This window comes from Camellia sinensis, chromosome 15 (genome assembly GCF_055761805.1).
Source record: "Camellia sinensis isolate YWXY chromosome 15, ASM5576180v1, whole genome shotgun sequence".
NCBI lineage: Eukaryota > Viridiplantae > Streptophyta > Magnoliopsida > Ericales > Theaceae > Camellia > Camellia sinensis.
This window is the reverse complement of record NC_138975.1, coordinates 30,436,896-30,508,984: the sequence shown is the minus strand read 5'-3', so window position 1 is coordinate 30,508,984 and position 72,089 is coordinate 30,436,896. Positions and strand designations below refer to the sequence as shown.

The 72,089-nt window shown below is 35.8% G+C and overlaps 2 protein-coding genes across 2 annotated transcripts; both read right to left on the bottom strand.

Annotated features, from left to right (window-relative positions):
• Window positions 1–28,801: 28,801 nt before the first annotated feature.
• LOC114311855 (glucan endo-1,3-beta-glucosidase 14) lies at window positions 28,802–33,349 on the bottom strand. Its single transcript, XM_028258026.2, has 3 exons — window positions 31,498–33,349; window positions 29,782–30,809; window positions 28,802–29,074 (listed from the first exon to the last, which is right to left on the bottom strand). The coding sequence occupies exons 1-3, from the start codon at window positions 31,619–31,621 to the stop codon at window positions 28,985–28,987; spliced, it is 1,242 nt and encodes a 413-aa protein (XP_028113827.1). The 5' UTR covers window positions 31,622–33,349; the 3' UTR covers window positions 28,802–28,984.
• Window positions 32,409–37,565, bottom strand: LOC114311856 (uncharacterized). The gene is made up of 3 exons (XM_028258029.2): window positions 37,367–37,565; window positions 37,047–37,142; window positions 32,409–33,349 (listed from the first exon to the last, which is right to left on the bottom strand). Exons 2-3 carry the CDS (start codon window positions 37,134–37,136, stop codon window positions 32,549–32,551), a joined length of 891 nt encoding a protein of 296 aa, XP_028113830.2. The 5' UTR covers window positions 37,137–37,142; window positions 37,367–37,565; the 3' UTR covers window positions 32,409–32,548.
• Window positions 37,566–72,089: the final 34,524 nt, after the last annotated feature.

The window sequence follows — 72,089 nt, the reverse complement described above, 5'->3', positions numbered from 1 at the left end:
GCAGTTTGGAGGAGAATCTGCTTGTGGCATGGTATACATCTTTCATACCTACAAAGATAGTGCACGCCGCCCGACGCCTAGAAGAGGCACAAGGGTATAATCCATCATTCTTAACCTGAAGGCGAAGATTTGTTCTTCTGACTGGCTCGATTATATTAATGCCCTTGTTCCTTCTGCCCTTGCTCCATCTCTTAAAATAGAAGCATCCACACCTTTCCCTCCGCCAAATCCTTGCTGGATAGAGAGATTAAGGCTTGCCCTCTCCGCAGATAAGATCTTTCCACCTTACAAGCCTCCACTGTCCCCTAATCTAGCTGAGCGGAAGCAAGCTCAATTTCTGCTCGTGGCTTTCTCTCACTTGTCCTTCAATGTTCTTGAGGACGAAGTCCCTCTCAAGAACCTTCGATGGGCTTGTGATATTCTGACTCGGGGTCATGTCCTCAATTCCCTCGCCCAAGCAGAGCTTCACATGTTTTTGGACCAACTTCCATTGCTTCTCCATTGGCATCGGACCTCCATGGACACCACACAATCTTTAGACCAACTCTCGTCCCTTCGAGTTCATGCCCAGTACGAAGCAGAGAACTTCATTGAAGAATTTAATGATTTCAAGAATAAAGATTCTGCGTACTAGGATGACTTGGATATAGACGAATTGGAACAAGGATTGAGAGAAACAACATTTGAAATAAAGGCTGAAGAGCTCTTTTACGAAATGAGAGCACATCAACTTATGCAGCCAATGTTAGAAGAAATAGAGAATAGAATAAAGAAAGAACATAAATTCATTGATCATAGTTGGACTAAATTTCATGATCTTGTTATTTATTCCATTTCCTATTTTTATGAGCTTGAGTTTGTACCCAAATAGGGTCATTCGATGTAATTGCTTTTGTTTTAATACCACCAAGACTTTTTCTTTGTTTGGTATGGTTTGATCTTGTCCCCATTTGTCTTTAAAGCAAATTTAGGGCTTCGAACTAAACAATCTTATCCTTCGAATTTGGACTTGATCGTTTTAAATGAAACACTAAAAAAACCAACAATGAACCTTTCTAATTTATGGAATATAGTTAACAATTTTTGCTGATTTTCATTTAGAACTAGTGCTTCGAATTTAACAATCGTACCCCTTAAAGCTTGTTTTAATCATAACCAACATATGGTCATGGTTAGTATGATCAACCATTTTAAATTGACCATTTTTGCTTCGAAGAACAGTCCATGCTGTTTTTAGTCTAGAAAGAGAATCTTTCTTAAATATATATAAACCAATTAATGGTTTTGATGTTTCGAACAACAATTTCCATCCTTAAGGGATCTAAAGTTTTTCTTCGAAGAACATTACTTTCATTGAGAAACCTAAAACAGGTCTTTAATCCCTTCGAAGTAAATGAATACTTGAGCATTCTTACATCCAAAGGTATGAAATGTACTTCAAAGCTGGCTTTTTAGTTTCAAAGCCGTTTATTATTTGACTTTTGGCGCCAAAATCTGGTTTTGAAGCCAAATACTGTACTTCGAAGCTAGCTTCAACGTCTGGGATGTGTTTTTCCCTCCAAAAGTATCAATATTGAAGGAAACTCTTCGTATTTGTACTTTTAGTACTTAACGAATCACATGACATATCTTCTAGACACAAAGGTTTTTAAAACCATTTTTATTTCGTGCTCTGAAATCACTCGCTTGCTCAAAACACAAACCCTTTTCCTCTGTTAACCCCGTCTTCCTTGCTGCTTGCTATCAATGGATTCTTCTTCTCTGAAAGTGCTTGCTGGTGATCGTATAAGCCCAACCATGGCTTTGAAAAGATGTATTGATGAAGAGATCGCCAAGTTAACAACTGATGAGCCAAGCGCCATAGACGGCCGCCTCTTCATTCCTCGTCATAGCAACAAACAAGAATACGTCTTGGGTCCCATCTTTCGAAAGGCTCCTGTCAACTTCCAGCTTTATACCCTTGTCTGGAGGACCATTTTCTTCTCTACGAAGGAGGGCTCGACTGGGGAAATTGGAGGGTAACCTGACCTCATTGTTGTTGGCCGACATTGAGAGCTGAATGGGAAGAATGGTATGACAGAGTTGTACCTGCGCGAGAAGATGACCTGCAAGAGCTCTGCATTCTCGATGCCCTCCGTCTTTCCAGGTTTATCATTCCTAAAGACCCTTTCTTGATTCCCGCTGCTCTTTGTTTTTGGAACATGGCTTTCAATTTTTTTTAATTTCGGTGTGGTATGATGGCTCCCACCGTCCTTGATATTTTCCATCTTTTAGGGCTTTCACCCCTTGGCTTTCCTTTCACTCCCGGCTATCCAGACCTCCCTGTTAGGTTCTCCTTTCCACCCTTAAACTCTTCTTACAGTGATTTTGTAAAAGCCGAAAATAAAAAGGTAGGTCCCGTGAGAGATAGAGAACTTTTTCCTTTATTTGTACTGGTTGTGCAAATTTCTCTTTTGTACATCATCTCAGAGGATTATGCCTAAGTTCGCTCCACTTGCGAAGGCACTTGTTTTGAAAAAGCGCATAGCCTTCGCTCCTTATCTCTTAGGCCATGTTTATAGAGTCTGTTCCCAATTTTGTGAGAAACCTCTTGATGTTAACCAATGGGGTCCTCTTTGGGTGCTCCAACTCTGGCTTTTTGCTTACTTCACTGATTTGCATCCCAAATGCTTAAAATTTCTTGTTCAGGACCCTAACACTTATGGGGAAAAATATGCCAAAGTTGATCTTTATCATGCTTCCTTTGCCTATTACCTCAGCTTTTTTCACCAATTTCCTATTTCTCCACCCACTACCTTCTTCTGCCCTTTGATGCCAACAAAGGACCTGCTTGGCTACGAATATTCTTAGCTGATAAAGAGTGCTCTACTTCACCCTACAAAGGCATGTGGGCTTCTATTTTGCTGCCGAGGGAGCTGTTCATTGGCACTTTAAACCCTCGAGCTTATAAGTGTATAGCTGAGGTGTACTGTCCTTCTCAATTTGCCAGGAAATTTGGGTTAACTCAGGGGATTCCCATTCCACTCTGCAGTCTCTCGAATGTCATCTTACAGCCAGAGACCTGAGAATATCCAAATTAAAACTGGAAGAAGCAACATTCAAACTGTTGAAAGGAATGAGTGAGTTCAAATTTGTCCTATTCCTTCATTCTAGCCTGGCTCTAAAAAGATTTCAAAACTGGTGGACAGCCAATATGGAAGTGCGCCTATCCGTACACCCTCATGACTTACTGATATGGTTAGGAGTGGCTTCGAAGGCCAAATCAACAACAGTTGAGAACATCTCTTCTCTTTCCACGGTTGCCAAAACTGCTCTTGCAGCCTCATCCTCTCCTACTAGAGTTACCAGAGCTACTTCAAAGAAGGGTAAGTATTTTCAGGTTTTCCTTTAGACTCTTTTGTTTGTTGCCTTTACATTCATACCTCTTGGTGCAGGGTCTCCACAAGAAGAATCTCCTAAGAGGGCTGAAATCCTAGTTACTCTCAAGGACAAACAAAAGCAAAAAAAGAAAAGAAAGTTGATACTTACTCCTGAGGAATCCGAATCCCAGATTGAAGAAGAAGAGATTGAGAAAGAACAGGAAGTACCATTACAGAGGAGAAAGAGGGAACAAATGACTGTTTCTCTTATGATTGAAGATCCCACTCATGAGACAGCTGCCAGAGTAGTAGAAGAGGAACTTACTTCTGAGGAGTCTGAATCCTAGATCGAAGAGAGAGAAATTGAGAAGGAACAGGCAAGACCAATATAGAGAAAAAAGAGAAGGAAGATGGCTGTCTCTGCTTCTGATTTGGTCGAAGACCCTATTCATGATGCAGCTGCCAAAGAAGTAGAACATGAACATTCTAAGGCCTTAGTTGTCTTTGAGAGAGCTGAAAAGAGACGGTAGTAGCAATTCTTAAGAGATGAAGCAGCTGCTGCTGATGCAATCCAAAGGGAAACTGCAAGAAGGCAACATATTGCTAAGCATTATTCCCTTCGAAGCTCTCCTATTGCTGCTATCACTTCTGAAACAAGTAATTTCTTTCATGTTTCTACTGTTTCTCCCTTGTCAAACTTTTGGTATTGAAACCTGACATTACTTTACATCTCTTCTTTTGCAGCAACAACTACTGAGCCTATTCTTCCAATAAGGACTTCCTTAGTTTCAGTTGAAGTTGATCTGATACAAAATGTGAGGACTATTCAGATAATACTCCCACTTCCTAGGCCTACATTCAATGTACCCTCCTTTAGGCCAAGCATTCGTGCATCTCTTTCCTTTGGATTAAATCCGTGTCTTCCTTACTTATTTTTGGATCTACCTCAATTCAGTTCTCTTTCGAGCCTTGCTCTTCCCCTTCCTCCTAAGGAAATTCCAATTGCTGCTGCTCCATCTCTGATGGTAGCTGATTCCCCTACAGAGGATGCTGGCTGCTCTCCAACCCATGGTTTATTACCTTTACCTACTTCCAGCCCTTCTTCCCTTGACCTATTGGTGGCTAGGACCATAGAGACTACTAAAGATGCTTCACCCATTTCTTCTGTGCCTTCCACCACTGTTCTTTCTGCACCCCTTATGTCTTCGGATGAAGTAGATATCTTCGAAGCAAGACTAGCCAGTCTCTTCGACATGCCCTCTACCTCTTCAATAGCTAATGATGAGGCTGAGCCATTAGTGCTGGCTGATTCCTTGTTAGCAATTCTTGAGAGCTCCTCTTCCTCCAGTAGTAAGCCTTCTGCACCCCTGATGGACTTAGACAACTATCTGGAGTTATTGACATCCTTTTCAAGGATTCCTTTCGAGGCTTTACAAAGGCCTATAATAAGAAATGGCTTCCTTCAGTGCTGCAAAGTTGTTGAGCTATCCAGTATATCTGTCTCAAGTTATCTATCTCAGGCAGTAGCTACTATTGACTTTTACATCAACATTTGTCATGCTGCCAAGGCTGCAGAGGAGAAATTAGTGAACGACCAGAACTTTGTTTCCACAGTACATGCTGAAGTCTCCGGGCTAAAGGAACAACATTCATCTGTCTCCTATTTTCGAACCCAACTACTGGAGATAAAAACTCAACTTGAAGAGGAGCTATCTGCAGTGAACCAGGCCTTAATCCGTACTGACACTAAACTGCAGATTACCAACCAAGGACTGGCCGATCGAAAGCAAGAAATGACCATAGCCATCCAATTGTTTTCTTCATTTAAGAATAAAGAGTCTGTTGTAAAAGAACAATTAAGGCATTGTAATGATTTCTGGGCCAATTTATGGCAAAATGTATTTAACTCTTTATAAAAAAATAAATAAATTCTGATTTATCATTTGAGTACTCTTGTGTTCTTTTGCTCGACATTTATTTTATTCCTTGTGTTTCCCAAATAGTTAGAAAATAAGGCTTCAAATATCTGCCATTAATCTTTTTGGGATGTATGTATCCATTCAAATTTCTCAAATGGTATGCTCCGAAAGGCAGGACTTTATGAATTTGATATGGTCCTTCCCAGTTAGGTGACCATTTACCAAACTTATAGCTTTTAATTCCTATTGGGAGTATTGTCTTCCATACCAAATCACCTTCATCGAAGCCAATGTGTTTGACTTTTTTATTGTAATTTTTGGCTGCTTTCTTCTTTTGAAAGAGAATGCTATTTAATGCCAGAATTCTGGCTTCATCTATGCCTTCTAATTCCAAGCACATACTCTGATGGTATTGCTCAGGATCTAGCTGGTCTTGGCATCTTACCCTCAAAGACTTAACATTAATTTCTACAAGCAACACTGCATAATGCCCATAGACCAAGGCATAAGGAGTAACTCATGTGTTTGACCTTGGGGAAATTCTATAAGCCCACAATACATCCAACAATAAGTTATGCCAATCCCTAAGATTGTCTACCACAACCTTTTGTATTCTTTTCTTCAAGGACTTATTGGATGATTCAGCTTGACCATTGGCTTGTGCATAATAGGGGGTGGAATTAACAAAGCTAATTCCAAACTCTGCCACAAAAGACTTCACCATTTTCCCATCGAACACAGTCCCATTATCAACAGTTATAGTTTGTGGGATGCCAAACCTAAGGATTAAATCCTTGATGAATCCAATGACCTCAGTCTGGTCTACAGCCTTGTATGGCTTAGTTTCGACCCACTTGGTGAAGTAATCAGTAGCCACTAGAATGAAACAATGATACTTCAAAGAGGGTGGGTGTATTTTTCCCATCATATTCATGGCCCATCCTCTGAATGGCCAAGGCTTTACTACTGCATGCAGGTCAGTTATGGGCACATGCCTTATTGTGCCATGCTTTTGGCATGCCTGGCAACCCTTTGTATATTCTATGCAGTCTTTAAGGATAGTTGGCTAATAGTAGGAATGCCTTTGAAGCAACCATCTCATTTTCACACCAGGCTGATGAGCACCACAGATGCTTTCATGAACCTCAGCCATAGCTGTTAATGCTTCTTTTGGGCCTAAACATTCCAGCAATAAACCATCTTCCCCCATTTTGTAGAGAGCATTGTTATATATGATGTATTACATAGATTGCAATTTAATTTTTCTGCTGGCTTTCGAGGATGGGCCAGCCAAGTATTGCATTATTAGATACCTCCAATCTTATTCCTGTAAGTCATTATGATTGACTTCCAAGACCACATTCCTTTTATTTAAGGGTGGTATAGATTTCTGATATGTTGTTTGGCTTATGTCTCTTTGAGTATTATCCCCTCTCTTGAAATTCGAAGCTTTCTAAGCCACATCATTAGCTCTATTATACAAGAATCCTGGGACATGGGTTACATTTGCTATTTGAAATTGAGAAAGCAGATGTAATGCAACAACATAGTATGGCAACATACTTATAGTTTGACATTTGAAAATCCCTTTCACTTGGTTAACCACTAATTGAGAATCTCCAAATATGTCAACTACATGAACTTGTAATCCAATAAGAATTTCCAATCCCACTATTAAGGCTTCATATTCAGCTTGATTATTAGAACAAGTAATTTCATCCACTCTAAAACCATGTGTGATTTCTATTCCTTGTGGTAACTTAATCACTATACCAATTCCAGTTAGGTCATTGGCTTTCAATCCATCGAACCACATTTGCCATGGCTCAACACTAGCCATACCAAGTTCCATTATCTCTTGGCTCTCTGTTTGAGATGGATGGTCTGCCAAAAAATTGGCTAAAACTTGTCATTTCACTACCTTTTGGGGAACATATTCTAAATGAAATTCTGGCAAGGCTAATACCCATTTGCCAATTCTTCCCCTCAACATAGGTCTAGATAACACATACTTAACCAAATCTGTGGTTGCAATTACCAAGACAGTTGTAGGCAAAAGATAGTATCTTAATTTCATTGCAGCAAAATACAATGCAAGGCACAACTTTTCTACAGCTGAATTTTTACATTCACAAGAATTTAAAAACCTACTAAGGTAATAAACAGCTTGCTCCTTGCCTTCTTCATTGTCTTGGGCTAAGAAAGTTCCCAATGAATCTTCTGCTGCATCTATGTACAACTTCAAGGGCTTATCACCCTTTGGTGGCATTAACACTGGAGGGTTGGCCAAGTAGGCTTTGATTTCTTCGAAAGCAATTTGATGCTCTGCTGTCCACACAAATTCATCTTCATTTCTTAACCTTAATAAGGAAGAAAATACTTTAGTTTTCCCTGCAGTGTTAGAAATGAATCTTCGAAGAAAATTAACCTGTCCAAGGAACTTTTGTAATTCCTTCTTACTTAATGGGAGTCTAGCTTCAATGATGGCTTTGGCTTTATTCTGGTTAATCTACATTCCTTTCTTGTGTACTACATAGCCCAAGAAATTTCCAGATGATACGCCAAAAGCACACTTAAGAGGATTGAGTTTCAACTTGAACTTTTTCATTCTTTCGAAAGCTGCTTCTAAGTGAAACAGATGCTCCTCCATGGATTGGGATTTAACTACAATATCATCAATATAACACTCTAAATACCCTCCAATGAGGTCGTGAAAGATAGTGTTCATAGCCCTCTGATATGTAGCCCCAGCATTCTTCAGACCGAATGGCATTTTAACCCATTCGAATGTGCCAATATTCCCAAGATATCTGAATGCTGTTTTGTGAACATCCTCCTCTGCAATGCAGATTTGGTTATAACCAGAGTGCCCATCCATCATTGATAAAATTTGATGCCCTACTGAACTATCTACCAGCAAATCTACTATAGGCATAGGATACTCATCTTTTGGAGTTACTAGATTTAAGTTTCTAAAATCAATGCATACCCTCATTTTACCATTCTTCTTAACTACAGGCACAATATTAGATAGCCATTCAACATACCTGGCTGTCCTAATAAAATCTGCCTTGAGTAGTCTAAGAATTTTCTCCTTAACTTTCTGAATCACTTTTGGACCCATTCTTCTTGGTTTTTGCTTGTATGGCTTGAAGTTAGGCTTCATAGGGAGCCTATGTTCCACTAATGACCTATCCAATCCTGGTAGTTCATTATAAGACCATGCAAAACAATCTTTATATCTCCTCAGAATAACCAACAACTGGTTCCTGTCAAGAGCATTCAACCAAGCACTTGTATAAATGGGCTGTTGTACAGAACCTTCCCCTAAATTTATTTCTTCTAAGGGGTCTTGTATCTGAGAACTTACTGAAGCTCCTTCTTTGATTCCTTCTAGCTTCGAAGCAATCTCCTTGCTGTGTTCTGTTCCCAGGTTCTTTGATTCAACCTCTTGACCCTCCTCCTCATAGACAAAGTCTGTCCACAAGGCTTCTTCTTCCTGTATTTCCTGGACTTTTGTTTCAATGTCCAATGCACAATATTTATCAAGGGCCAAAACTCTGGCCTGTTGCTGCTCCTGCTTACAGCCAATTATCATGGCCTCTTTCTCTTGCTCTTGCATTTTCTGGACTATTGATTTTACATCTAATATTGAGAACTTAATTAGAGCCAAAGACTTGGCTCCTTGTGCTTCACCTCTTTGCCTACAACCAGGCATCATTGTCATCTTTAATGACAACCTCTTCATTAGTACTCTCCTAGACTAAGTGTTTCAGGTGTGTCATTTCCTCATCAGCCATCACTTTGGCTGAGCCATCAGGTTTCCTCAGTATACTGAGTGGTGTCACTCCCTCAATATACAACTTGCCCTCTGCGAAGTTTGCGCAGGCTATGAAAGGTTGAGGATCTGTATCAATTTCCTCTGTCTCTCCATTGCCCAAGGCCATAATTATTTTCTGATGCAAAGAGGAAGGCACACATTTGTTAGTGTGGATGCAATCTCTGCCAAGTAAAGCATTGTACCTAGCATTACTGTCGATTATGAAGAATGCCATTATGCAGTCCCCAGTTCCCACACTCAGGTTGATGGGCAGAGTTCCCTGAGCCATCTGTCTATCTCTAGCAAAACCAACAATGGTTATACTGGTTGGGATTAACCTAGGATTCCTAAGTTCACCGCTGCCCCATTATCCACCAAGACTCGGTTCAATTGTATCCTATCAAAAAAGGCCTTGATATATAAAGGCTTGACTGTGTCATAGAATCCGAGGGATACTCAAAAGGATATGAGAGGTTAATGCTTACCTCTTCTTCACTCTCATATTCATTTTCCATTGGGGTAGCCATTACGGATTCATTCTGCACCATACTCACTTGTGAGTCTTCACTAGAGACTGGAATTGGGTCAATTTCTTGCCCCTCTTGGTTCTCATCTCCAGATTGGAATTCATGTGGTAGTATGTGTACCATGTTCACTGACACTGAGCCAAATTGGATTGCTGGCTATGTCTGTTTCTCCTTTTGACCACCTTGCTCAGTTACTCTAGAAGCATCCTCCATGCTGCTTTCTGGCACTTCATCCTTCGAATGGTCTATCACAACCGTCTTTTCAACCAGCAATATTTTTTCAGCCATGAAAGCTTCGAACATTTCTTCCTCAACCATTTCTTTCTTTTGGCCTAAGCCAACTTCTTTCTCTGTCTCGCTGTCACTCTCCATCAATGCCTTCTCCACTCCTGCTAAATTGGACTTCTCTTTGGCTTTTAGTTCAAAGTGAACTTTGGCCAACTATTCTCTACTGTAACCCATTTTGCCTTGTAGAGTTGGTTTTAGAGTATGGTCTGACTTTGGATTTTTCTTTCCTTCTGTCTGCACCAATGAAGAACTCCCTCCACTCTCTTTCAGGTCTTGCTGGTACTGAGTGTACCTACACTGAATTTTCCTCCTTTGTGATCTAAAAATTACAGGGACCATATCTGGTTCCTTTGTTTTTGGGTGCTTAAGCAATACCCAATTATTTGGAGCCATCAAAGGAGGCTTGACCATCCTACCTTGGTTTCCAGTTACACCTCTTTGGGTGTGTTTGATTGGATGGACTGGAAAAGGGGGGATTAGAATCCATCGGACTTGAATCTTGGGACTGTGAATCCCCCGGACTATTTGGTCGGATTGGATATGTATCCTGTGTTTATTTTTTCATGGGATTAGATGTCTGGATAGGACTATTTTCAGTGAATCCAACGTTTGGTTGGACGGACTGGATAGGATAAATGAACAAAAGACTATTTTACCCTTTTTCAATTGTTTACTATGTAATAGCAATATTAAACATATCTTTAATATTTTAATTATTTTTAGTAAACATTAAACATACTAATTGTTAAATTTTGTTTAAAGATATTTAAACATACTAATATTGATAAAAAAATTTGACTGGTATAGATTATTTTTATTTAAACAAATAAAAATTTATTGTTGAAATTAAACATACTAATGGTTAAATGTTTAAATTTTTATTTAAACAATTAACATTGAAATTATTTTGATGTACAGATTATGTTTAAACAATTAACAATTAACAATTAAATAAATGTTGATGTATAGATTATGTTTAAACAATTAACAAATGTTGATGTAATTAACAATTAACAAATGTAGATGTAATCAAATGTTGACATATTAAAACATAATTTAATAGATGTTAAATAAATATACATGTTGATGTACAGATGTTGAAATAATTTAATAAACATGTTGATGTACAAATGTTTAAATGTTTAAATAAAACATAATTTAAATAAATGAAATTATTTATTGTTGAAATTAAACATTTAATTGTTTAAATAAAACATCTATTAAAACATCTATTAAATTTAAACAATGAAATTAAATAAAACATAAACAAAATTTTAAAATAAAACATCAATAAAATATCTATTAAAAATTATTTTAAAAAATTAAATAAATAAAACATTAATAAAAAGTTAAATAAAATTATTTTATTTTTAAATTGAGACATTTAAATTTTATTGAATTTTATTAAATATAATACATAATTAAATAGTAGAGGGTCAAAATAGTCATTTTCGCATATAATCCAAACAGTGATTAGTCCCCCACTTTCTGTCCCACCCCCCCCCAGGACAGGATAGTCCCCCATATGGGGGACATGGAGTCTGGCCGGACATGGAGTCCGCCGGACTAAAAAAAAATCAAACGACGGATAAGGTGCACTATTTGGATTACAATCCAAATAGTGGATAGTCCCTCCTCCTAATCCCCCCAATCAAACACACCCTTTCGGTAAACACTTCCCTAGGTTTGTTCTGCATCACAAACCAATCTGGGACCCCAGGTACCCACGAACCTACTGACCCAACTGTTGCACTGCTTCTTTCTTCTTTCGAAGTCACCTTCGAAGCTGGCTGTGAAGGCCACTGCTTGGCCCTGACTGCATGCTTTGGGCCTAACTCAGGCCTTTGATGAAGGTGTCCACTTTCTATCTTGCGTGAGGCTGGTCTAGAGGGCCAATCTCTAGCTTTGATCCCATAAAACTGAACCTCTCTCCAATCTCCTCTCAGAATAACTGCTCTCCATTCTGTAATAATTAGGTGGCCTGGACTCATGTAAAGGCCTCTTGCCTTTGGAATGCATCCTATCAGCTGCTGGTTCAACCCTCAATGGCTGTTGCCTGACACCAGATGGATATGGCCTTTTATTGTAAGCATTGGTTAGTTTAGGACATCTCTGCACATCCTTGTAGTATTGTTTTCCATCAATTGAAAGTCTTTTCAACCACTTGTAGCTTAGTCTGCACCTAGGACACATCCGTTGCATTACAGCTGCCTCTAAGGAATCGTCATCCAGTGCTTCTTCATCAGAGTCTTCCCTCTGGTGTGAGAAACCGTGTCCAATAGCTGGTAGATTTCCAGTGTCTTTCTTGATAGTTGTCTGGTTGGCCACATGCATCTGCACATTGACTTCTTCCAATTTTTTCAAAGACAGGTTCTGAAAATCCGGCATAATGACGTTGGTTGCCATCTCTCCAATTTCTGGAAATGGATTACTATCGATTCCCATGGACTTTTCAGCTTTGGTTGGGAATTTCAAACTTCCTTTCCGAATTTGTTCTTGGATTCTGTCTCGAAATACAATATAGTTCTTGTCGAGTGAGACCAAGAATTATGCCATTTACAATATACTTTTCTTTTAAGTTCATCAAGAGATGGAATTTTAACTCCTTTTGGTAACTTAAGGAAATTGACCGCAAGCAAATGATCAAAAATGTCATCTGCCTTAGTTAAATCGAAAGAGTATTTCCTGTGAATGTCTTTCTTTTTAAATTGCTGGTCAATTGTTGTATCCTTATAAATTAATGCTTCACAGATCACAGTTTCTAGTTTCTTTCCCCACAATCTCTGCTGCATCGATCTCATAATTAGGATCTTTGTAATATGTCTTGTACGATGCATTATTTTGATCTTGTTTCTCCTCTAGTAATGCTTCGTATCTAGACACCTTATAAGTGGGTTCCACTAAGTCTCTGAACTCAGTTGAGTCAAACTTCTTTCGAAGCCTAAACTCTAAGCCATTTTGAGCCAATCTCACGAATTCTGGCTCTAGAACGATGACTCTACATTTATTTCGAGCCCTTTTAAATCTGGCAATAAACTGAGTGGCCTTCTCGTTAAGCCTTTGACTCAATCTTGCCAAGTCTGCCATGGAAATCTCTGGCTCCGATTGGAAGAATTGGACATGAAATGCCTTTCCATTTGTTGCCAAGTTTGGATAGAGCCAGGTGTAAGACTAATATACCATACAAATGCTCCCCCAGTTAGGGAATTTAGGAATTATAGCGATCCCAGTTATCCCTTTACTGTTCTGTTGTATTCCGGACGCGGTTCTGTGGAGTTGGTAGCTGTAACTATCGTGTTGTCAACCTTTAAACCCTTTCGTTTGAGTTTTAGAATGTGTTGGGCTTGGTTGTTACAGGTTGGTAGAGCTTTAGCTCCCATTGTTGTTGCCCAGTTTTTGAATGGTCCGCTCGAACGGGTCTTCTTGCGCTCGAGCGAGGTTCACACACTTCCAATATTTCGTGCCCTTGCAAAACTTCTGCAGGTGTGTTTTCTACGCTCGAGCGGCTTTCTTGCGCTCGAGCGGGTCGCACTCGAGCGGGCTTGTTGGAGCTCGAGCGGGTAGTTCTTTTTTGAAAAGTTCTGGGAGGTAAAAATCTACGCTCGAGCGAACTGGTTCTTCGCGCTCGAGCGGATGTGTTTTGCTTTTGTTTCTTGGTGCTCGAGCGGGCCTTCTTGCGCTCGAGTGTGACCAGATCTTTTGTGCTTTACGCTCGAGCATTCTATTCTCCGCTCAAGCGGGTCATACGTATATGAGTCATCCGCTGGGTAACTTTAAATTACTTTTTACATTTCTTTTCTCTGTCTTACTTTCCTAAAATCGATTTTGAGAGCCTCTCTCTCTAGGATCTCCCTTCTCTCTAGGGTTTGATCTAGTTAGAGTGTCTCTCTATTATTCGGTCTTTGTAAAAAGTGTGTTGATCGTTGAGGGCTATATTTTGATCCAAGAATTTCGGGATTTGGAGCATCTTCGTTTCCTTCATCTTCTTCGTTGGGTTTCATCTTTGAGGTAGGGATTCCTACTAATTTTTATGGGCTTTGACCTAGATTGTGAGCTTTTGTATAAATGGTTTTGGATTTTGGAAGTTAGGGTTTCAAATATGTGTGATTTTGAAAAGAGGGGTTTTGTTTCCTTTGGACCATAACTATGTATTTGGGTTTCAAAATAAGTATGTTGATGTCTTTGGTAATATTTGGACCCTTGGGGGTCAAGATTGAGAAAAGGGGGAGAAAGTCCTAAATTGTTGTAACAACCCTCGTACTGTTTACTGATTTATGACCGATTGATTACCGTTAATCACCGATTACTATTAAACGAAGCTGATAATGACTGATAACTAACTGATAATCGAACTGAATGAAATACTGAACCGACTGACTGAAGTTGAAACTGAATTGACTGAGTATATGTTAGTTAATTGCATTCTATCTGTTTGATTGTCTGATTATCTGTTCATGTTTATATGTTTAAACTGCTATTTGAAGGCCTTATCGGCGGCCGAACTAGAAACCGATTGATGTTACGTGACCCTCATATTTAATGTGATTTTATGGTATAAGTATCTGAAAATTGATTAGGTATGATTAAATTAGATTAAAATAAGCCAATTGAAGAGTTGGACTTAATTACCGTTTTGCCATTGAGTGGGCCACTATCTCACACACATACTTGAGCCAAGAACAACATTTCCTCAGCCATTTTCCTTCTCATTGCCGACCAAGAGGGAAGAGAGGAGAGAGAGTGAGAGGAATTGAATTCTACCTTGGGTTTTGCTTGGAGAATTGAAGGAATTGAAGTATAGATTGCATATTTGAGCTCCTAGTCTTCTAATTCAAGCTCTAGGTAAGGATTTTATCTTCTCATTCTTGTGTTTGAACTGGTTCTTGTATGGTTCATGTCTAGTTGTAGAGCTAAGTCATGAATTGGTCCATTAATGGTGAACTGAAGCTCAATCTTTGCATGCATGTTTGTATTGTAGATGTTTGAGTTGTTTTCATGGCAAAAGGTTACATGCATGTTCATAATCATGTTTAAGTCCATGATTTCACCATGTTTTGAAAAAGAATTGGCTCCTGAGAGCATCAATTGAAGCTTAAGTGTTGCATGCATGTAAATATATTGAAGTTTTGAGGTGGTAGTTCACCATACCTCACATGCATGTCCATCTTTTGAATATACTCCATGAGTTCATCCTGTTTTTGAAGGCTTGAGCTCTCTTGAAACAGCATTAAAGCTTTGAAAATGATTTAAGATCATGCATGTCATGTTTGAAGATTGTTCTTGAAAATGATTTGAAATTGGGTTTGAATTAAACACCCTTGGGCTTTGATTTCTTAAAAATTGAGCTTTGAAACATGATATCCTATGTGTTTTTAAGTGTTTTCCAGAAAATGGGCCCAAGAGGATTGGTTTTGATGCTTTTGAGCTTGGTTTTAGACCTGGAGATCGAATCTGGGATTTCCAGATTTCAGTCGTCCGCTCGAGCGGTGGAAGTGCCGCTCGAGCGGGAAAATCGAGCTTCCAGCATCTTGCACTGTTTTACAGTCCGCTCGAGCGGAGGATTGGGCGCTCGAGCGGAGTCATGTCTCAAGCTCGAGCGGGCGTCGAGCGGGGATTTCACCCATCCAGTACTTTTACAGTACGCTCGAGCGGGAAAGTTTGCGCTCGAGCGTGTACCTTTGTTTGCATGTACGCTCGAGCGGGGAAACCTGAGCTCGAGCGGGACTCTGTTTTTCTGAAAATCCTGAACATGCTTTTAAATGTACATCTGTGCATCCTCATCCCATTCTAGGCATTCTTAGGCCTAGTTTAAGGCATCTTGTTGAGGATATAGATGTAGAACACACCGAGGAATTAGGGATTAAGTTATTATATTTCCCAACTGTATAGCTTAGTGTGTGTTCAACCTGTGAACTGTGTAGGGTTGGCAACTGGGGAGACACGCTCTAGCATACTGTAGCCCAGAACTCTGTGAGTAACAATTGTGTAAAGATATGTTCAAATGATTATCTTCTGAATACTGAACTGAACTGTTTACTGAACTGGTATTATTTACTGAATGAATGTATGTCCTTTATTTCTGAACTGTACTGTGGCATCCTTAGTATCTACGGTTTACTGTTACTGTTACTGTCACAGAGATCTCTGTCGGTTTCCTTGTGGAACCACTACTGTTTACTGACTGATGGCCATCATTACTGTTCGGTCTTTTAAGACCTACTGTTACTGTTATGCTAATGGATGTACCACATATGACTGTTTACTGTACTGAGCAACTGAATTACTGATTGAAATGAACTGTTTTCATTACTGTAAGGACATTCATTCTAAACCCCTTTACGCTTTATGTTATTCACTGGGCTTTAGCTCACTGCTTATATATATATGTAGGTGTACAGGCACCAGACCGCAGCTAGAGGCGTCAGGGTTACTCCAGTTTTGTCAAGCCAGCCTTTGTGCCTCACTGCGAGGTTCCGAGCCTACTGTTAAGGCTTAGGGGTGTTTTAGAATTTCCCCCTTTTTGTACTGTTTCACTGTTTTGTATAGACTGACTGTTTACTGTACTGTTATACAGGGATTAGGTCCCTGTACTGTGTGACTGTTAATTTTGTATAGACCGTACTGTTTTGTACAGATGGAATGTTTCTGTACTGTTATGTAGGGTTGAGTCCCTAGTTTAAATGGATGTGAATATTGTGTATACTGTTCTGTACTGTTTTTGTATAATGCATGGAAAATCTTTTGCATACAGACTGTCACAGCTCATTGGACATTGTTTAATTACTGTATTGGCTTCCGCCAGGCCCTGTACTCTGTTTTACTGTATTTCTGTTAAGCAGGCCTTCGGTAATCTCGGATTACTGGCCGGTTACGGTGCTAAACCCATAGGGCCGGGTTTGGGTCGTGACAGAGTGGTATCAGAGCGATACTTACCACGAGTTATACCGCACCCACGTGTCCAAATGAGCTATAGGGGGTCCTAGAAAAAGTAATTAGGACATCTCATGAACTTGAAAAGTGTGTGGCTACGTTATGACTGACTATCTGTTAATGTCTTAAACTATGAAACAAATGACTGCTTATGTTTAAAACTGTTATAACTGCTTATAGTGAAATGGACAATGCAAATGAACCTGAGTCCTCATCTACTGAGGCAAGAATGGAAAGAATGGAAAGAATGATAGAACTGATAACTACTAGACTTGAACAACAACAGAACCAACCGCCCCCACCTCCTCCTCCGGTACAACCGGAACCTAATGTGAATGTGAATGATGGGGATATTATTGCTCTCACCCATAAATTCAGCAAGATGAAACCGCCATCCTTCCAGGGAGGCCTTGAACCGTTAAAAGCTGAAGCGTGGGTGCTTGAGACAGAGAAATTATTTGAGGTGTTCCCGTGCTCTGAAGCGAATAAAGTACTGTTAGCTACCTTCACCCTACAAGAAGAGGCTAGAAGGTGGTGGATGTTAATCCGTGAAACAAACACTGTTATGACTTGGGCTCAGTTCAAGGAGTCCTTCTTTGAAAAGTACTTCCCTCAGTGTGTCAGGGATAGAAAAGTGACTGAATTTGAACAGCTAAAGCAGGGCACAATGTCCGTTGCAGAATATGAAACCAAATTTACTGAACTTGCCCGTTATGCACCGCACATGGTGGATACTGAATATAAGAAGGCCAGAAAATTTGAAGGTGGCCTTAATGTGGCAATACTTGACCGGATAAATGTTTTGAAATTACCGACTTTTGTGGGTGTTCTCGACCGGGCATTGATGGCCGAGTCGAACATTGCAGCAGTGAAACAATCTGAAACACCAACAACTGAATGGCATGGAAAAAGGCAGGGTTTCAAATTTAAGAAAGGCAAGTACAACCCGTTGAACAAAAAGCAAAACACAGGGTCAATGACTACTTCTAGTCAAGGAAACCGTACAATACCGCCCTGTTCTGAATGTGGAAAAAATCATCAGGGAGTTTGTTACAAATTATCTGGAGCCTGTTACAGGTGTGGCAAGGTGGGCCACATGGTTAAAGATTGCCCTTCTGCTCCTCAGGGCAATAGCAAAGCTGCAGCCAGCGGCGCAGCATCAAATGCTCCACCAAAACCGAACCCTAAAGCTACCGGGAAAGAGCCTATGAGGCAAGGCCGAGTGTTCGCACTAGTACCGGGAGATGTGCAGAATACCGAGACCGTTGTGTCAGGTATTCTCTCTATCTGTACTCAAAATGCATATGTACTGATTGATTCGGGGTCTACGCATTCTTATGTATCATATGCTTTTTCACGGAAATTGAATAGGCCCTTAGAACCCATGAACTATCTGCTAGCCGTATCATCACCCGTAGGGGGATCCATGACATGTGCTTATATGTACCCCGCATGTGAAATTATTGTTGGGGATATGCATCTGTTTATTGATTTACTGCCATTGAACATTGATCATTTTGACGTAATATTGGGGATGGATTGGTTACAAAAATATCATGCCACTATTGACTGTGTGACCAAGCAAGTTGTTTTCCGTCCACCTGGTTTGCCTGAATTTGTGTTTAATGGGAGTGGAGTAGTACCTCCTCCGTATTTGATTTCGTCAGTGAAAGCTGTTAAATTAATTAGAAAGGGGTGTAAAGGATATCTGTGTTCTGTACTGACTGTGTCTACTGATGATAGTGTTAAAACTGATGTGAATTGTATTCCTATAGTCAGGGAATTTCCAGATGTTTTTCCAGATAATCTTCCAGGAGATTTGACTGATAGGGAGATTGAATTTACCGTTGATGTGATTCCCGGAACACAACCAGTTTCTAAAGCTCCTTACAGAATGGCTCCAACTGAACTGAAGGAACTGAAAGTGCAATTGCAAGAACTGTTAGATAAAAAGTTCATCAGACCTAGCACTTCGCCATGGGGTGCTCCAGTTTTGTTTGTCAAGAAGAAAGATGGCTCACTGAGACTGTGCATTGACTACCGTGAACTGAATAAGGTAACTGTAAAGAACAAATACCCTTTGCCACGCATTGATGATTTATTTGATCAGTTACAGGGTGCACAAGTGTTTTCTAAGATTGATCTCAGATCGGGGTATCATCAACTGAAGGTTAAACCGGAAGACATTGATAAAACTGCTTTTAGAACAAGGTATGGACATTATGAATTTCTAGTTATGCCTTTTGGAGTCACGAACGCACCAGCTGCTTTTATGGACCTCATGAACAGAATTTTTAAACCGTACCTTGATGACTTTATTGTTGTATTTATCGATGACATATTGATTTACTCCAAAAGCATAGGACAGCATGAACATCATCTGAGACTTGCCCTACAAACCTTAAGAGAACAGAAACTGTATGCTAAACTGTCTAAATGTGAATTTTGGCTTGACCATGTTATGTTTTTGGGGCATGTTGTTAGCAAAAATGGAATTTCTGTTGATCCGCAGAAAATTGAAGCTGTGGTGAATTGGCCTAGACCAACAAATGTGACTGAAATCCGAAGCTTTTTGGGATTGGCTGGATATTACAGAAGATTTGTCAAAGATTTCTCCAAAATTGCCCTACCATTGACTCAGTTAACTCAAAAGGGGACATCATTTGACTGGACTGACCAAAGAGAATCTGCTTTCCAGGAGTTGAAAACTCGATTAGTGACTGCACCAGTTCTTACCTTACCCTCAGGTACGGATGGTTATACTGTGTTTAGTGATGCTTCTCATAAGGGTTTGGGATGTGTTTTAATGCAGAATGGGAGAGTTATTGCTTATGCTTCCCGACAACTGAGACCACATGAAAAGAACTACCCGACCCATGATCTGGAACTTGCTGCAGTAGTATTTGCACTGAAAATCTGGCGTCACTATCTGTATGGGGTGACATGTGAAATATACACCGACCACAAGAGTTTAAAGTATTTCTTCACACAGAAAGAACTGAATATGAGACAGCGAAGATGGCTAGAACTGATTAAAGACTATGACCTACAAATTTTGTACCATCCGGGAAAAGCCAATACCGTTGCCGATGCATTGAGCCGGAAATCGATTGGAAACTTAGCCTGTTTGCTTACCGGACAGAAAGAGTTACTTTGTGACCTTGAAAAATCTGAAATTGAAATTGTTTTACGAGAACAAGGTGGAACCTTAGCTGCTATTTCCGCTCAACCGGCACTGATTGAAGAGATTAAAGAGAAACAGCAACTGGATGACTTCTTGAAGAAGATCATCGAAGGAAGAGAATCTAAACCGAGACCGGGATTCAAATTTGAGAACAATGTACTGAAATTTCATGAAAGACTGTGTGTACCAAATGATACTGAACTGAAAAGAAGAGTTCTGCAAGAAGGCCACAATTCGAAATTGTCTATCCACCCGGGGAATACGAAAATGTACCAAGATCTGAAACAGAATTTCTGGTGGCCGGGAATGAAGAAAGAAATTGCTGATTTTGTATCCAAATGTCTTCATTGCCAACAGGTCAAAGCTGAACATCAACGACCTGCCGGACTATTGCAACCCCTACCCATACCAGAGTGGAAATGGGAGCATATCACGATGGATTTTATCGTTGGATTACCTCGCTCCAGAAAAGGTATGGATTCCATTTGGGTTATTGTTGATAGACTAACCAAATCTGCTCACTTCTTACCTGTCAAGACGATTTATAATGCGGACAAATTGGCTGTCATCTATATTGATGAAATTGTTAGACTGCATGGAGTGCCTGTGTCTATTGTTTCTGACAGGGATTCGAAGTTTACATCGAGGTTTTGGCAAAGCCTACAGACGGCACTGGGTACTGAACTGAGATTGAGTAGTGCCTATCATCCTCAGACAGATGGACAGTCAGAAAGGACCATCCAAACTCTGGAGGATTTACTGAGAATGTGTGTCCTTGATTTTCAGGGAGACTGGGAAAGTCATCTGCCATTAGTTGAATTCGCCTACAACAATAGCTACCATTCGAGTATTGGTATGGCGCCTTTCGAGGCATTGTATGGCAGAAAATGTAGATCTCCGATTTGCTGGGCAGAAGTTGGAGATGGGCCGTTGCTTGGGCCCGAGATTGTGTATGAAACAACTGAAAAAGTGAAACTGATACAGCAAAGACTGAAAACTGCACAGAGTAGACAGAAAAGTTATGCAGATGTCAGAAGACGGGACAGAGAGTATGAAGTGGGTGATCACGTTTTTGTGAAAGTGACACCAATGAAAGGCCAGACTCGTTTTGGAGTCAAAGGCAAGTTAGCACCGAGATACGTCGGACCATATGAGATCATTGAGAAAATCAATCCGGTGGCGTATCAAGTTGCGCTTCCTCCTGAAATGGAGCATATACATAACGTCTTCCACATCTCTATGTTGAGAGACTATCTTCGGGATCCTTTCCATGTAATAGAGCCTACTCGTGTAGTGCTGAGTGATGACTACACTTACGAGGAACGGCCTATACAGATTGTTAACAGACGGATCAAGAAACTGAGGAACAAAGAGATCCCGTTAGTGAAAGTTGACTGGCAGAACCATGGTGGCGTGTATGCCACTTGGGAAAGGGAAGATGACATGGCTAAACGATATCCTGAACTGTTTCCACTGAATCCTGTTTTCTTCCAGAATGAAGGTAACTCGAGTTTAGAGGACTAAACTCTTTATAAGGAGGGGAGACTGTAACAACCCTCGTACTGTTTACTGATTTATGACCGATTGATTACCGTTAATCACCGATTACTGTTAAACGAAGCTGATAATGACTGATAACTAACTGATAATCGAACTGAATGAAATACTGAACCGACTGACTGAAGTTGAAACTGAATTGACTGAGTATATGTTAGTTAATTGCATTCTATCTGTTTGATTGTCTGATTATCTGTTCATGTTTATATGTTTAAACTGCTATTTGAAGGCCTTATCGGCGGCCGAACTAGAAACCGATTGATGTTACGTGACCCTCATATTTAATGTGATTTTATGGTATAAGTATCTGAAAATTGATTAGGTATGATTAAATTAGATTAAAATAAGCCAATTGAAGAGTTGGACTTAATTACCGTTTTGCCATTGAGTGGGCCACTATCTCACACACATACTTGAGCCAAGAACAACATTTCCTCAGCCATTTTCCTTCTCATTGCCGACCAAGAGGGAAGAGAGGAGAGAGAGTGAGAGGAATTGAATTCTACCTTGGGTTTTGCTTGGAGAATTGAAGGAATTGAAGTATAGATTGCATATTTGAGCTCCTAGTCTTCTAATTCAAGCTCTAGGTAAGGATTTTATCTTCTCATTCTTGTGTTTGAACTGGTTCTTGTATGGTTCATGTCTAGTTGTAGAGCTAAGTCATGAATTGGTCCATTAATGGTGAACTGAAGCTCAATCTTTGCATGCATGTTTGTATTGTAGATGTTTGAGTTGTTTTCATGGCAAAAGGTTACATGCATGTTCATAATCATGTTTAAGTCCATGATTTCACCATGTTTTGAAAAAGAATTGGCTCCTGAGAGCATCAATTGAAGCTTAAGTGTTGCATGCATGTAAATATATTGAAGTTTTGAGGTGGTAGTTCACCATACCTCACATGCATGTCCATCTTTTGAATATACTCCATGAGTTCATCCTGTTTTTGAAGGCTTGAGCTCTCTTGAAACAGCATTAAAGCTTTGAAAATGATTTAAGATCATGCATGTCATGTTTGAAGATTGTTCTTGAAAATGATTTGAAATTGGGTTTGAATTAAACACCCTTGGGCTTTGATTTCTTAAAAATTGAGCTTTGAAACATGATATCCTATGTGTTTTTAAGTGTTTTCCAGAAAATGGGCCCAAGAGGATTGGTTTTGATGCTTTTGAGCTTGGTTTTAGACCTGGAGATCGAATCTGGGATTTCCAGATTTCAGTCGTCCGCTCGAGCGGTGGAAGTGCCGCTCGAGCGGGAAAATCGAGCTTCCAGCATCTTGCACTGTTTTACAGTCCGCTCGAGCGGAGGATTGGGCGCTCGAGCGGAGTCATGTCTCAAGCTCGAGCGGGCGTCGAGCGGGGATTTCACCCATCCAGTACTTTTACAGTACGCTCGAGCGGGAAAGTTTGCGCTCGAGCGTGTACCTTTGTTTGCATGTACGCTCGAGCGGGGAAACCTGAGCTCGAGCGGGACTCTGTTTTTCTGAAAATCCTGAACATGCTTTTAAATGTACATCTGTGCATCCTCATCCCATTCTAGGCATTCTTAGGCCTAGTTTAAGGCATCTTGTTGAGGATATAGATGTAGAACACACCGAGGAATTAGGGATTAAGTTATTATATTTCCCAACTGTATAGCTTAGTGTGTGTTCAACCTGTGAACTGTGTAGGGTTGGCAACTGGGGAGACACGCTCTAGCATACTGTAGCCCAGAACTCTGTGAGTAACAATTGTGTAAAGATATGTTCAAATGATTATCTTCTGAATACTGAACTGAACTGTTTACTGAACTGGTATTATTTACTGAATGAATGTATGTCCTTTATTTCTGAACTGTACTGTGGCATCCTTAGTATCTACGGTTTACTGTTACTGTTACTGTCACAGAGATCTCTGTCGGTTTCCTTGTGGAACCACTACTGTTTACTGACTGATGGCCATCATTACTGTTCGGTCTTTTAAGACCTACTGTTACTGTTATGCTAATGGATGTACCACATATGACTGTTTACTGTACTGAGCAACTGAATTACTGATTGAAATGAACTGTTTTCATTACTGTAAGGACATTCATTCTAAACCCCTTTACGCTTTATGTTATTCACTGGGCTTTAGCTCACTGCTTATATATATATGTAGGTGTACAGGCACCAGACCGCAGCTAGAGGCGTCAGGGTTACTCCAGTTTTGTCAAGCCAGCCTTTGTGCCTCACTGCGAGGTTCCGAGCCTACTGTTAAGGCTTAGGGGTGTTTTAGAATTTCCCCCTTTTTGTACTGTTTCACTGTTTTGTATAGACTGACTGTTTACTGTACTGTTATACAGGGATTAGGTCCCTGTACTGTGTGACTGTTAATTTTGTATAGACCGTACTGTTTTGTACAGATGGAATGTTTCTGTACTGTTATGTAGGGTTGAGTCCCTAGTTTAAATGGATGTGAATATTGTGTATACTGTTCTGTACTGTTTTTGTATAATGCATGGAAAATCTTTTGCATACAGACTGTCACAGCTCATTGGACATTGTTTAATTACTGTATTGGCTTCCGCCAGGCCCTGTACTCTGTTTTACTGTATTTCTGTTAAGCAGGCCTTCGGTAATCTCGGATTACTGGCCGGTTACGGTGCTAAACCCATAGGGCCGGGTTTGGGTCGTGACAATTGTGTATAAATTAATTGGTACAATTAATTTGGAAATGTTATGAATTTGTGAAATTGAGTTGAATATAATGCTAGTGGTTCATTATGAGACGGAATAGTGGAGTCAGATTAATAAATCGTTCACTTTTGAAAATGCGGATAATTTATCTGTTGGTGCTTTTTTTATCTGTTTAGAAATAATTGCCTTGGGCTACCGGTGGAGGGTAGTTTTGATTGTTGTAGACAATGCATGATGATTAGACAAACTAAAACTAATCGATTGGATGTGTCATCGAATATGACGGTTGAAAGAATACATTAATTTTATATATTGATTAAAATTGTATATGATAACTGTTTATATACATTGCTTTGTGTGAGAGGAGATGGGGGATGTACTCCACGGTTTATTGGAAGATGGGGGATGGACCTCTAAACCGGAAGTTGTTTGACATTGATACAGCACTACAATGTGTATCATTTGTGAAGTCTAGAAGTGTTTTGCTTGATATTGATACAACACTAAAATGTGTATCATTTGTATTGATTGATTGAACTTGTATATAATAACTGCTTATATACATTGCTTTGTGTGGGAGGAGATGGGGGATATACTCCACGGTTTATTGAAAGATGGGGGATGGACCTCTAAACCGAAAATTGTTTGACATTGATACATCACTACAATGTGTATCAGGTGTGAAGTATAGAAGTGTTTCTATGTTTATTTGATATAGCACTAAAATATATATCATTTAGAAAGTATGGAAGTGTTTTGTTTGATTTGATATAGCACTAAAATGAATATCATTTGAGAAGCAAGGGAATGTCTTGTCTGACTGTGATACAACACCAAAATGTGTATCTATTATGAAGTATGAAATGTTAAAATGAGTTATTATCTCACATGAAATAGGAATACAGTAGCCAAGAGATGTGATCTCATTTAAAATGATTGGCCTAGTTCTGAATCGTAGTTATAAATCGAGAATCTGATAGGAAATGGGAACTGGAATAGAACATGGATACATTAGTCATGGGATTTAATAATGTTATAAGTTGTTGTGCACGAGTTAGACATTTATCAATCACTGACATTTTAGTTATCATTCATACTATGTTTAGCATATTTCTACTGGGCGTTGGCTCACCCTATATAGGACATTATTTTCAGGTTCAGGTGTTGTGCCCTCTCCGAGACCTTAGCTTGGAAGATTGAGGGAGTTGAAGGTTCTTATTTGTTAATTTTGTTGTATTACATGTATATCAAGCCAAGGGCTTAATTGGTATTATGAGTTAGTACTCTTCTTCTATAACCCAAGTGTTGACTTGGAAAGTTGTAAGCCCATAGGGCATTTACTTTTATTGTTGTATTGCATTTTGTAAGAATACCCAAATAATTGTAATATAATATCTCTTTTCTGTACCTTGAATGTATGATATTATGGGTTAATTTTGAGGGCGTTACAGGAATAACTTTAACTTCATATAGTCATTATTAGTAAATTCACCGCATTGAACAGCAAACCTAGCAATATGCTCCACTGTTGATTGGTTTCCATTCCCATAAAAAAGGGCAAAATCTGGTATCCTGAAACCTCTTGGGTATTCATGTACCCTGTCCGCCCATTCTTGGCACAGTTTCCTGTACACTGGAGTCTGGACCCCCCGAGTCATTGGTCCACACATCTCTCTAACAATGTCAACAATTTGGTCCCTGGGGACCATATTTTGTGCTTGCTGAACCACTACTGGAGGAGCAAACACAGGATTTGGTGGGCAAACTTGTGCTTATAGTCCTCTTGGTCCATAAGGTGGTATATTTGGGACTGGTTGTCCCTGTGGTGCAAGTTGCTGTTGGGGGTGTGGGTAACCCCTTTGAGTCTGTCCTGCGAAAGGTGCTAGAACTGGTGTTGTGTCCCTTCCATTTGTAGGAAAACCTTTCAACCCCCCGGGTATAAATTCGAATAAGGGATTAGTGAAACCCCTTGTGCCAGGTATGGCTTCGAACATGGGATTTGGAACCATTCTTATGCCATTTTCTTGTATTGAGCCAGATCCACCAAATTGCATGGCTTCACTGTTAAATACTGAGGCATTTTGACCTGCTATAGGCCTCAGAATAGGTTCGTACCAAGATTGAGGTGATGGTCTTTCATAGTTTTGATTATTAGTTTGACCATTAGAATGCCCATTAACTTGCATAAGCTGTTTATCTCTAGCCAATCTTTGCTGAGGGACATTCAAAACTTCCTCTATGTGTCTTACGTTTGTTAGTTTGTGGTTATTCATTCGATCCAAAAAGGATGTTGCCCACCTTTCCATTGTGTTCATTAATTGCTGTCCCATTGCATCTATTAAGCCACCCTATAGATTTATTGGCTGAGTAGATGGAACAGTGGATGGTCCAATTCCTTGGTCTCATCCAATATTACGAACATGTGGTATTTGTTCTGAAGTATTGGTCTGTTCGACCATAGGTTCTGATAAAATGGGAGTTTCCACAGATTGTGTTATCACATTATCCTCTGGATTAGGTATCTCTACCTCTCCTTCCATGCTTTCTTCCAAGCATTCATTTTCTCTTTATCTCCTACATCTAGCCATTTCAATTTGTCCCACCGGGCGTGCCAAAAATATATATTGGCTTTTTTGGCTTTTAAAGGTTATTATTGTAATTGCGAGCATGCCAGCAAGGATCAATCAGTCCTTACAGAAAATTAATTGCCAACCAATTATCAGACGATTGTATTTTAGTTCTTTTAGGCTCAATGAATAGGACTTTTACTAGTGGCTTGATTTAGGAGAATTAAGCAAAATAACAATTAAATGAAGAACAGTTGAAGTATTTCATCAAAAATGAAAAACTTACAATGATTCAAACTCAGCCTCACAGAGGTTTACAGCAACAATCTACTTGAAACTACTCCTATTAACGAAGTGTAGTGTAAGAATTTAAAGTACAGGAAATGTAAGACTAGAAATGTAAAACTGGAAATGTAAAATAAGTAGAATAAGACTGGTTTTTTGGATCTAAGTCTGGGGCCTCTTTTCTGGGGCCTTCTTTGCTATTTATACTGCTCAAGGATGACCATCGAACTGCATTTCTAACTGTCGAACTGCTCCTCTATGATCGCTGATCATGTTGCCTCAGGATTAGCTTCATTACGCCATTACTTGCGGTTAGGCTTCCCTCATAAATTTGAATTTGAAATGTAAGTAACCGTTGAAGCCACATCACCTTGAATCTCTTTGTTGATCCACTGCTATTCAGATCTCGTAATAACCAATACTAACTGTCACATGTACGATCAGGATCGAAGACTTGAATAGTCTTCCTATATTATCCTTATTTTGCCACGCGTCGAATTGTACTTGGCTTATACAAAATATGTAGCCAACATACTCTCATCCATTATTTGATTTTGTTTAAACTTTCTTCTAGAGTTTAGGGTTTCAAAATAATAAAAAACAATGATATTGATGATGATGGTGAGTTTTGGTATGGTAGATTGGAGTTTTGAAGGGAGGATGAAGAAAAAGAAGAAAAATAAACAACTTTGATCTCTTAGAAAAGAAATACGGAGATTTGAATATGAATAATTAGTTAGGGTGTACCATGAGGAAAAAAAAATTATTTTAAAGTTTAATATGTATTATCCTTATTAGCAAATTCGTATTATGATATAATAGAAATTAAAATTTATAAATTTAAATTAGACATACTAAAACATATTTTGAATTCAAATAGAATTTCCCTAATTTAGGTCATAGGACCGGATTCGGCAAAATTTTTAAATCAATTATATTATGGGCCGTGCTTAGGAAAGAGTTCTTCAAACCCAATCTGGCTCGGTTGGCCCTCAAGCTACATTATATAATATATCTTTATAAATAATATATATATATATATATATATATATATTTATTTTTTATATTATTTTATTTTATTTTTTATAAACTTAAATTATGTATTAATAATTATGTAATGAATTTACTAGCCTTGAATGAGTTAGAGAAGCACAAATGATTAAATTAATTATAGATTTTTATTTTAAAATATGAAAAATATTTATATTAAACAATATTCGTGTCATTTAGATGAGTTTGAGATTTTTAATTTCGTTTTTGAATGGGCTTGGGAATAAAATTTAAGCTTGATCTCGAGCAGGCCGAACTTGAAAAATAACTTTAAATATTATTATATAGTATAAACACGGTTTGAACCCATTTTTATATGAATCCACATTTCATTGTAATTAGTTAATAATTTAGGTATATTTGATTAGTGATCTCTAGCATTTCTAAACTCATTTAATTTAAAAAATGCCATCACAAGATTCACCAAATGATGCATTTTCTATATGATTTTTCAGAAAAAAAAGTTCACTTTTCCTCCAAAGTAACACATCAAAACCCAACGAACAAGTTGCTTGGCATTTCTCTAAAAGTGCATTTGTGCAGAAGAATTTATTTATTTAAGTCTCTCTAGTGAAACCATTCATATCTCGTGAAGAATATTGATTTAAGTATTTAGCTAATGAAATCATTATTGCTGAAATAACTTCATATTTGAGACAAAGTTTCCAATAAAGAAGATTGCATAGCATCATCGCTGAAATAAACTCAAAAAGAGTCTGTAAATACAAAGAATATACAAATGAATCAATAAGAAGAGTAACACTGCAACAATATGTACATATTGCAGGACATGAAATGAAATGCCTTCACAAACTGCGTAAAATCGAAATGAAATTTCTGATAAATCATGACGTGAATATCAAAAGTAGAACTGCAGCAGAAGCCACGTAAACCAATGAATATGACGATTTGAACAAACTTCGTAACCCAATATCCTGAAAAATTTCAACATTACATAGAAACATAATGATTTAATATAACAAACACGAAGCGCAAACACAAAAGTATGATATAAGTGAAATGCAAGAGATGAGACCATTTTCATTATTTCTTATTCCTCAATTGATCAATCCTAACAAAGAACATGTGTTTTTCTATAACAAAAAAAAAAAAAAAAAAGAAAACAAAGATCATGTCTATCTTCTCATGTTAGTCCTACATAACTTATTCCTTCATTAGTATTTTGCACCCAAAAAAAAAAAAAAAAAAAGTACATAAAATGAAAGAGTAAAGATTCATCCCTCTTTTCCCCCCACCCCCTTTGACCCTCTCTCTCTCTCTCATTAGTTACCTTTTCTTTTTCTTTTTCTTTTTTTTCCTGTTCCTCCAATCCCCCTGCCACGTGGCAAAGGGGGGTGAGGGGGTGACCCCCAAAAGGGGGTCCCAAGCATTATTCAAAATGAAAATTATAGATTGCCAATAAGGAAAATTAAAATTATACTGAAAGTGTAGAAATTGCATGGCCAGTGAATTTAGAGTAATATATTCCTACCAATTTTAAGTAGAAGACTAATAAGCATAAATATGTAGCGAGTTTAGTCGCACTTGTTCTCTATTTTTGTGTCTCATTCTATGATTCAATTCAGTGCAACTAGCGTAGCTAAAATATGCAAAAGAGGTATTTGGGAAAACAAATCCGTACCTTAAAGGAGAAAAGAGATGATGATGGTGCTGAAGAAGAGAGGCCATTAAACCCAATATCGTATGCAATGCTCCCATCAGGTTTAAACAGTCCAAAGTTTCTCTCCGAGGTTGGTCCGGGCTTGGAGTCCTCATTAAACAAGGCAAAAATATAAGCTCTCACCACACTCTTTGGCCTGTATGGTGTCCCCTTCCTCTTCAATAGCCGCTTTCGCAGATTACCGTTGTAAGTCCTCGCATTTTTCAACGAAGCCCCTGCTTCATTTGCATCCCCTTTAGAAGCCCAGCCAGTTTCCGACACAATAACCTCCATTTTCTGAAATCCCACCTTCTCCAGAGCAAAATAGGCTGCATCAATCTGAGCATCAAACATGTTATCATAATGTAGTTTAGTCTTTGCATCATAGATCCCAGAATTTTTTTGGAAAAGAGCATAATTGATATCAATGTGTGAAGGATCACTGATATAGGCAAGAAATGGGTATGCGTTTATGTAGAAAGGTGAACCAATCTGAGAGAAGAATTGTAGAAGCGGCCTCAAGTATGGAAGCATAGATTCCTTGAAAGTGGCTGCCGATGGAGGGTAGGAAGTGGCAAAAACGCCCTCTGAATGGGGTGATGAGACCTCAACTATCCGAGTCAGGTTTAGCACGTAAAGGGCATTATAGACATTTTTCACTGCAGGCAACAAGACCTCCCAGAGTTCTGGATCAGCATTCCCCAAGATCTCGTTTCCCACGGCGATTCCTCTGATGGAAGTTTCGGGGAGGAATGGCTCCACATTTTGTTTCACCCAATCTATGGCGCGGTCCTCACTCACACTCATGTCCTTCAAAAACTCATTCCCAAGTCCGACCACAATTTCAATGCCAGACTTGTTGAAGGCTGTAAGAACTTCATGATCAGCATCGTAAATTCTGATGTTCTTTATCTTGTTTGCTTTCAGAAGCAAAGCTACGGTTCCAGGCTTTGGGAGATTGTCTGCAAGCCTGCCATAATTTACTCCATATGTTCCCGTGAATGCTAGCACTGCTCAAAACACCGTAGGACACAGAGAAAAAGAGAAGTTAGTTCATCATCCACAGCTTCACCAACTTGATTCCCAAGAGTGGTGAAAAAAGTTTATCTAAATCTATATATAAAAATAAAAAAAGTTTGTTCTATAGCCATGTCATAATGAATTAAAGCAGCTCCCAATCAAGCATCAACGCTCAAAGCCACCTTTTATATAAACTAGTTCAACAATTAAATCATTCATAAAAAATCAAAAGACTCCGGGTGCCTTTGGCGTTGTTTTTTTTTTTTTTATGTTTTTGAAAACAGAAAAATTAAAAACTGATACGGAGAAGTTGTTTGACAAACTATTTTTTATAACTTTTTTTAAAAAGTTTTTCAAAACGCAAAAGAAAAAAGAGAATACAATAAAAAAGAGTCATGGTTCATGACAGACAAAATTTGTATTTTTTAAAACATTGTTTGTATTTGCAACGCGCAAAGAGAGAGAGAGAGAGAGAGAGAGAGAGAGAGAGATTTTGTCTAAGATTTTATCTTCATGTTTCATGACAGAAAGAACATTCTGCTAGTAACAATACTAATCAATTGAACTCAACATGAAAAGATTCATGACAGCACGACAAATAGTACGCCCACATTAACCAGCAGCATATTTAATTCATAAAGAATTCAACTTAAAAGTAAAGAAGAAAAAAGTAGATACCACTAGGAAAAGCAACGGAGAAAAGAAGAAGGAAGAACACGAACACGAAGAAAGAGGACGACCCCATTTCTTTGGAGGGAGAATCAACTGCGAAGGGCCATTCCATTTGTAGGAGTGATGACATCAACAGTGGTTATTTTGGATGCAATGCTTCTTCCGCAGGAATGCAATAGACTGAATTAAACAATATTCCTAGCCTGAATCCAAAGATGACTCCAATTTTATTCTTGGAGGAGTTATAGGTTTGGTTTTGAAAGCTTGGAATAGATTCCTACCTTGTACTAATAGGACTCTCTCAAAGTGTATACCCTTTCCTTATTCGCTTTTCTTTCTTGTTTTTTCATTCATCTGGGTACTACTGTTCTATAAGCTTCTGTTATATACCTTTCTTAGGTGGATGTGTTGAAGTTTAGAATTTAAATGGGTGGTCCATTTCTTTGATTCCAGGGTATTCTGCATGATGTGTATTGGTATATATGATAAGCACTTAAAATCTAAAATCATATAAAAAGAAAAATGCTGCACGTGTACATTAACTAGTATATATGAAAATTGCATATTTGGTTTCCAAATTCATCCAAATCAAATTACATCTTAAATTCCCTGCAGTCCAAACATTGAAAATCCCATTTTAATATACCAATTCCTTGAAAATCTTGTCTTTTCAAACAAAACTAGAAACAATGGTGACCTTGGCAATCCGTGCATATGATATAACTATTGATCATATTTAAGTACCATATGATATCTACGTTATAAAATGAAATTAGTGCCAATCATAGCTTAGTAAATAAATGTCCATCGAAGTAGATAAAATGTAGGATGCAATCTAAGCTCCTATATAGCATAAAAATAAAAATAAAAATAAAAACTAGAGCAACATTAGACACAACACTACCAAGGTTACAAGATTTACTTGCGAACATTCAAATTTAGTATTAATGAAGCTTTAATATTACAGTCATCCAAGAAATCCCAGAAAGTTGAAGAGGTAGTAAAGGAGACACATGGATGTTACAAAAGTGCTAGTGGAGATAGTGATACATTACATTTAGCAGCTAACTGGTGAGGGAGTTGGATAGTGCGCAGCGTTGGTTTGCCCAGGTTGGTTAACCTTACCATTCTCCATCACCTCCCCATCTATTTTCTTGCCTTTCTCCTCCACCTGCAGATTATATTTTCGATCATCTTCGCGCACTTCTTGTTTCTCTTCAACATCTCTTCTAAATGAAGGCAGAATTCCATTGAGTTTCTCTTGCTCTTCCCCATTGCTCGTCTGCACAGTGAAATTTTCAAGCTTGTCATGTTTCTCATCACTTGCAGCTTCATTTAGTGGTTGATCCACTTCTCCCATGACCTGTTTGTCTTCTACATTTTTTACTTCATTCTTGTTTTCCTGGGCATCATGCTCAATCTCAGCATCGTTCCCCACAACTTCCTCTGGACCAGTTTCTTGCATTTTGGTACCTTGGATACCCCCAATCTGAACCTGATTTTCCTCTCCTGCACTGTTCTCGGTGACAACATCTTGCATTTTAACTTCTTTCTTACCTTCAGTTTCCTCTGCATTGGTTTCTGTCCCCTTGCCATCCTTAGAACCTGATGATTTTCGGCTTCGTTTCTTTGATGGCACACTTTCAGAGGAAGGGGGTGTTGCCCTAACTTTTTCACTTATCCTTGCTGATCTTCTTGGAGTCTCACCGGTGCCCCAACCAAACTCGGATACTGCAGGATTACCAGGGTGTGATTTTAGGAACTGCTCCAACTGCTTTCTGTTGTTAATCTCTTCCCCTGTTGGAGCAATAAATACAATCTCGTTCTTCCTTGGAGTACCTCCTTTCTTTGGCACGAACTGCAAAGAAAAAGAGAAGAAATGTGTTACACAGAGACCATGGACAACTACAGATAAATACAATTAAAAAAACCATGAAGAAACATCAGAAATCAGGCATAAAACGAGAACTATGCGTCACAGTTCATTTCAAGTCTCGATTTAAGTATTCTCATACTTCACAGGGGAAATGGTCACATTGGAATGTTGGTTACCTCTAGATCACTTCTGCCTGAGATTTGAGGCATATAAATTTCAGCAAATATTAGCATGTTGATTTAAAATATGCTTTTTATTTCACCTTATCAATAACAATTATCACAAAAATACATATACTCACAACTATTGAAAGTATTTTCTTTTTTTATTGATTAAATGCAATGGTGTGTTACTAGTCCAACAATCTAAATAACTTAGGTAATGTAGACTGCGGTAGCAAGACAACATCTGCTAGTACTAATATCAAGAATTATTTACATGTAAATTTCAACTGTTATGCGTCACTGCAAAACCAGACAGTATATATATCCGTATGCACTTTCATCTAGGAAGCACGGATACGGATACGGATACGGAAATATAGAGATACAGATACGGAGATATGCCAAAATCTGAAAAAATAGGATACAGGTACGGCGGAGATACATTTGTAAAAAAAAATTATTTTTTCTTAATGTAATAATGTAATATCCATGAAAATAAAACTTAAAGCAAATTAATAAATAAAGAGAGGGATTCCTATTAAGCTGAGAGCATTCAAACATTCATAAAACATCCAAAACTAAAAGCAAAAACAAATGTAAATGTAAATTAAACATCATCCTTAAATGCCAACACTAAAAAGAGATCGAGAGCAGAGAGAAGAAACGTGAGAGACAATAAGGATACATCAATTTGACAAATTCTATTACTTTAACTACCATTATATTCCTCTTATCAAAGAACTAAACAAAATATTAGAAGTAATATGTGACTTCAAGTATCTGATACTTCGAAATTAAGTATCCGATCCTCCAAAATTAATAAAAAATTAATTAAGAAGTATCCGATGCATATCCGTGAGTATCCAAGGAATATTGAAGTATCCGTGCTTCATAGACTTTCTTTGACTGATGCTTTGTGTGTGTATGAATGTGCACTCATGTATGTATGTTCATTCTTCGAACTTAGATCCAAGAAGGTTGAGACAAGAAGCAAAGACAAAAATCTCAATAAAGAGTTCCTATATGACTGAAGTAATTTACCTCAACACTAGCAATCCTCTCCATTACATGTTGGAATGGAGATCTCCATTCTAATGCACAAGGTTGCAACACATCACTAAAGATCCAAATCAATGATCTATAATTGATAAGTGAATTTCAATTTTAAAATCTCCTTATAAGCGTTTTTGAGTTTAAAATAAAGATATGTTGATGTGGTTATTTCACAACCATTGATCTTGAAATGGATATCTACATTCCATTCATGTCATTAAGAGGATCCTTATCCACTACGGCAAGCAAATTAATCAAATGAGTTGACACTTATGTCCAAGGACCGAAATTTTTGATGATCAACAACAAATTTGAGCATTATTGTCTTCAGGTTGAATCGAGAAAGCAATAAATTCATCCTCTTTCTGTGAAAGTCTTAATATTTCCAAAATCATTAAGCAAATTCACAAAGCAGGCTAGTTTACAACAACAATTGTCAAATACAAATTTGATTTACTTATTTGTATTGTTGAGAGAGAGAGAGAGAGAGAGAGAGAGAGAGAGAACTACATAGTACTGATTAACATAGACAACAAGTTTACATAGTGGTGATTATCAATTTATGACTTATTACAACTCATGGCAAGATAACCACATCTTGAGTCATGTGCAAAGGCATGAAACATGTCAATGACATGTCCTCAAATTGTCTGGACAAAGAAAAAGTAAATAAAAAATGGGACACATCACATTGAATGTTCGACACATATCTCAGCCTGTTGGACACAACTACAGCAACTAAGTTAAACTGTTTGTGCTTCATAGTATACTTGAGAACCAACATATTTTGTGGTCCTTACACCCCAAAAAAAAAAACCATATTTCGTGGAGGGAATTCACCTAAGTTAACTATCAAGTCTACTGAAGTTCTCATGTGCATCCATCACCCCAACTCACACATACAAGAGAGACAAGCACCATATGTGCAGAGATTCAGGTGTTTTTTTATGCATGTTTAAGGGTACCTGACACCGTCCTTGAGTTAGTATCAGCAAATTATAACCTCAAATCCTGTATAGGTCATAATCTTCCTCATAGGAAGATAGTCCAAGACTACATCTCGTCAAAGAAGCCACGTCACTCCGAAAGTCAGAACTAGACATCTGATCCAATTTGCTAAATTACTAAAGAAAAGTCAAAATTAGACTCTCGTTAAATAACCAAAAAAATATGATAAGATAAGATCTAAATTGAGTGTATTGACCAGTAATCTGCTATTCAACACCATTTTTTAACAGGTAATCAATTACATAGTACTTGATGGATAACAACCTAATGGTTACAAACACATTATAATATCTTAATCAATGTTCCACATGGCATGGAAAACCTATTGAACACTATCACTTTATTAGGGTTTAATTCCAGGATATGTAACCATGAGAATACTAAACAAAGTTGGAATTACACTAACCCTGGTTTTCAAGTATCCTTTCTAAAACCAAAGATAAGGCTAAAGTAATTGTATACTGACACTGCTCCAAATAATACATTAATTAATATAAGGCTTCTCAGATACTGTATCTTATAAGGCAATAACTAAACATAGAAAGATTGCATTTTTCAACAAAACAATCAAAATGTATTTCCACATGATACCCAAAAATGTTTCCTATTTTATCTTTCCTATAATTTAACCTGCAGGGCTTGATAATAAAGGAACAATGAGACACAATGTTTGGCATAAAACATATTAATGGAAATTCTTTCTAGAGAGACCGGCGGCGGGGGGGGGGGGGGGGGGGGGGGGGGAATTCACATTTCTATGGTTCAACTTTTCTTCTTTTTTTTTCTTTTAAAAAAAAAACTCCATTATCCCAAAGGCTAATTTTTTTTGGGTCCAAGCACCACATTATATAGTTCTTGAAAAATGGTTGAGACCCCTTTTTTTTTTTTTAAACCCCCACAACCCCTTTGCATCTCAATGTATAGGACTCACCCATGTTTGTGTGGGGCCAGACCATCAATAGTTGAGATCCAAAAGGGCTGTGGGATCCCCAAAAAAAAGGTCTCAATCATTGTTGATAATTCTTTAAAGCTTCACTCAGGCAAAGAGAGAAAACAGAGAGCAAAAGCAGTTCATAACTAACTTAAGGATGCATAAATAACAACAATCACCTGCTGCTCAGTAAAGAATAAAACAATTCGACAATTTCAACCAAAAACCCTAACAACCAAGAATTTTCCACAAACCCTAGATGCGAACAAACTATCAAATAATCCAAATTCTACCACAGGAACACAAGCTAGTAAGAGATAAGCAAAACCCAGATATGAAATTAGGCGATAAGCAAAACCCAATACGAAATTAGGCGCTAAGCAAAACACAGATTCGAAATTAGGCTAAGTGGTAGATTACAAACACAAGCACTAGAATATATATGTGTGTGTGTGTGTGTAAAAGAAGCTCCAAAGAAGAACATGAAGCACAGAGAGAGAGAGAGAGAGAGAGAGAGAGAGACCAATTTCTTCCAAGCAGGAGGAGCAGGGAGCTCGACAGAGACGATATCGTCGTTGGGCAAACTTTGAGTCTCATCCGCAGAACTCGCCATTTACACCTACAAATTGAAATTGAAAAAAAAATAAAAAAACCCAATAAACAGAGCCGCTTCTAGCAAAATCAAAACCCTCTCTCTCTCTCTGTCTCTGTGTAGAGAGCTAACAAAACCCTTTTTGTTTGGTAGGAAACAGAGCCACAGACAGAGTCGCAGATTTGCTGTCTCTCTCTCTCTCTCTCTCTCTCTAAAACGAGGAAACTGCCATAGGATAACGCTACCAGTACCTTTTGCAGGAGTAGGAGTGGGTTGATATGGTCACTGACAGAGGTACAGAAGGATTGACAAACTTTGGGCCTGGGATTTGAAAACTGTCGGTTAAGAGGAATGGCGATTTGGCCGTTAAAGCAGGTTCTTGCTTCGTTATTTAACCATAGCAAATCCTACATCCTTGGGTCGGTGCCCTGCTCAGCACCGACGTCACGTGACAATATGAGATTTTTTTTTTTTTTTTTATAATAGTAATTTGTAGTACGTTTGGTTTTGGTTTTTTTGAAAATCTAAATTTTTAAAAATTAATAAATATATAAAAATATGAAAAATGTATTGAATTTTTTATATTTTTATATTTTTGATATTTAATAAGATTTTTTTTTATAAATATTATACTTTTTAAATGTATTTATGTTAGGTATGTTTAAAAAAAAATTAAAAAATGCTTGAAATATTAAAAAAAATTCATTGAAAATTAAAAAAATATGAAAAATAAAAAAATAAATTTTTTTAAAAAGTATTTTCTGAAAACCAAAACCAAAGAAGCTGAATATCTTTTTGAGTTTTGATAAAAACAAAAATAAAATTCAAAACCAACCAAATGACTTTACATTAGGTTTAACGTATCTAAACTCATCTCCAGTGGTTACTAAAATTTTTCATCAAATTTAAATTTAATGAAAAATAATGTCTTTTTTTGCTCTAACAGTTTCATTAAATAGGTATCAAATTTAAGATTTTACTTATCTTTCATCAAACTGAGGGTCAATGTGCTTTTCATCAAATCACTTTTCATAACCGTTTGATTTTCACTACTGGATGTCTCCCGAATGACCACCTCAAGGTAAAAATTTATGAAAAATTATATTGCGTGGTCAACCTGCCAGACATATGCCCTGTCGTATGCCCGATCGACCCGAATTTTGATGAAACTTCAAAATCCTCCGTTGGAGCACATCAAATAGAATTTTTACTCAAATTTTTATTCAAATTTAATGAAAAATTTGATGCACCGTTAGAGATACTCTAAGGATAGTAAGTTAAATTATAATAAAGAGGTTGTATTCGTTTTATCAACTTAAATTATTTTAAAATGTATTTTTAAATGATAAAAAAAATTTAAATATTTTTTTAAATTAATTAAAAATAGGAAAATGATTTAGAGCACTAAAAAAGCATCCCTAATCCCCCTAATCCCCAAAACGACGTCGTTTTGGGGAACTTTTTTTTTTTTTTTTGCCTTGGTTTGAAAATTCGGGGGATTAGGGGGGGAATTTCGGGGGACATAACACGACCCTTAAAAATATCTTATATTTATAAACATTTATGCTATATTTATGTTGAGAGTTCTTATTAAATAGTCTAGAACAACCATGTGGGGGTATACATCAATGGTGTGAAATTTTTTTACAAAGGATCATAGGGACTTACCCTCATTAAATAGTTGAGAGATACACAAAAAAAAAAAAAAAAAAAAAAAAAAAAAAAAAGAGGGTAAATAGCACATCAGTGAGTATTTAAAAAAAAAAAAAAATTTAATTCATGATAAATTTTGTGGATTTTAATTATTAAGGACATAATTTTTTTTTTGTGTTAGTAATTAATTTTTAAAAGTACAACTGAATCTTATTTTTTTAAAAAAAATATCTCACTTATGGGAAATATTGTGGTACATATCCTTCAAAGAGGTGACACAATTTCATACTTAACATAGCATGAGGTATAAGTAAAATAATGTTATAATTAAAGAAGAAAAATTACCATAATTAAAAAAAAAAACATAATTACAAATACATATGATATATCCTTTTTACAAGTATGTATATTAGAATTTTCCCTCACTTAATTATTAGTTAGAAGTACCATCCAAACTACACTCCGTGATAATTGGAGGTTTTTATTTTTATTTTTTTTTGTGAATATTCTAAAAAAATTATACTATTTATGTAAATAAATAACTTTTCAAACTATTTATAAAACTAATTTACTTTTTAAAATCGTAAGTTTAAAGACGATTCAATGGTGAAATCGAATTTTAAACATGTGATTTTATATTGACATAATCTACATTTACACACTAGTAGATCATATTAATAAAAAATTGCATTTTAAATTTATATTTTTAAAAGAATAGATTAATTTAATAAATAATTTAAAAAGTGAATTATTTTGATAAATAATTTGATTTTGTATAATATTTATATAAAAAAATAAAAAATAAAAAAAGCTTGAGATAACGAGTAGCTAGGGCTGCAAACGAACCAAGCCGAGCCGAGCTTTGCTGAGCTCGAGCTCGGCTCGTTTACTTATCGAGCTCGTTTATTGAGCTCGAGCTCGGCTCGATAAGGAACTAAGCTCGAACTCGGCTCGGCTCGTTAATTTTAATGAAACTCGAGCTCGGCTCGGCTCGGCTAGCTCGATAAATTTTTTTAAATATTATTTATATTATTTAAATATAAATATTTAAATAAAAAATATTATTTATATTATTTAATATATAAAAAAATGTATTTATATTATTATTTATATATTTTTAATATGTAAATAATGTATTTATATATATTTATATATTATTTAAATAAAGATAAACGAGCCGAGCTTAACGAGTTGAGCTTATGCGAGCTCGAGCTCGGCTCGTTTACTAAACGAGCTGAGCCGAGCCGAGCCGAGCCGAGCCGAACCCTTAACGAGTCGAGTCGAGCTTGTTCATGAACAGCTCGATTCATTTGCAGCCCTACAAGTAGCTAATAATTGTCACGGTTAGGACTGTGTATAATACCGCTAAAATCGTCAAAACCACACCAAATCTCTTCGAATTGCGCAATTTTTCAACTCTGGCAGGTGGGTTGGTGTCCCAGGTCTGGCGAGTTAGCACGGTTGACGAGTGGAATTTTGCCAACCAGCATTTCTAACTGATTCGGCTCGCCTCCTTATGCAAAAAAAATCCTCTATTACACACACACAGAGAGCAAGAAATTCCAGCCATAGATTATACGCACACACATCTATCACACATATACTCACACATACACAATAATTCCTCAATTAAACCTAATTGACACCCACATTTCATCTCATTCATTCATATCGATTCATCGCCGCTATCTGTCACAAACATCTGGTCTCATTCCTTACCTCGCCAATTGGCTGTCACCATCGTTGTTAGCCTCTCCTCACCGATGTCGCCACTATCTCCTTCCCTTGCCGATCGGTGCCTACTTGTCATCGTCGACTCATCGCGTCGGTATGTGGCTCTCTCTCTCTCTCTCTCTCTCTCTCTCGCTACTTTCTGTCTCTGCTCTCTCTTGTTGTTCTCTCTCTGCTCTTTCTCACTGCTCTCTGCTCTTTTCTCGCTCTCTCTGATCTCTCTCTCTCTCTACTTTTTTCTTTTCTCTCGCTAATCTCTCTTTCTCTCTCTGTTCTTTACTCTTGCACTATTAGCCTCTATATACATATATATTTATATAATAAGGGAGAAGGGTTTTTAAAAATGTATAAAATGTATGAGAGACACACTTCCTTTGAATGGCACAGATCAATTGTAATAAATATCCATGGTTGAGATTAATGATGTTCCCACCCAACACTTTTCTCCCTAAGATACAAATGATTTGCCTACCCTCTTGTATGGGGAGCAAATATCCGATACCACTCGTACTTCTCGCGTCCAAGCTGCGCCTTGCTCCGATTGACCTGCGAACACGACGAAGGTAAGCTACCCGGCGGTGCGTTGCTGAAAAACCCCTCCGACGGTCAAGCACACACTCAGAGAGAGAGAGAGAGAGAAGAGAAGACAATGTGGAAGAGTTTCTCTCACTATTCGATGTTCTGCCCAGCATGGGGGGCGCAGTCACGTTTATATACTTTCTGCGCTCACATCTACGTCCATTCGCCCATTGACGCGTGGACCTGCTCTCCTATCACGCTCTCCCACGTGTCAGCGCAAATTCAGCTAAACACCACCTAATCAAACCGCCAAATGGCGTTGGCGCGAACGGGCAGCCCGACGGCGCTAACCTAGCCTCTTACGACCGTATTACTTTACGAGACAAACAGTGCTCCTAGCCGAGCTCCATTATGACCGAGCTCAGTAGCCCTCTGTTATGACCGAGCTCAGTTGCCCTCCGTTATGACTGAGCTGCTGCTCGGCTGGGTCGGTCTGCGGAGGACCTTACTCGCCGAGCAAAACGAGCAAACAATAGAAATCGGGCTAACAAAGAATCATCTCGGCAAACGGATCTAGATTTCAACCGAGCAAACTCCCTTTGGAACGGCCCAGCCCAGCTCGGCCCAAACACGCTCGGACCACTTTCAGCCCAGCCATTACCACAGCCTAAAGCCAGATTATGAAATCTCTCTCTCACTTCTCTACCGTTTGTCTCCCCACTCTTCTCTCTCAGTATCTACCCTCTGTCTAACCACCTTCACTCTCTATCTCCCTCTCCCTATCTGAGCTTTTGTATCTCATTTCTCTGCCTACCCTCTCTATCTCTCTCTTTCTTTATGTTTTTCTTCTTGAATTTCTTTTTCCTCTTTCAGATTTTGCCTTCATCGGAGCTTACTTCGACTATGGATCACTCTGACCAGTCTCACTGTTGCGACATCACTTCGGCTACTCGGCTATTCATTATAGTAATTTTTTTATTTTTGCTTTTGTCTTTCCTCATTTCTCTCTGTTTTGCTGATGGCTGGGTTAGTTTATTACTTTGGATCTTATTTTTTTCTTTTGTTATTGCTTTGGTAACGTTTGGTAGGCATGACTATTGAGTAAAACTGAAGAAGAAGAACAAGTTGACTACATTAAAGAGTAGTCATCAATCTAAAAATAAAAATTAAAGAGTAGTTGCAAAGGCTACATTCAAGTTGACTCTGTTTTTTATCACCAAAATCTTCGTATGCTATGTTTTTTATTAGTTAGCTCTATGCTCATGGTGTATAGTTATCAATTTTTGTCTCTCCTCATTTCTCTCAGTGTGTTGGGTTAGTATTTTCCATTGTATTTTCAATGTGTTGGGTTAGATTTTTTGAATTCCTACTGTCGGATATTAACTTATGGTTGTTTTTTCATTAGTAATCAAGAAAGCTTTTTGGGAAATAGTAAAACAAGGCATGTATCTTTCCATTAAAACATGAAATAAAAGCTTTTCATTAGTAATTCAAGCTATTTTTGGTCAATATTTTGTGTAACCTCCTTTCCTCCTTAATGGTAAAGTTATACACATTGTGTTTACTTCCAATATTCAGCCATTAATTCAAGCTAATTCAATGTACTGTTAACACCAAATAATATCATGTTAATAAATTTTAAGTATAGCATGGGCCAGTGGGTGTGAAGTCCATGTCCATGCAGTGTTGTTAGTGAGTTGTTATCAGTATCAGTATCAGCCAGTGTGTGTCTTATGCACGACTATATGATTTTGCTCAATTTGGAATAGTATCCATTTTAGCTCCGAAAACTCACGAACATTAAATAGTTCTTTGGCTCTACAATTGATTATTCTTTTTAGGGGTCCAGATGATGATAGGGACAAAAAAATTTAATTTATTTTTTTATTTGAGAGCTAAATTCGTAATTAATTTCAAATTCCAAATCCAACATCTTAAGTAATAGATTCTAATAAATTTGTAAGCTTTTTATATAGACATATAGAAATTCCTATATATTAGGTTAATAACATCTAAATTCATGCTCACGTGCATATATATTATTGGATGGATAGATAGCATCTAAATTGTAATCTCACAAACTTATATAAACATATCAATAGATTAAACATAAAGAAAGCTGCAAAACCCCAAATTTATGAATTTATTCATGTAAGAAATTGGAAATTTGTAGCTAATAATACTCACAAAATGAGACCGAGCTTCTCATCTACAGTAATTGACTCCTTAGAGAGAACGTTGAGCTGTTCCAATGAATACGGATGCTCTGGATCTCTTATATCCCTCACGAAATGTAATCGATTCAAGTCAAAAATCACAACAGCTCAAATTCCAATAACAATCCTCACCTATTAATTGAATTGACCTCAATTCACCTAAGTATAGCATGGCCTTGTTTTAAGTTTCAGAGGAGTTTCAGAGGCGTGTTGAACTTTATTTCCTCTGTGCATTTAGGCACGGGTTGCCTTAATGGATTATGAGAGAATGTTTGCTTTGAATCTCAAACTTTTTATATTTTTTTAGTTTTTTCATATACTCTCTATATATGATTTTTTTTGTTATTATTTTGTATTTACTTAATATTAATATTAATAAAAAGTTTACACACAAAATAAAAAAATAAAAATGCCTCCAATTTTGAAAATAAATGCAGTGAAAATGCCTCTGTTTTGAAAATAAATGCCTCTATTTTGAGAGGATTGAAAATAAACATTCATCTCCAATTTTAATTATATAAATGCCTCTGTTTATGAGACACTACAACATTTTATTAATTTAGTGACATTTGAAAGTGCCACAAAACTATTCTTCTAATGATATTTTTTAGTCTTGTGGCATTTTGAATAAGTGCCATTTATACCGGTGCCACGGTAGATATTTGCAAGTGCCACTATACCATCATGGCTAAAAACTTTCAATGACATTTTGATGTCATGATAGATACTATTTGTGACACTATCAAGCTTCATTAAAATAAGAGCTAGTAACACTTCTAAGTGCCATTACACCATTAAAGCTACACACTTTAATGTCATGGTAGACACTATTCGTGATGCTATCAAATGCCATTAAAGAAGACTTGCAATTTAAAAAATGTCACTATATGGATTTTTAATGACACTTGTTATCTTACAATTGATATAAATGCCACTAAATCCAATTCATTTGTGCCATTAAATGGAAATAAATAACATTGGAACTTAATTTAGTGACACTTTGCAAAGCTACTATTACTACTACAAAATGCCACTTATATGTTATTTTCATTGACACTTTTAAAAGCAACAACTAAGCATACGTAAATGCGTGTAAGAATTGAATCAATTTTATAAACAATTGAATATTAATCGCCACATCCTATATTAATTTGATATCCATTCATCCTTTAATATTTTCATAACAATAAACAAATATTAACCCCATAGGATCATCACATTAAAAACCAAAAAAAAAAAAAATTTCAAACCACAATCAATTATTTATTATTGAAATATAAATTTATTTATATTGCAATAAAAATCTCTTACCGAAATTATAAAATATTCTACTACACTAACAAAGTTAAAGCAAAAAAAATTTAAAAAAAAATTATTCCAACCATAAGTTCTGAAAAGCCATAGTGATATCCATCTTCCGAAAAGACAAATTATCAAAACAAAATCAGTTCCCAAACTCTCAACCTCACTTGTATAAATATTCCTGGCTAGCATCCATAAGTTGCGAAATCTGCATCCAAAAGATAAACTTATAAAAGTAATTGACACTATATTAAGTTAATATAAATTTGTTAATGAAATTAGTATTTACGAAAGAAATATACCACAAATGGAGCAGGCCAAGCAACATGAGCTCCAACAGCTTGTCTAACTATTTTGACAAGTCCTTATGATCGGATCAAGCTCTCATTAGGTTTGATTGGAACTTGAACGTGTACCTCCCAATAGTCAGGTCCTAGTTCTTCTACTTCTACTTCTTTAGATGCTTCTGTGCTTTTAAGTACTCTGATTGCAACTGTTTCTGTTGGCCTAATGATACTTTTTAGAACAACTATATCTCCCACCTGTAAATCAAGATTTAATTCCTTAAGTAATTATATATTTACAATTAATAAATAATATTTAAAAAATAAACTAGTACAAAGTGCCAGAGTAAAGATGATCACAACTGAAAGTGATATTCATTTTCCTAGTAGATACCAAATGATTTAATCACTTAATTGGTTCACCACACTACAACAAATTATATAATAGACCATATCAAATAATAGCTTAAAGAATCAATAACAACCAAAGACACCAATTAACAACAATCAAAACCATGCCCATTATTAATATCAGGATCCCCTAACCTCAACAATGTAAATCCAATGTAATTGTGAAAAATGACAATCAACTAATTACTTTCAAGCAATATTTTTTGAGAGAATCAAAAAGAGCCCATGCGGTAATAAATGATGAAGCTTGACAAGAAAATAAAATAATTTTTTTTTAAAAAAAAAAAAAGCACAAGCTTCGTCATGTCATGATTTTGACTATGTAGCACAATTTGTCTAGATTTAAACAATGAAATTTAGGTCCGCAATATTCATTCATTGGTTAATTGTAAGACAAGTTTTGCATGCTATTCTAAAATAAAGTTGGAAGTAATATGATATATATGATTAGCTCTTAGTGGATACCTGAGGAAGAGAGGCATCTTGTATCGATGACAAGGACCATGCTTGATGTCAAGCTGCCATGTCAAGAGGACTAGACGCTATTGTGACCTAACCAAATTTGAACTAATTAATTTTACAAACACACACACATAGATATACATATATATATATATATGTATATATATGTGTAGGAAAACATTAATAACTTATAAATTCTATTAACAAAATTACCTGGTTAGATGTGTTTGTCAAGTTATTCAGAACATGCTGAACATGAAAAACTTTAGACCTTAGCTCCGAATTTTCAACTTCCATAGCATCCATTGTTATCTCTCCATAAATTAGACGGGGAGACACCTAATCCATACATGCGAACTCGTCCATGTTTTTCTTTACCCGTCACTTGTCCAAATGTATCATTTGGGCCCTCATTTTATAAATTTGCATTTAAAGTTGTCCTCTCATTCATTTCATCCTATAAGGTTGCAATAAACATAACTTTATATATACGTTTCAATCACTCAACACTATAATGTAGGAATTTTAACTAATCTACAAGTTCAAATGGACAGATAATTATTTGGTACATACTATTATTGCTTTCATTGCCTCAGGGGTTCTACTCTTTTTTGTATGACATACTTTAAATATGTGAGCACGTGTTGGAGAGTGTCCCAACTCATTCTTCTACAAAATAATATATTCCAAAATATAAATTATATCATTCTGTCACATCATGCAAACATTATTATATTAAATCTACAACATGAAAAGATTAATTAACCTGCTCCTTTCGAACACATGGGAAACTTTTTGTTTCAATAGTATGATTATACTTTCGCTCTGCACGATTTCCTTTGTTTTTATCACTTTGTGCTTAAAATTACAAATGCATAAATTAATGGTGCCCAAACTATAGCACGTAAAAAAATATATAATGATCAGATCAAATATACCTTTACTTCTTCGATGGCCCAATGCTTAATAAGGTGTTCCCACTGATCAGCATATACTATCTTATCTTTATAATGCTTTTGTCGGTCAAAACTCGAGTGGTTTTTATAATAATTTTTCTTTATGTCTGCCTTCTAGTCTTTTATCTTCTTACCAGAGCACTTCATAACCCAAGTCCTAGCATGACTTGGAAGATCAAACTTTGACTGAAAAGAGAGAGGGAGAGAGAGAGAGAGAGAAAAGAATAAAATAATAAAAAATTAATCTTTCCACATACAAAATTAAAATTACAAAAATTATAAAGAGTGTTGTTTTAATCATATTACTCATGTTTACTACTTTTCACGCGTGATCTTCACACAATATTATGTCATTTACCTGTACAAGTGCCCATATGTGATCTTTGTAATGTTCTGGGACTTTATGCCAATTCTTGTAAGTGAGTGCTGCATTTTTCCCATCACGCACAATAGTTCCAATGAACGATGATAATTTTGTTGCCAATTTGTCATCAGGTTGGCCAAGTTTGTTCCAATTGACTATTAGGCGCTCATCATCACGAGTACCCCAAATATTACGCATTTGAGTAGGACCTCTAGTTTTCTTTTTTCCACTAGCACCATCTAGTTATAAAAAATAAATAAATAATAATAATACTAATATAGTATATATGAAGAAATAATATGGAATTTTTGTAAGGTTTGAATTTGCATACCTGCATTATCATTGGGCTGACTAGAGTTTTGTTGAATCTCAGATGGAGTTGACTCAGTAAACTCACCAACATTGCCTGAGCGAAACTGAAGATATGGGTCCATAGGCTTTTTGCTTTACAGATGAATCCTAGTATGATTCAAGCAAAATAGACAAGTCAAATTGTAAATTTAGAATGATCCAAATAAATTATTTACAAATGAACAAAATACTTGAACAAAATTAACAAAGAAAAATTGTGTATTCACTTTTACTATGTTGCGATCTTCATAATGACTAAATGTAATATATAGTGAATAAATATTTTGTAGCCACATATGTAAATGACATAGTTAAATGTAAAATGTATTATTCATTCTTCAAACAATCAATTAAATTAACAAAAACAATGATAAAGAAAGAGAGGGAAAGAAAACTATAAAATTGTTTTCAAATATAAATAACCAGCAATATTCAACAAGTTTAACAGTCACATAAGACCTAATTCTTCCTCATCTCCATCATTATCTCCATCATCATGAACATCGTTGTCTCTCAACACCTGAGAAATTGTGCATCTACAATTGTAGCAGACATGTCTGTCCTAACCAAATGAAAATTATTGTCCACATCACCACTTTGTGTATTGCATACAACACTCTGCAAGAATGCCTCCACATTGTCCACAGAAGACCCCACATTTATATCATAAAGATCTCTCGGATTTATCTTGATAGCAACTTGCCAATCTTTCTGTTTGAGGTCTTCTACATACATTACCTGTTCTGCTTGAGAAGCCAACACAAAAGGCTCAACATCTTTTATTAATCGTGTAAAGTTAACTAATATGCAATCTTTATCTTGTCTTTTTCCTGATAGTGACACCCATTCACCTTTAAATAACACAACCCTCTTCCTAAACAAATAATCTAACTCAATTATATCTATTAACATACCATAAAACGTAACATCTCCAGAGACAGGATTTCCATCTCTACCACTTGCAAAGCTTCGTGTTTTTGCCGTGACAATAACCCCACTATTTTGAGTTTTTGTCTTTCGCTCGATCTCCTAAGTATGGAACCTAAAACCATTTATCAAGTGTCGCTTATATTTTGTGAAAATTCTATTTGGACCATGAGCCAAACATCTAAGCTCTTCAGTTATTTGACTATCCCCTGCGTTATGCAATTCCTCAACATGTTTTTAGACAATTGACGACATAACTTTGGAATGAAATTGAAGTTAACATCAAGTCAAATTTTAAGGAACTTCAAAACACTACTTACATGTTTATCAAACCATGTCGCAAATGTTTCACTATGAATACGATCAATGGCCATTTCACGAAGACGTGGATTTTTTATGGCAACAAGTTTACGGTGTTGTCTGTATGCCATATAAAAGATTTGTGAGTGTGTGGAAAAAGTATGTATAATAATAATAATAATAATAATAATAATAATAATAATAATAATAAAATAAAAAAAAAAAAAAAATTTGATTACAGATGTGGAGTGTCTTACTCAATAAATTTGTTGACTGTCTCATAATTAAATAGTACATATCAATGTGCCTTTTATTTTGTGCCATCATCCATTGTGTCTATCATGCCCTTACTTAATGGTCGGCCAGGCATTGAGAAAATAGATAATCCTTTGGTACCATTACCCCCCTCATCATAATTTTGAGACATTCGGTTGAACTGTGTCTCAACACCTTCCATATACCTCGAGCAAAATGTCAAGCATTCATTTGCAAGGTATCCTTTTGCCATACTACCCTCCGGTTGACTTCCATTTCGCACATATGACTTTAATCTACTCAAGTACCTATGTTTTAGTAAGTTCAAAAAATAAAATTTTGAATGATGTTCGATAATAACAAAAGTAAAATATAATAATGATGGTAAAGAAATATGTAATTTAATATAAACTTTACCTCTCAACAGAATACATCCAACGATAATGCACAGGTCCTGCTAATCTAGCCTCAGATGCTAAGTGAACCACCAAATGGACCATAATATCAAAAAAGTTAGGGGGAAATATTTTTTCAAACTTACAAAGTGTTATCGGAATTTGCCTTTCAAGACGCATAAAGTCTTGTGCCAAACCAACTTTAGAACATAACTCTCGAAAGAAATTACTCAACTCAATTAAATGTGAAGTTACATGTGAACTCAACATTCCTCGAATTGCTAAAGGGAGTAATTGTTGCATCAAAATATGGCAATCATGACTTTTTAGTCCAAAGATTCTACGTTGCTTTAAGTCGATACATCGTGAAATATTCGCTGCATAACCATCAGGAACTTTAATAGTCTTCAAAAATTTACAAAAAGAATCTTTTTCTTGTTTCTTTAATGAGAAACAAGAAGGAGGCAAGATGGTTTTATCATTTTCTTTTGGATGGAGTTCAGTTTCAAGTGAAGACGTGCATTTAGATTATCCTTTGTCTTCCCCTCTAAATTTAGTAGTGTTCCAAGCACGCTCTCACATACATTTTTCTCAATGTGCATTACATCAAGACTGTGACGCACTAGATTTTCCTTCCAATATGATAATTCAAAGAATATGCTTCTTTTCTTCCAATTATATGGTAATTCTGGATTAGTATTCATCTTTCCATAAGTGATATTGAAGCCATGTAACATATCCAATACCATAGAACCAGTTAAAGGATTATGTCCAGTTCTTTTTTCTTTAATACCATCAAAAGATCGCTCATCATCTCGAAATGCGTGATGTTTGTCCAAGAATCGATGATGACCCATGTAACAATGTTTTCGGCCATGCTTCAACCACTGGAAACATGTGTCTTTGTGGCATGAAGGGCTTGCATACTTCCCCTTAGTACTCCACCCTAACAAATAAGCATAAGCAAGGAAGTCGTGATAGTCCACATTAATGCTGCACACAATTGGAAATTTTGTTTAATTGATGCATCATATGTCTCTACTCCATCCACCCATAATTCCTTTAATTCATCTATTAAAGGTTGCAAATATGCATCAATATTATTTCCAGGTGCTCTACGATCAGGGATAATCAATGATAATAGAAAATTGGTCTGCTTCATATACATCCATGGAGGCAAATTATATGGTATAAGAATTACAGGCCAAGTGCTATACGTGCTGCTCAATGTTCTGAAAGGGGTTCACACCATCACATGCCAACCCAAGTTTGACATTTCTACAATTTACTGCAAAATCAGGATGTAAGTGGTCAAAAGTCATCCAAGCTGGATAATCTGTAGGATGTCTCATACAACCATCATTGGTACGACCTTTATGCCACTTCATAGATGATGCTGTTTTGGATTACATGAATAACCTTTGTAGCCTTGGTATCAAAGGAAAATAATGCAGAACCTTAGAAGGTGTTTTATAGCTACCCTTTTTAGAGGATGCCTCGTTGCTTGAATCATTTTGGTCTATTACATACCTAGATATATGGCAAACATAACATTCAGAATCAGTTTTATGCTCATTCCTATACAACACGCAATCATTGGGACATGCATGAATCTTCTCATAACTAAGTCCTAACTCCATGACTATCTGCTCAACTTCATAAACTATATTAGGCAGTGTTACACCTTCTGGGAATGCCTCCTTCAATAACTCTAATAACATGCTGAATGATTTATTACTCCATCCGCCTAAATTCTTTATGTGAAATAACTGAAGGATGAATAAGAGCTTTGTAAAATTCCTACATTGTGGATAAAGCTCCTTTTGTCCATCATCTATCAAATTGTAGAATTTCTCTGCTTGTGGATTTGGTTTATCTTCCAGATCTACAGGGTTGTCGCCATTGACTCTATCATCGTCATTTGAGATTCCAAATGCCTCGTGTACTAATCCATGCGTATCAGTATTTAATTGTGACCCATTCTTTTGGTGACACAGATGAGGCTCCAAATATTAATTCATTTCTTTGATAGTTGGCAACAATTAAAGAAATCACACTTTCTAATTTTGTTCATCTTTCTCTCAATTTTGTTCTAATTTTTGTTCATCTTAGTTTCTTTGTTCATCTTAGTTCGTTGTTTGATAGTTAACAGTTTTTGGCCAATATTTGGGTTTAGACAATTTTGGCCAATATTTTGTGTTTCTATGGGTTTGTATTTTGTGTTTGTGTTTGCATACCCCAAGGCAACCACAAGCAAATCCACCATGAAACCATATGTAAACAAAGTTTGTTTGCAGCTCATGAAAATACAACATGTTTAGGGGCCAAAGAGCTATAGCAAAAAACTTACAAATAAAATACCCTGTCCACATAAAAATAAAATTCCCACTAGCCATTCTTTCTAGGATTGTGTAATGCATGGATTGGGCATGTATCTTTCCTTAGTGTATGTTTTCATTTGACTGTTGTAAATTGACTATTCTTTTTCCTTTACTCATTCTTCCGATTATCTACCTTCCATTTGTTGACACATAACATCAAAATTGATCCTTTTTGTTCTAACTTGACCCAAAGGTATGCTTTGAATCAAATTGGTTGTTTGTGCACCAAGTTTCTCAAATTGGTTGTTTAGCATAGACAGACCTTAGGCATAGGTTATGTGTTTGCTCAGAAAATGTGAGTTTGATTAGAGAGAGAGGTTATTTGGGACTTGGTTTGTGATTAGTGCTCTATGTTGTAGAAATTGATCTCAGAGGGTAGAGACTGTTTATTTGGAGCTATTTAAAAAGAAAGTGAGGGTGATTTGTTTAGCTGATCTTCCTGCAATTTTTTTTTTTTTTTTTTTTTTGAATATCTAGAGTTCCTAATTAAAATAAAAATTTTGGAGGCTTGGCATTTTAACATTTATGTGTAATATGGCAAGAGATTTTTTTTTTTGTTTTTTTGTTTTTTTACCTTTTTAAGGGAGTATAATATTTTATGTTGTATTTCAAAAAATTCTGGTTAATGTATGTGTGTGTGTATTACTTTAGTTGCCTTCATGAAATAATTATTCATTATTGCTTATAAAATGGCTTTGTTATCTGATGAATTTTATTTTTTTCTCATAAATTTATGTTTGGATTCTATTACAAATATTGTTTATCATGAAATGTTGTTGTAGTGTTCTATGTAGATTACATCACGTTTTTATCAGAAGGTAACCATGTAGATTTATTTCTATTGATTATATAACTTTTTATAAAATTTCAATTGAATAATAATTTGAAATATGGACTTTTATAGGATTGGATCAAAAAATCTATGGAGCTTAAAAGGAGAAATATGACTAGCTTGCTTCGATGAGGATGTAATAAGGTAATTTAAATCTCAAAGTATTTTGATATGCATATTTCCAACAAATGTACTAATCTAAATTTTTTTTGTTTCCACAAATTACCAGATTGTTATGCATGTTCCTCATTGGGGATACATACAAGTTGATACAAAGACTTTTTAGAAAGTAATGAGAAAGAAGTTTGAGCAAACACATATTTGAAGACATGATATTGACACATCTTTTGTAAAGCATACATATTTTGGAAAGCTGTAACTCACTTTTTGTAAAATTTTAACCCACTCTTTTGGTGTATGACAATATAATGGTTATTTTTCTTATGTAGTTATAATTTGATTGGCAGCAGTAACACTAACTAGTGTATATTTTAATTTTAATTTCTTTTAGACTGAAGAGCACTGGCTGGTGTGCATTATTTGCATTATTTGATATTTGTTTGGAATTGTAGAGTATAGGTTGTTATGTATTGTTTGATATTTAATTTTCAATTCAATTTGTTGAGATTGTAGAGCACTTATTGATGTACTTTATTTTATAGATTTAGTATTTTTTTTTCTTTTTTATCATAAAACGTTAACAAGTATATAATAACTTAATTTCTGTTTTTGATTAGTGTTTACAATTCTTTGTTTCTTAATTTGCATTAAGATTAGAGGGAGTCGTTATTTTATTTGAGTTTTGTAAAGCATGTAATACAAGTAAAATTGTTACAAATTCTTCAGGAAGAAAAATATTTCAATATATTTTTTCAGTATCTTTATCAAAAAATGACACAAACTTAACAAATTTCAACATAATATATATAAATTATAACTGCATTTTAATTTTAATATTATTTATACTATGCCTTTAGGCACGGGCATACGCTAGTATATATATATATAACATCATTGATATATATTTTTTTTGGATTCCTTTTTTTTTTATTATTATTCCTACATCATTGATATTTATATATAAAAGTAACTCACTGATAATTTTTATTTATATGTAAAGTCATATTGATAATTTTTATTTATTTACTAATCATTCATGTAAATTTTTTATTTTGTAATAGAGAAAGGATGATGAGAGAAATACAAATGATGGTTGCTTTGTTGGTGGAAACGCTCTTACGCCAACTACAGAATCAACTACTGTTGCTAGTTCTACCACTACCACAATGCTTGCCAAAAATTTTGATAAAACTCACCTATGCCCTAGTATTAATTTAGATTAAAAAAAAAAAAAAATCTGAGGTTTGGAAGCACTTCACCTTACTTGATGATTGTGAGCCTGATAAACCTAAGGTTGCTTATAATTATTGTGGTAAGGATTATGGTTTTTGTAGAAAACAAGATAGGACTAGTAATATGTGAAACCACCTTAAGCATCAATTTATGAAGTCTCCTATTAGGGAAGTGGACAAAAAAAAAAAAAAAAAAAAAACTCTCCCTTTTGTTAAAAAATAAGGAGAGGAGAAGGAACATGATGGTCGAAAGATCGGATCTCTCAAAGTAGTAGGATATGATGAAAAACTTTGTAGGGAAGCTTTAACAAAGATGATTACAATTGATGAATTACCTTTTAGGCATGTGGAGAATGAAGAGTTTAGAAATTTTTGTTTAGTTGTGCAACATAAATTTCCTATCCCTTCTCGCACTACTGTTGTTCGTGATTGTCTGAACTTATTTCTTGATGAAAAGCAAAAATTGAAAAAAATTCTAAGGAAGTAACGAGTATGCCTAACCACTGACACTTGGACATCAATTCAAAATCCAAATTATATATGTGTCACCGGCCATTGGATTGATAATGATTGGAATTTGCATAAAAGAATTTTTAATTTTTGTATAGTTCATAATCAGAAGGGTGAGACAATTAGCAAACAATTAGGCAAATGCTTGCAAGATTAGGAGATTGATAAGATTTTTAATATTTAATGTTATATTAGATGAATATTTTAATTTTGACTATTTCAGTTAATTTATAAATTAGATCTTTTTACTCTTTGATTCAAGTTTTGTAATTTTGAATCATATTTTTTATAAACCGTCAATCCACCCGAACTGTCAATGCAAATCCGTCATTATTTGCCAATCGAACTGTTGATTTTTGATAAGAAAAATGACAAATTTTAATGATATTTTTATCAATCCGCCACCCACTGTAAAATTTTTATTTTTCTCTTAAACGGCACCGACCCACACCGCGCACACCCCTAATCACGGTAGAAACATCCTTTTTTAAATTTTTGAGTAAATTACACTGACAACCCCTGAGATTTATGTTTATTACAGTTCCCCCCTCACCTTTTGAAAATTACATCTCCCCCCTAAGGTTTAAAGTTTCATTACAGACTCCCCCCACAACAATTTGATATTTTTAAATATCAATTTTGCCCTCATTGGGTAAACTACATTGACACCCCTCACATTTTAAAAATTACAATCCCCTCCCTAAGGTTTAAAGTAGCATTACCAATTTCTCCCTCGGTTAGTATTAGTTGGAAAAAAAATTAATTGAAAAAAAAATTAATTGAAAAAAAAATTAATTGAAATTTTTTTATGTTTAAAAACCAACGTAAACTCATTTTTTCAATTTACATTTTTTTCCTCAAATTTACAAACTGAGACAACTATTTACAAACCAAAAAAATTATCAAATAAGTTTTTATGACAGTTTTTAAAATTTTTGTAAATATAAATTGAAAATTGAAAACAAAATGGTTACTAAATAGGCTTCAGATGGTAAAAATGTCGTAAAATTAACAAATAATTAAATAAGTTACCAACGTAAGAAATGACTTATCAAAAGATTCTTAAGTTATGTATGGTTTGATTTTTAGAAAAAAAAAATTTTAATTAAAAATTAATTTGGTTAAGAAATAAAAAATAATTATCATTTAAGGGTAAAAAATAATTACCATTTTAATTTTTGGGCAGGTTATATATATACGTATGGTTGTTTCAATTTAATTTGTAAAAATTTATTTCTAAACACTTGAAAGATAAAAATTATATAAAAATGATAATTATTTTTTATTTTTTATTTCTTAACTAGATTAATTTTTTAATTTTTAAAATAAATTTCTAAAAATCAAACTATACATAGCCTAAGAATCTTTTGATAAGTCATTTCTTACGTTGGTAACCTATTTAATTATTTGTTGATTTTACGATATTTTTATCACCTGAAACCTGTTTGGTAACCATTTCGTTTTTAGATTTCAATTTATATTTACAAAAATTTAAAAAACTGTCATAAAAACTTGTTTGATAATTTTTTTAGTTTATAAATAGTTGTCTAAGTTTGTAAATTTGCAAAAAAATGTAAATTCAAGAAATGAGTTTATATTGGTTTTTAAACAGAAATTTAAAAATTTTACTAACAAAATTTTTTTTCAATTTATTTGTTTTTTCAAATAATTTTTTTTCTAATTAATTTTTTTTCAATGAATTTTTTTCCAACTAATATTAACCGAGAGGGCAATTAGTAATGCTACTTTAAACTTTAAGGGGGGGATTGTAATTCTTAAAATGTAAGGGGTATCAATGTAATTTAACTAGTGAAGGCAAAATTAGTATTTAAAAAATTAAATTGTTGACGAGAGAAATCTGTAATGAAACTTTAAATCTCAAGGGAGAGATATAATTTCTAAAAAATAAGAATATAAACTATAATAAATATAAATTTCAAGAGGTGTCAGTGTAATTTATCCAAATTTTTTAATCCTTCCTAGTTGATTCCTTTAAATTGGAGTATTCAAATTGGGGCTCGAATATAACGGTCACATCACATACGTGTACGTGAGCAATTTGTGATTTAAGTGGGTTCAAACAATAACACAAATAGTAAATTACATTTCGTGCTTATATATTTTGAAAGGGAAAAGGAAATTAACTGAGAGTATTAATTAGTGCCATCATTAATGATATGGTAGTAGGTGTTACAATGTTATTGTGTCTTTTTTTTTATTTAAAAAAAGTGGATGCCAACACATTAATAGTTGCTTTAGAGCACCACTTTTAGTGGTATCTTGCGGTGTTTGGTAGGTTTTTTTTAGCCTACTTATGGCTCCTAACTTTTAAAAAGTTATTTTAGATTGTTTGTTTAAACTTATTTTAAACAGTTTCTGATTCTAACAACTTATTTTAAGTCAAAAAAGCTGATTCTGAGAAGCTGTCCACCCCTTACTTCTGATTATCAGCTTCTGCTGTAGACATGTTAATTCACGGTTATACTCTTAGATTTTTTTTATTTTTTATTTTTTTAAAAATAGAAAAAGACTCAAATGGACTATAAAATATTATTATTATTTTTTATGAGAAATGTAGATAAATAGTGAATAATAAAAAATAAAAATTAATTGAAAAAGTTACTTCACAGCTTATTTAACAAACACTACTCAGCAACTTCAATCTATAATCTAATAGGTATACCAAACAGATTAACAGCTTCTAATTAAAGTCACAATCTATAATCTGTTAAGCTATAATCTATAGGTCCTGTTTGGTAGGGCTTATTTCCAGCTTATTTAAGCTTTTAGCTTAATTTAAGCTATTTTGATGTGTTTGGTTTAGCTTAACAATACAGCTTATAGCTTATTGTAAGTCAAAAATTAACTTATTTTTTGAGTGGGGAGGAGAAACTTAATTTATAAGTAAAAAATCAGCTTATATTCATAGTTATAAGTTATAAGCTGTTAGGTTATAAGTTATAATCACTTTCCCACAGTTCTATCAAACGGTCATATAATCTGTTTTAACAGCTACACCAAACAGGACCTCTATCATTGCTCTTTTGAAAAATGCTAGACACTCCACTATTTTATTAATATTTTTACTAAATGTCTCATATGAGTATGAGACTCACATCGTGTGAGTTCCACATGGATCCTATACCCATATAAGCTATTTAGTAAAAATATTGATAAAATATTTAAGGTCCCTAACATTACTCATATATTTTACATCCAAAATTTAATTTGTTTTAATATTTTTTTTAATTATAATAATTAATCTCTTTCGTTTTCGATCAAGATTTAATCAGTTTATTTAGTTTGAATTTTCTAAATTCACTTTTCAAAAAATTGAAATATTTTGTTTGTCGTATTTTTATGTTTTTATTGAATTTTTTTAATATTTTAAGTTAATTTTTATTTTAAAATACACCTAATACACTTAAAAAGTATAATATTTGTAAATTTAAAAAAAAAATTCAATAAATACCAAAAATATCAAAATTCGGTACAATTTTTTATTCTTGTATTTATTGATTTTTTTTTTTAAAATTACAAATATTTTACTTTTTAGATATATCTAAGGCCTCGTTTAGGAAGTAATAATTTTAACCTAAAAGTCAAAAAGTTACTAAAAAAATCAAAAGGCTTATAACCTAAATAAAAAATTCGAAGATTCTCTTTTATATCTACTTTTTGCACACCCTTTCGTAAAAAATTAAAAAGTCATTTCAAACATACAAGTTTTTTTTACCGTAACATCTAAAAATGTAAAAAAAATACTTTAAATTTTTAAAAATACTCACTAAAAATTAAAAAAATACAAAAAATAAAAAATTCAATTTTCAAAAAATTGAAACCAAACAGCACGGGACATTTTTCAAGATAAAAATAAAATTTTATTCTCTTTTTTATTTTTTGTATACTTTTTTAACAGTGTATTATGTATTTTCTAAACCTACTCGGGATGATAGTGGGTTTAGAAAAATAATAGATGTAGAGCATTGGAAAAATAAAGAACAAGTAGAAAAGAGAAAAAAAAAAATTACAAGTTTTCCTTATATCTCATACGTTGTTTTTTAAAGAAAATTTAACCTCAAACTCAAGGAGGACTCATATTATAATTTGGTCGGAATTGTAAAAAAATTGACTATTACAATTGAAAAATAAGAAATTAAATCAAAATTTGATATAACTTGTAGGAATGAAGAGTGTTATTTATCCTATCATAAACACTCTCTGCTTTATGCAAAAAATATTATTTCCACTCTATTTATTTATAATCACCTTCAAATTATAATTTATTACTAAGAATTGTGTTATGTGCATTTAACACTAAAGAAAAATTTTAAAGTGCAATAATAAATAGGTGAAGTGGATATAACAATTTCCTAATAAATATTGAAATATAAATGTTGAATTATTGTAATAGGAATAACCAGTAAATATTATCAAAATTTAAGTGATAAATTTTATCAATCTTCTTAATATATGAAAGAGGCTAAACTCTTAAAAAATAAAAATAATAATAAAAAATAAAAATAAAAATCTTTTAAAGATGCTAGTAATGTCAATATGGCAATAGTTTCGATGATTATGTTTGTGGTGACAGAGGCAACAATGATTATGGTAATGTCATTATAGAATGATAGAATTGTTGGAAAAAATTACTCACATTACATAATTTTACATTGTATATTGTAAAATTATGAGATGAACAAAACAAACCTTCAATCTCAGAAAAAATAACATGTTGAATAAAATATAGATAAAATATAAAATGGTTAAAGGAAGTAAACCGAAACCTGTGTGATACCACAGTCTCCTTAAAATAGATTCGCCGCTTCACCGTTGGGTGCTGGAGGTACGTCGGCGTCTACTTCCCAGGATACGACGGTTTTTACCAGCTACAACAGAAGCACCTTCTGATTAGCTTAGCGAACGGACAACGGCAGCACTCTCTCTCAGGAAGAAAATTATAGGAGAAGTAGACTGACAGTGTATGGATATCAAGGAAAAATTCTATATCTCTTTTCAAGGAATAGGGCCTTTTTTTATACACCATGGGGGAGAGGGGAGGAGCCTCTGGCCATCAAGGCTGGCAACTAATGCTAGCAAAACTGCCCAATCAATTTTGTAAAACTGATAAGCCTTAAATGTGTGAGTTATATACACATTTATGAGGCAATTTCTTATTCAACCATTTTTCTCCAACAATCTCCCACATGAATAAAAATTGACCGAATACAGTAAACGCTCAACGTTTATCAACAAAGACTCGGAAAGAGAGAAAGCACACAAACTAACCCTGCATCAGAAAAGGTAGCTGTTGGCCTTGAACCTTTCGTAGTGAAAGCCTATCGGATTTACTGGCTAACCAGTGAACGTGATGTCTTGAATTGTTCTACCGTTTATGTAAACCGAGACAATAGACCTCACATAGGAGTTAGTCCAACCATTGTTCTTGTTCTCACTGGTGTGTCCGGTATGGCCCTGGAACACTAGCCTGATTCTGTGAGTGTTTTTAAAGAATTCGACCTTGGCAATTCTTAAAGAAGTGGCCCCACTTCGCACTCACATAGGTGACCTAGATACGGTATTTCATTATACCACATCACTAAGGTCATTAAAAGCATTAGCTTAACCTTCCACCCCCACAGGGCATCACTGTATAAAGAAATGGGCAAGAGGATTTATCTCTTCAGTGACTCACCCGTTACACGAAGTTAGGTTGTCCCTTTAAACCTAGATATTGGGATCTCCAGTCAACTAGGTTGGGTTTTCCGTTCCGGTAACCTTTATTAAAGGCCTTAACCCCATTCCTCTCGATGACTTTTCTACTAACTCTCGAGTTAACCCTTTGATTAGCGGATCCGCAATGTTGTCCTTAGACTTGACATAGTCTAGAGAGACAACTCCATTTGAGAGTAATTGTCGTATGAAATTATGTCTACGACGGATATGTCTAGACTTTCCATTATACATATTACTCTGTGCCTGACCAATCGCTGATTGGCTATCGCAATGAATACTGATAGTTGGCACAGGTTTCGGCCAACGTGGAATATCCTCAACAAACTGGCGAAGCCATTCAGCTTCTTCAGTTGCTTTATCTAAAGCAATAAACTCAGATTCCATCGTTGATCTCGAGATACACGTTTGCTTGGCAGATTTTCAAGACACGGCTGCCCCTCCGAGGGTAAACACATAACCACTAGTGGATTTGAAATCTTTTATATCAGATATCCAATTTGCGTCACTATACCCTTCTAGTACCGCTGGGTATCTGGTATAATGCAGCCCATAATCCAGGGTGTAACGGATATACCCCAACACCCACATAATGCCCTTCCAATGAGTAGCAGTAGTATTACTCATGTATCTACTCAGCCTACTAACAGCGTAGGCGATATCCGGCCTTGTACAACTCATCAGATACATCAAACTCCCAATGACCCGAGAATATTCTAGTTGAGAGACACTCTCACCATTATTCTTGGTCAAATATAGACTTAAGTCTATCGGTGTCCTAAACATACTTGTATCTGACTTTCCAAATTTCTCAAGTATCTTATTAACATAATGAGCTTGAGAAAGTACAATACCACCAGATGTTCTGGTGATCTTAACACCCAGAATGACATTTGCAAGGCCCATATCCTTCATGTCAAACTTAGAGTTTAACAATCTTTTTGTAGCTTTAATCATTTCATTATTGCTACCAATAATGAGTATGTCATCAACATATAGACACAAAATGACATAACTTTTGTCAGTGTCTTTAACATATACGCACTTATCACACTCATTGATTCGAAACCCATTTGACAACATAGCATTGTCAAACTTCTCATGCCATTGTTTGGGAGCTTGCTTCAAACCATACAATGACTTGACAAGCTTACAGACTTTTTTACTTTTTCCTAGAGCTGAAAACCCCTCGGGTTGCTCCATGTAGATTTCTTCATCTAAATCTCCATTTAAGAAAGCTGTCTTTACATCCATCTGATGTATTTCTAAACCACGTAAAGCTGCTATTGCAATCACCATGCGAATGGATGTACTCCTTGTCACAGGTGAATACGTATCAAAATAATCCAGACCTTCTCGCTGTTTGTATCCTTTGATAACTAGCTGAGCTTTATATTTGTCAATTGACCCATCCGCTTTCATCTTTCTTCGAAAGATCCACTTACTCCCCAAGGCCTTACTGCCTGGGGGTAGATCAACCAACTCCAAAGTATGGTTCTGTAAGATGGAGTCAATCTCACTCTTAATTGCTTCTTTCCATAAAAGACTTTCAGGTGAAGTCACGGCTTCATGGAACGTTCGAGGTTCTCCCTCTAACATATAAGTCAAGAAGTCTGGACCAAAAGACTTTGTGGTTCTAGCCCTTTTACTCCTTCTTGGCTCATCTACTTCATCAGCTTGATCATCTACTTGATCAGTTATTTGATCAGTTGTTTGATCATCCATGTGATCATCTATGTGATCGTCTTTGTGATTATCTATTTCTTTCATGGAACTTGGAACCCTGTCTTGGGGACGACACGGAAATACATCTTCAAAGAAAGATGCACTTCTAGATTCCATGATAGTATTCTTGTGTATATCTGAAATATCAGACTTGTGCACAAGAAATCTATATGCACTACTATTTTGTGCATAACCAATGAAAATACAGTCCACGGTTTTCAGACCTATCCTAACCCGCTTGGGTGTAAGTACCGCCACTTTTGCAAGACACCCCCACATTCGTAGATATTTATATGAAGGCTTGTGACCTTTGCACAACTCATATGGAGTCTTGTCCACTTTCTTCCGTGGTATTCTATTAAGAATATAATTCGCAGAGAGAATTGCTTCCCTCCATAAGTTCTGTGGCAACCCAGAACTTATCAACATTGCATTCATCATCTCTTTCAGTGTCCTATTCTTCCGCTCAGCAACACCATTTGACTGAGGCGAATAAGGCGCTGTTGTTTGGTGAATAATCCCAATTTGAGCACAAGTCTCGGCAAACGGGGATTCATACTCACCACCACGATCACTTCTCAATGCCTTGATTTTCCGGCTTAATTGATTCTCAACTTCATTCTTAAAAAGAATAAATTTATCAATTGCCTCGTCTTTGCTTTTAAGCAAATACACATAACAGTATTTAGTGCAATCATCAACAAAAGTGATGAAGTACTTGTTGCCACCATGTGATTGTACAACTTTCAAGTCACACACATCACTATGCACTAAACCCAAAGGCTGGGTACTTCTTTCAATAGAATGAAAAGAAGACCTTGTTAATTTTTCTTCTACACAAGTTTCACACTTGTGTTGTGGATTAATCTTGAAAGATGGTATGTGATCTAACTTGATTAATCTACGTAAAGATTCAAAATTTACATAACCCAATCTACCATGCCATAAATTAGGGGACTCAAGCATATAAGTAGAAGAAGAAGCTTTCTCATTAATCTTAGGGATAGGTGTCATTACATTCAATTTAAACATACCACCTGACATATATCCCTTCCCCACATAGACCCCGCCCTTGGTCAATACGACCTTGTCTGATTCAAACACCATGCGGAAGCCATGCTTGCTTAGGAGAGACCCCGAGACAAGGTTCTTACGAATGTCCGGCACAAAAAGGACATCGTTCAAAGTCAGTTTTTTTCCTGAAGTTATCTTTAGGATCACCTTGCCTTTACCCTCAACAGCTGAGGTTGCAGAGTTTCCCATAAACAACTTCTCCCCGTTTGAAACTAGTTCGAAAGTTGTGAACATTCTCTTCTCTGCACAAATATGGCGAGTGGCCCCAGTGTCCACCCACTACTCCCTCGGGTTTGACCCCACCATGTTCACTTCTAACACGATGGCTGACAGATGCATGTCGTCCACATCGTGTGACAATTCCTCCATTTTAGCCATATGTGCCCGGTTTTTGTGTTGTGGAGGGTTTTTCCTATAGGGCTTCTTCTTCAAACAATCAACTGTTCGATGCCCGTCACTTCCACAGTTGAAGCATTTGCCATCGAACCTAAAAGTAGGCTCCTTTGGCTTGTAGGCTGGCCTTTTGGAGATTCCTCCTCTAGCCCCTAACTTTAAGCTTTTGCCTGTCGGTGATTTTTTTCCTCGGCCCCGAGGACTCGCCATGCTCAACCATGTTCGCTTTGATAGTAGAGGTACTCCCTCCTTTCTTCCTGTTGTCCTCTTCAATCCGGAGCCTGACAACGAGCTCTTCGACTGTCATCTCCTTTTGTTTGTGCTTCAAGTAGTTCTTGAAGTCTTTCCAGCCGTTAAGCAGCTTCTCAATCAAAGCAGCTGCCTGGAATGACTCACTTAGGACCATCCCTTCTGCATGTATCTCGTGCAAAATCACTTGGAACTCTTGGACTTGACTTAGGACAGTTTTAGAGTCCACCATCTTGAAGTTCAGGAACCGGACGACGATAAATTTTTTTACCCCAGCATCCTTGGTCTTGTACTTTTTGTCCAAGGCATCCCACAACTCCTTAGCCGATTTCTTGGCATAGAATACATTGAAAAGCAGATCCGCCAAGCCGTTCAGAATTTAATTCCGGCACAAGAAGTCTGCTTGTTTCCAAGCGTCCAGATCCATGAGCTTTTGTTTATCTTGCTCATTCTCCTCAACGGCTGGTACATCTTCACTCAGAAACCTCGCAAGGCTTAGAGTAGTCAAATAAAACAGCATCTTCTGCTACCATCTCTTGAAATTCACTCCCGTGAACTTCTCCGGGCGCTCGTAATGATTGAGCGGTCCTCCCAGAACAGCCGGAGTAACAACAGGAGGATTGACCACAGAGGTTACAGCAGGGGTTGGCAAGCCAGTCGCCCCGGGGTTCGGATCCCCACCAACATTAGCAGCAGCAGTAGCAGCATCAGAGACAGTTGCCATTTCAGAAAAATTACAACAAAATTTTCACTATTCTGTATTTCCAGAAATCAAACTTAACACTAGAAAATCCCACAATTGGAAATTTAATTCAAAACTAGTCTCACCACGCAACCTAGAATCGAACATGGTCAGAAAAGTTTCCAGGAAGACTGGAGGAGTCATACCGGTCCCACTTAAAACCCAATTAACTTTAGACAAAACTTTCAAGAGCATGTTGACTCCTAGTCCATGGGAAAAAACTTTAAGAATTAAATTTTCCAAGGGATGAACTAGGTTAAACACACCAAGTTCCAAACTGTACAAGCAATTACAACAAAATTGCTACAATAATTACAAGCAAATAAAACGTGCTTTACATATTGGTGAATAACCACAAATGAACACTCAAGCAAACAATTGCTTCAAATATTTAGTCCAAATTAATCCTTTTTTCCATTTCCATAGGTATTCCTGCAATAAAGAGTTAACAGCAAAATACAACAAAACCTTCCTCAGCTTTTCTTTGCTTTTGGCAAAGTAGTGATTGAAGGGGAGGGTACTAGCAAACAAACTAATAAATAACTGTAAGTAAAGATTAAAACCAATCCTTAAGTTACACATCTAGAATTTAAACTAAAAATAACTGTGAAAAATTAATTACATAATAAACATGTAATTAACTATATAAGTTACAGACCTAAATTAAATATAATTAAACCATATTTTAAATTGGTAAAGGTTACATATGAACTTATGGTACACTAAGGATGTAATTAATTGAGGCAAGTTACAAACATTTTATAACTCCTAAATACTTAAATCACATTACTAGGCAAGAATTGCAAATGACATGATTAACATGCAAATAATTCTAGAGAAATTAACATGAATTTAAATATAGGCAAGTTATAAACTTTACAACTCTACACCTAAATTAAAGATTAATAGGTACAAGTTACATGAAAATTTACTACCTAATAAACATGTTAGAAATGTAAATTACACTAAAAATTAAACCCGAATGAACATGTAATTTATATTGTAAACTAGAAGCATGTAAATCTAGAAATACAAGGAATGAACCGGTACACCATAAATTAATAAATTAATTAGAAAATACAGTGAATTAACATTGCACCAATATAACTCTTCTTCCTTATTGATAACAATGGCCTATTCCATGCCATGGGAAGACCAAACAGTAGCATACACAAAATGACAAAACCAAAAGCTTAACCCTATGTACATGCATCTAATAAACCAATTAACTCGCTAGTACTACCAGTGGCCAATTACATGCAAAATTATTGCACACACCAATGAATTTATTAATCTAATTCTATGATAAACGTCGAATCTATTTTAAGCTTGTTGGGAAAAACTACTCACATTACATAATTTTACATTGCATATCGCAAAATTATGAGATGAACAAAGCAAATCTTCAATCCCAGGAAAAATAACATGCTGAATAAAATACAAATAAAATATAAAATGGTTAAAGGAAGCAAACCGAAACCTGTGTGATACCACAGTCTCTTTAAAATAGATTCGCCGCCTCACCGTTGGGTGCTGGAGGTACGCCGGCGTCTACTTCTCAAGATACGACGATTTTTACTAGCTACAATAGAAGCACCTTCTGATTAGCTTAACGAACGGACAACAGCAGCACTTTCTCTCAGGAAGAAAATTATAGGAGAAGTAGACTGATAGTGTATGGATGTTAAGGGAAAATTATATATCTCTTTTTAAGGAATAGGGCTTCCTTTTATACACCATGAGGGAGAGGGGAGGAGCCTCTAGCCATCAAGGCTGGCAACTAATACTAGTAAAACTACCCAATCAATTTTATAAAACTGATAAACCTTAAATATGTGAGTTATATACACATTTATGGAATAATTTTTTATCCAATTATTTTTCTCTAACAAGAATATATCTTAAACGTGACAAACATAGGTTGTTGCAAATTGTATTTATAATGGTAAATTTATTAATGTGAAATCTCTTTTGATATTTTAATATTTTTTGAATAATATGAACAGTCATTGTCAAACATAAATATGAATAGTCATTGTCAAACATAAATATTCGACTTTGACTACTGAACAACCTCAAGGCTGACCCTTAGTTTTTCAGAGCCCAAACAAAATTTTAAAAATAGATCTCTTTACAGAATTAAAAGAAATTATTTATCCACAAAAATTTATCGGTGAAGTATTTTCTACAAATTTTTAGTATGTCTGGTTTGAATTCTTTAGATTAAATTTTTTAAAAATTAAATTTTTTAATTTTTGTATTTTTTTGTTTTTAGTAAATATTTTTAAAATTTTAAACATTTTTTTTATTTTTTTAGATGCACCTTACTTAGATGTATCTAAAAAGTAAAAAAATTGTGAAAAAATATTTTTAAAAATTAATAAATACATAAAAATACAAAATATGTACAGAATTCTCGTATTTTTTTTTTATATTTTTGGTATTTAGTGAATTTTTTAAAAAAAAATTCACAAATTTTTTACTTTTAAGTACATTTATGTTAGGTATGTTCAAAAAGAAAAAAAGATTGTTTAAAATATTAAAAAATTCAGTAAAAACAAAAAAATATGAAAAATGAGAAAGTAAAATTTTTTGAAAAGAATTTTCTGAATATTTAGTATTATTGTATACATAATTACACCCAAAAAAAGAAAAAAGAAAGTAAGGTAGTACCCACAGAAAAAATGTTTACAAATACAGTGATTAAAATTTACTTATACAAATGAAGACATGAAGAAAATTGTACAAAGCCCAAAAATATAAAAAAAATTAATCTTGTTACCTTTATAATTTTAAAAACATTGCGCAATCTAAAATAGTAATAAAAACATTAAACAAAATAGAAAATTATAATACAAAATAAAAATTAATTCAATTATAACCTACCAATACTGCAAGAATAAAAAATAAAAAATAAGTGGGCCTTTAGTTTTGGATTGTGAATTTGGATGTGTTGAATTGGCTTTTATTTTGTTTTTTAGACCAACCACCTCATAAGAGTTTTGAAAAAAAATGAAAATCCTAAAAATTTGTGGGCCAAAGGTGATTGACTTTTTCGCATTGGACAGAGATTTTTTTTTTTAAAGTGATGTTAAAGTAATTTGATCCTCTAAAGTGATTTTTTGTATAGATGATATTTTTTGTGGATGTGGACTTATAAAACTTCTCCAGAGTCAAGTACAGAAATTACTCCTTATACCTTAGTATATGAATATGATGTAGTGTTGCTTGTGAAAATTAATATTAAATTCTTGAGGATAAAATGCCAAGATCAGTTAACTTCTAAGCAGTACCATCAAAGTATGTTCTTAGAATTAGAAAATGTAGATGGAGCTAGAATTTTAGCATTAAATAGTATTCTTTTCCAAAAGAATAAGGCAGCCAAAAACTATAATAAGAAAGTCAGACGCATTAGCTTTCATGAAGGTGATTTGGTATGGAAGACAATACTTCCAATAGGAATTAAAAACTATAAGTTTGGCAAATGGTCCCCTAATTGGGAAGGACCATATCAAATTCATAGAGTCTTGCCTAGGGGAGCATACCATCTGAGAAATCTGAATGAATATGTGCATCCCAAGAAAATTAATAGCAGGTATTTGAAGCCTTATTATCCAACTGTGTGGGAGGCACAAGGAGTGTAAAAAGTGTTAAATAATAAAATGATAAAGCATGATACACCTACATAGATAATAAAAGGTTTTTCATTTTATAAAGAATTAAGTACATGTAGCCATAAATTGGCTCAGAAATCAGTACAGTGTTTGAATTGTTCCCTTACAATTGATTCTGTATTTCTAAGGGATGGGAACTAGGGGTGTGCATAATACCGTCGAAACAGCTAAAACCGCACCGAACTGCACTGCCAAGGCAAATTCGTTATTATTTGCCAATCGAACCGCCAGTTTTTGGTAAGAAAAATGGCAAATTCTAGTGACACTTTTATCAACCCGCCGGTTTCTATTTTTCTTCCAAACCGCACCGACCCGCACCGCTATTAAATCATGTTTTATAAGATTCTAAAAATTCTTTTTTACTTAAGTTTGCTTGTTGTTCTATACCTTAGAATATAGTACTACATTACTGCTCGAGGGGAATTCAAGATGTCAGTAATCCAAAATAAAGTTGGATTCCAATTCACTTTTCAATCTTTTTTTTTTTTCTGGCCATGTTGCAAACTTGCATCAACTCACTTTTCAATCTAAATACTTTTCAACAGTAAACATTTTCAATATATTGTAAACCCTGAACGATATTAATTTTATGTATTATATTTGATCATTGTAGCTTCCACAGATGCTTGTAATGAACTGATGGCATAGTCGTTGATATTATCATGTTGTTGCTACACTTGCTGCATCAGAAGAAAGCTTCGCAAGATGCTTAACATCATGGTATCTCTCGTCTTTTTTTTACTCTTTGATTTAAGTTTTGTAATTTGAATTATATTTTTTATAAATCGCTAATCCGCCCGAACAGCCAAGGCAAATCCGCCATTATTTGCCAACCGAATCGTCGATTTTTGATAAGAAAAATGGCAAATTCTAGTGACACTTTTATCAATCCGCCACCTGCCATACGGTTTCTATTTTTCTCTCAAACCGCACCGACCCGCACCGCGCACACCCCTAATGGGAACAACTGAATGGCTGTAGCCATGTCTTGTTTTCTGTCAGCCAGCCCTTGGTTAGTAATTTGTAGCTTCTTGGCATTTTGATCCAAGGCTAGGTTGACTGTTGCTAGCTCCTTTTTCAGTTGAGCTTTCTTCTCCAACAGCTGAGATCGAAACTGGGATGCATAGGAGTATTGTCCCTTCAATTCAAACACTTCAACATGAATGTGGGATACGAACTCCTTATCGTTCAGCAGTTTTTCTTCTGCAGCCTTAGCCATTTGGCAGATATTGATGTAAAAGCCTATGATGGCTGCTGTTTGAGATAGGTGGCTTGAAAAGGCTAGATCTGATTGCTCGCAGGCTTGGTAGCATTTAAGGAAACCATCCTTGATGATAGGTCTCTGCAAAGCTTTAAATGGAATCCTAAAAAATGTTTGCAGTAAATTCAAGCAAGTGCCCAAGTCCGCTCGAGGTAAAAAGGCTTCAGCAATAATAGAGGAGCTCTCAAAAATCTCTAACAAGGAATCGGTAAGGGTTAATGGCTCAGTCTCATTGCTTGGTACCTGAGCTAGTGAAGAGATGCCAAACAAGCTGACTAGCTGAGCCTCGAAGATGTCTATCTCCTCTTCTGACATTATCAGTACAGAGAGATTGCTGGTTTAAGGAAAAGATAGAAGCATGGGGATAGGTGAAGGGGTAGAAGTTCCCTTCGCAGTGTCAATAGTCCTGGCTACCAGCAAGTCTAAAGAAGAGGGATTGGAGCTGGAAGGTTGAAAGGAAATTTGTGAGCCACCAGTATCTTCCTTGCGAGTACCAGTTATCACTAAAGATGAAGTGACCATTGAAATTATCTCAGGTGATACAAGAGCAGTCATGATTATAGGAGAAGTAAAATAAGAGGGGAGAAAAGATAGATGGGGCAGTTATGGTGTTAAGCCTGGCCATAAAGAAGGTGGAATGTTTTGCTTTAAAAGGGAAGGCATGGACGATATAGAGTTGGGAAGTGGAAGTACCATCTGAATAAGTTGTACAATCATTGGCACTTCAGTGTAAGCCTTCCTTGTTCTTTTTGAGACCAAAGAGGCCATTGTCGAAGAATGAATGGCTATTGTTGCATAAATAGAAATAGAAAGAAAATGTTAATTCTTTTGGTTAAGTCTTGGAGAGGGAATTAAAAGGAGTTAAGGGAGAAATTCTCTTCAACGGTGTTTCTTTTTCTTTCTCTGCTTCTTCCTCTTCTATAGGAGCCTCAAGTGTCTCCTCTTCAAGATCAAGCAAAAGTTTTCTCTTCCTTTGTTGTTGCTGCTTGTCTTTGAGGATATTCAAAACTTGAACTCTCTAAGGAGAGTCCTTCTGTGAGGTTCCTGCATCAAAGAGAGGCTATAAATAACTAAGCAAGGCACCATAAAGAGAAAAGGAAAAAAAAAACAAAAAAAAACAAAAGGGAAGCAGTAGTGCACACCTTTCTTCGAAGCAACTCTAATAACTCTAGGAGGAGAAGATGGGGCAGCAGGAATAGTCCTTGCAGCAGTAGGAGTAGGAGTTAGGATAGTAGGGGCTGTAGAGGAAGTGATGATCCCAGTCCCCTTAGACTTGGTCTAAGGCACGTCTAGTCCCGCTAATAAATCCTGAGGAGGAATGGCCAAGTGTACCTCCATATTGGCCGTCCACCAATTCTAGTATCTTTTCAATGCATTTCCTTGGGAAATGAAGGGTAAGTATACAAAATTAATTAAGTCTTGGATTAACTTGGAGGTTGCTTCTTCCAGTCTGGACCTTGGAATCTTCAATTCTCTACTTGCAAGATTTGAGTTGGATTGGCTGCAAAAAGGGATAAGGATCCCCAGAATGAATCCAAATTGCCTAGCAAATAGGGCGGGACATAAGGCTCAGAAATACACTTATAAGCTCTAGGATTCAGAGTGCCAATGAAAAGCTCCCTCGGAACCAGAATGGAAGCCCACATATCTTTGTGTTGAGGCCTAGAGCAGGACTTCTCATCCAAAAAGGCCCTTAGCCAGGCTGGTCCAATATTGGCTTCGAAGGGACAGAAAAAAAGGCTAGAAGAGGAAGCTGGAAGTCAATGGAAAAAAGAAAAGTAGAAGGCAAAAATGGAAGGGTAAAGAAAGACCCTGACAAACTTCATGCCATAAGAGCTAGGGTCTGGTGATAGAAATCTCAGACATTTAGAGTGCAAGTCAGTGAAGTATGCAAAAAACCAGAGTTTGAGTACCCAAAACGAGCCTCCTTGATTGGCATCCATGGGTTTTTCACAAAATTGGGAGCAAGTTCTACAGATATGACCCAAAACGTATGGAGCTAAAGTTACCTTTTTATGCAAAATAAAAGCTTTGAAGAGAGGAGCTAACTCAGGCATAATCCTTTGAGAAGAGGTACAGAAAAGGAATTTACAAAGCCAATACAATAAAAAAGAAAAGAGTTCCCTATCAGTTACAGGACCTTCCCTTTTGTTCTCAGATTTGACAAAGTCACTATAAGATGAGTTCAGAGGGGGAATAGAAAAAGAGACGTTAAGGTCAGGATTGTCTGGACCAAAGGGAGTGCCAATAGGGATAATCTTAAAAGATGGCAGATGTCAAGGACAGTAAGAGCCATCATACCACATCTAAATTGAAAGAAATTAAAAGTAGAGTTCCAAAAATAAAGAGCAGCAGATATTAAAAATGGATCCTCCGAAATAGTGAACTTGGATAGTTAAAGGGCGTCAAAGAGGCAAAGTTTCTAGAGATCTAATGTCCTGGCGGGAATAACTTGATTATACCATTCCTTCCATTCTGGCCTTACTTTGGGCTAGCAGCGATGGGGTCTATTCATTCTCCAGCTTTCCCAATCAAGGCCACCTTCATAGAGGAGGCAGTGATCCTCCAAACGTGGGGATAAAGCAAGAAGTTGAGCAGGGGCCTCCTTAAAAATGGGCCCAAGCACATATTCTCGTTACTCGTGTTAACGGGGAATGAAAATGAGCCCGTCGATAGCTCTTTGTTCACCAGCTTTATACTTCTCACATTCTTTAGCGATAACTCTGTTCAAAGCTACTGATAGACTTACACGCTCTACAACCGATACTTTTGTTGCCCAAAAAGCAACCTAAAAGGGGGGTGAAATAGGTTTCTACAAATTAAAATTAATAATACCCCAATAAAATTAACTATTAGTATGACAAATTATTAACAAGCACAATAATGAACTTAGCAGTAAATGATCAAGCAAAATAACAATAA

Bases quoted from the DNA above. Each gene is read 5' to 3' on its own strand.
- LOC114311855 (XM_028258026.2), bottom strand. From the start codon at position 31,621: ATGTCATCACTCCTACAAATGGAATGGCCCTTCGCAGTTGATTCTCCC. The intron at 30,810-31,497 runs GTATCTACTTTT...TGTTTTGAGCAG, and splicing joins CTCCGTTGCTTTTCCTAGTG to TGCTAGCATTCACGGGAACA. The intron at 29,075-29,781 runs GTACGGATTTGT...GAAATTTTTCAG, and splicing joins CATCTCTTTTCTCCTTTAAG to GATATTGGGTTACGAAGTTT.
- LOC114311856 (XM_028258029.2), bottom strand. From the start codon at position 37,136: ATGGCGAGTTCTGCGGATGAGACTCAAAGTTTGCCCAACGACGATATC. The intron at 33,350-37,046 runs GTCTCTCTCTCT...TTTTCTTTGCAG, and splicing joins CTCCTGCTTGGAAGAAATTG to TTCGTGCCAAAGAAAGGAGG.